Source organism: Mesocricetus auratus, unplaced genomic scaffold (assembly GCF_017639785.1).
Source record: "Mesocricetus auratus isolate SY011 unplaced genomic scaffold, BCM_Maur_2.0 Super-Scaffold_100008, whole genome shotgun sequence".
NCBI classification, from domain to species: Eukaryota; Metazoa; Chordata; class Mammalia; order Rodentia; family Cricetidae; genus Mesocricetus; species Mesocricetus auratus.
In genome coordinates this window covers 47,010,499-47,082,587 of record NW_024429192.1, presented here as the reverse complement: position 1 = coordinate 47,082,587, position 72,089 = coordinate 47,010,499, and the positions used below count along the sequence as shown (strand labels likewise).

Here is a 72,089-nt window from a genome sequence, read left to right as displayed (position 1 = left end):
GAATTGCTGGTCTTATGGTAGACTGATTCCCATTTTTCCTGAGGAATCTCCATACTGATTTCCAAAGTATCTGTACAAGTTGGCACTCCCACCAGCAATGTAGGAGTGTTCCCCTTTCTCCACATTCTCTCCAGCATAAACTGTCGTTGGTGTCTTTTATTTTAGCCATTCTGACAGGAGTAAGGTTTCTCAGAGTTGTTTTGATTTGCATTTCCCTAATGGCTAAAGATGTTGAGCACTTTCTTAGTGTCTCTTAGCCATTTAATACTCCTTTATTGAGAACTGTCTTTTTTTTAATTTTAATTTTGAGACAGGGTTTCTCTGTATTGTTTTGGAGGCTGTCCTGGAACTTGCTTTGTAGACCAGGCTGGCCTCGAACTCATAGATATCCACCTGCCTCTGCCTCCCAAGTGCTGGGATTAAAGGTGTGTGCCAAATTCTCTATTTAGTTCAGTTCCCCACTTTTTACTTGGATCCTTTGGTGTTTTGTAGACTTGCTTCTTGAGTTCTTTGTAAATTTTGGAGATCAGCCCTCTGTCAGATATGGGGTTAGTGAATATCTTTTTCCAATCTGTGGGGTGCCTTTTTGTCTTTTGACTGTGTCCTTTGCCTTACAGAAGCTCCTCAGTTTCAGGAAGTCCCATTTATTAATTGTTTATCTCAGTGTTTGTGCTCCTGGTGTTATGTTCAGGAAGCAGTCTCCTTTACCAATTCGTTCAAGGGTACCTCCCACTTTCTCTTCTAAGAGGTTCAGTGTGGCTGGATTTATATGTTGAGGTCCTTGATCTCATGTTTTGTGCATGGTGATAGACATGAATCTATCTACAGTTTTCTACATGCCAATATCCAGTTATGCCAGCACCATTTGTTGAAGATGCTATCTTTTTTCCATTGCATGATTTTAGTGTGTTTGTCAAAAATCAGGTATACATAGGTTTGTGAATTAATCTCATGGTTTTCAATTCAATTCCGTTGGTCTACCTGTCTATTTTTGTGCCAATACCAAGCTGTTTTCAGGACTATATGTCTATAATAGAGCTTGAAGTCAGGGATGGTGATGCCTCCAGACATTGCTTTGTTGAGCAGGTTGTTTTGGCTATCCTGAGTTTTTTTTGTTTTTCTATATAAAGTTGGGAATTGTTCTTTCAAGGTCTGTGAGGAATTGTGCTGGGATTTTGATGGGAATTGCATTGAGTCTATAGATTGCTTTTGGCAGGATTGCCATTTTTACTACATTGATCCTCCCTATCCAAGAGCATTGGAGATCTTTCCATTTCCTGGTGTCTTCTTTAATTTCTTTCCTTAAAGACTCAAAGTTCTTGCTACAGGTCTTTCACTTGTTTGCTTAGGGTTACCCAAGGGTATTTTATGTTGTTTGTAGCAATTGCAAAGTGTGATGTTTCTCTGATTTCTTTCTCAGCCCTTTTATCACCTGTATACAGTAGGGCTACTGATTTTCTTGAGTTGATCCTGTAACCTGCCACTTTGCTGATGGTGTTTATCAGCTGTAAGAGTTCCCCGGTAGAGTTTTTTTGGGTCACTTATGTAAACTATCATATCATCTGCAAATAGTGAAAATTTTACCTCTTCCTTTCCAATTTGTATCCCCTTGATCTCCTTTTGTTGTCTTATTGCTCTAGCAAGAACTTCAAGTTCAATATTGAAAAGTATGGGGAGAGGGGGCAGCCTTGCCTTGCTCCTGATTTTAGAGGAATTGCACTTATAAAACCTCACACCCTTGTAGAAAAAAAGAATTTTTAAAAATGTTTTCACTGTACCAGAAGAGATAGCTCAGTGGTTAAGAGCACCAGCTGCTTTCCCAGAGGACCCGAGTTCTGTTCCCAGCACCCATGTAGTAGCTCACAACTGTCTATAACTCCAGTTCCAGGGGGATCCAACACCATCCCCTGGCCTCTATGGTCACTGCACACACATGCGCAAAATATACATGCAGGCAAAGCACACACACACATAAAATAAATATGTTTTCAATAAAAGTTTGATTTTAAATTAAAGCATCACATTTATCGTTTCTATGTTTTAAATCAAAGCAAGAAACTGAGGCCATTTCTGAATTTGAGATTAAAAGTATCTTAAATACAATCAGCCCTGAGTGAATACCAGTATGAGTTAGAGACTTTGAATGATCAAGCCTCAGGGTAGGTTCATCAGCTATAACAAATGTATCACACTAGTGATGCTGTAGGGTCTCCTGGTTGCTGTCTCTGTGAAGGCAAGATGTCAACAAAGAGATAGTTATGCAGAAGCTTATATAGCAATCCATAACAAGCACTCCAAAGGGAGATTAGAATGGGTTTTCCCAAGGAAGGTGGGTGTAGAAGCATCCTGTGTTCCATATTTTGAGTTTCCAAGAAGTTTTATGAATGTTTATGAGTTGGGTGGTATCTTCATTGGGCAAGGTGACAGTTTTATCTCCTGAATTGTGTTGGAGCAGATGGATGGTACCTTTCAGATGTTTCTTACCATGACCATCTAGACAAACCCACAAAGGGGGAAGTGTCAGAACCACAATATAAAAGACCTCACATTTAAGCAGAAGTCTTTTGAAGATTCAGATACTTTGTTAGTACACATGTGTGGGAAATGCTCTGGAGCCTTAGATTATGAAGCAATGGGAACAATCTATCTGAAGCCTCAGGCAAGTCTATTCTGGCATCAAGAGACACAGGTATTGGAATGCAGGTGTAATTTTATTATTCCCTCATGTAGTTTCTCAAAGACTGCTCAAAGTCTCATGACCGTCCTTTGATTAAGACATTTCTTGGCGCCGGGCAGTGGTGGCGCATGCCTTTAATCCCAGCACTCAGAGGCAGAGGCAGGCGGATCTCTGTGAGTTGGAGGCCAGGCTGGACCGATAGCCTCTAAAACAATACAGAGAAACCCTGTCTCATAAAAACAAAAACAACAAAAAAAAGACATTTGTTGGCTTGTGCTAAGAAATTCTGTCATTTTAAAAACTTTATCGTTACTTTGTCATTAATCAGATGTTTTACTATCGGTTGGTTGTCTGTCTGTATGGGTGGGAATGAGGCTTGGGCTGCCATATACGAGCTGCTTCTCCCAGCTCCATAGCACAGATGTCTTCTCATGAATAGTAAGGGATGCTGATGATAGGGGAGTCTATGCTTGAGAGGAGGACAGAGCATTAGAAATGCTTTGTACTTTCCACTTCATTTTACTGCCGCATCCGCTGCGCAGCCTGTGTCCAAGAACATGCGGAGGGTGTCGGGGATTGACAACACAGACCCAGAGGCTCCTCAAGAAGGCTCTGGCTGGTTATTATATACCTTGACACCAGAGGTGGAGGTGGGTGGGTCTGAAGAGGCGGGTAGTCTTTGGGAAAGGTCGAGGTCAGGGCGTTCCCGTGGGCCAGCCCTTTTCAGGAACTTATTGCCCTGGGCATTATATTGTTTTTAGTAAACATGTTTTTAGTAAACATAGTCTTACAGCTGCCTACTCCCAGGCTGATGGGGAAGTGGGTCTCTGCTCAAGGTCTGGTGTCCCCACAATTCCCCCTTTTTTATTTTCTAATGAGGCACTCCTGGCTTAGGTCAAGTAGGGTCACCCTCCCTTGCCCGTCTTCGGGGGACCTTGAACCCCTGTCTTAGGTGGGAGGGGTCTTCCCCACAGGTTGCCCGTCAACGGAAGAGCCTCATCCTTAAATCATCTGTAACCAACCTTCATGGCTATCGGGATTGCCATGGGCTAAGCTAAGCAATACTTGGTTACGGATCTCTTGCTCTGGAACAAGGCACGTTTGAGCTCGGCATAAGGCCAGAATGCCTACTGCCATTGCCACCATTTCCAGGACCCCCATTGACATAGTGCCTCTCCATCACCGTATCCATCACCAGATCTGGGCCATAACATTCTACCAGCCTTCCTCTGTTACAAGGGTAACCCACATGTGATTTACAGTTACAATTTGATGGTCAAAACAGTGATAAAGTTTACAATCGTTTCAAGATCTACTCAGGAAAGCATTTAGAAAGTGCATTTGCACAGATACATTAGGTACAATCATTGATGTTACACATGTAGCATTATAAAAAAATATGAACAAGAGGCTTGTTGCACTATCCACAGAACACCAATTTCTTCCTGTGGTGATGCAGTTTGTTGATTTTATGTCAGTAGCCTCAGCTGAATATGCGACTTGGGCCAAAGTCTCTTTTTTGTCGCATTAGGACAACTTGCATTTCTCCAAATAAATACACTGGCATATACGTGATTCCAGAAACAGGAACCACCAAGTCTGATATTTCAAGTGACCATGTCCTGTTCAAATACTGAAAAGAGGCTTTTGCCACTCATCACAGTCCATACCAATGTCCAACTGTTTTAAATGGGTCCTTTTTTCCCCCAAAGGGAAAAACTGGCAAAATGAATTCTGTTGTTTCAAGGTGTGTCAAGGGCAGACAGTTAGTCTTTCCAGTTCTCTGTTGGCTTTTGGATGAAAACTCACGGGTCCGGGAGGTTGATGCAGCAGGTCTGTTGAGAAACTGGAAATCTCGAACCGACTGTTTTCCTTCTTTCTCAGGCTGTAGATTCTATGACATCAAGGGTCAGGAACACTGATTTAGGAGATCTCACTCAAACTGGCTTAGGTAGGCTCCCATGGTCTCAGGTCCAGTTTTCTCTGCTCCATGCATCTCACTAAATGGTCTAACAGCTGCTGAAGCTTTATTCTTTTCCTGAAAGAAAACACAAACATGCCCTCGACCCCAAATTAGGGTCTTCTCCACTGTCTAGTGCATGGATGTCTCCATTTGACCTGAGCAATAGTTGTTCAAGTTCCGTCATGCCAGAATCTGTCTGAAGCAGATTGCTCACTGGCATTCACATTTTAAAATTTTTAAATGAGGAGTGTATTATTTGATGAGTCATGTGGGGACTGGGGACATTATTCCCCCTTTTTTATTTTCTAAATATTTTTTTGAGCTGTTGAAGCTGGACCATAACTGTAGAAGGATTTGTCTATCCTCCTTGGTTAACTATCTAGGTGAATTGGGATCACTACCTAGATCATTTGTAGATGCCCTTTAAAAAGGACATATCCATTAAGTATTTGCCAAAAACTTCTGAAAATCACTCAAAGATTGTAAACTATACTGTGTCGCAAATAACTTTTGAAAATTATTTGAAGTCTGTGAGCAGTCTTTCCCAATCTAACCTGTAGAGCTCTCACTAGCAGACAAGGCCTCATTTTCATCTTAACTTTTCTGTTAAAACGTTAACCGACTGGCTGGATGTTCCTTTTGGCTATATCTAAAGCAATTTAGGTAGCTTTTTAACTATTTTTGAAGGGATTTAAGTATCCTTTTAATCATATAAGCAGTTCACACTCATGCATTCACAATCACATTTCATATATACCGGTGTGGCCACACCATACATTCAGAACATACATGCATCTTTCGGTTATCCTTTTTCCCTAGGTCATGATTAGTCTGTTGAAATGAAACTGCCTTAATTAAAATCTATGTAAAAGAACAACTCCAGCCAATCCTTGAACTAAAAAGGTTAAAAAGTCCTATATGCCCTTCATCATTGCTCCATTTGAGCTACAGTCATGGGGTACAGCTGTATCTACTCCTTGTAACTCTGTAGATGCAAGGTGGAGAGGCCAGGCTTTTGGCAAAAAGTTTTTAGAGATGACTCACAAAATAGAACTTAAATGCAAACAGAATTTTTCATTTTATATACCTTTGTCTTTTTCTTTTTCTTTACTTAACACCAGTACCTCTTTACTGTTACCAATTTTTTTGATTCACCCCCCTTTTTTTTTTCCCGAGACAGGGTTTCTCTGTGTTGTTTGGAGGCTGGCCTTGAACTCAAGAGATCTGCCTGTCTGTGTCTCCCGAGTACTGGGATTAAAGGCATGCTGGGATTAAAGGCGTGTGCTCCCAACGCCCGGCTATTCACCCATTTTCAATCCACCCTTCAACCCAGGATGTTCCCTCAGGCAAAAAGCCTTAAGATTTACACAATCCACCCTCCAACTGAGGACCATCTCTCAGGGTCCCCTTACTTTTCTGACCTTTGTCAGGCGAAGGCCTGGAGATTTAATCTGGTACCCCCAGCTTGGTACCCCTTTTTAATACATCCTCATAGCCTTACTTACTGGCCAGACTTTTTAGATCTCTCAGTTCCCCTTTACTTTCCTGACCTCAGTGGATCAGGTGAAAGACTGGAGATTTTTTATTTTATTTCTTATTTTACCCCCTTTTTTTCCTTTTTTTTTTGAGACTGGGCTTCTCTCTATCCTTTTGGAGGCTTTAATTATTCTCTCTTCCCTGTGTCTTTCTAGTTAGCTTCACTTTAGCAGCAATTTTGGGCCTACCATAATATGTAAGCTATTCAACAAATTAAAAAGAACCATTTTAAATAGGGACAACTACATAAAACATGTATTTTAATGAGTCTGGAGCTCTGACTTCTATGTTTTCTTAAGGTTTATTTAAAATTTTTAATTATGTGTATTCATGTGTGTCTGTGTGGGTGTGTGCACCTGAGTGCTATTGCTCTTGGAGGCCAGAAGAGGTCTTCAGATCTTCTGGAGATGTTGTTATGGGATGTTATAATCTTCCTGACATGGGTTTTGGGAACTGAACAAAGGTCTTCTGTAAGAGCAGTGCATGTTTCTAGTTGCTGAACCATGTCTTTAGCTCCTATAATTTTTTTAAAAGAAAAAGATAACTTTACCAGACTGGATGATACTAAAGGAATTATCTAAAATGCTAAAATAATATTGTGAATCATACTCAAGAATTAAGTCAATGTACTTTGTAAGAGTATGTTTTTAGCTTTACACAGTGTCTGCTGACCTAGTATCACTAAAGATAAGAAACTATTTTATTTTATGTGTATGTGTATTTTGCCTGCCTGTGTACATGTGAACCATGTGTATGCAGAAACCTACAGAAGTCAGAAGAGGCTGTTAGATCTTTGGCACCAGTGTTGCAGATTGTGGAAATGTTCTTAGCTATTGAGCCACGGATTTTATCTATCTATCTATCTATCTATCTATCTATCTATCTATCTATCTATCCATCCATCTATTTATTTAGTTTTGTACTCTTTGTTACAGATCTTCAGGTAAGATGAAGGAAATCCTATTGGTTCTCATTTTGGTTCACAGTGTCTGTTTCTCTTTGTGATGCTATTTATTAAAATATAGTGAGATCCCGACAATGGAGGGTCAGCAGGGCCAATGCTCCTTCTGAGTGAGAGAAATAAAATAGGCCAAGTCCTTAGCAGCAAACCAAATTATATTTTGTCATCAAAACCATTTGGAGGCATCAATAGGTTAAATATTATTTGTGTCAGAGGTTAGGAAGACATAAAACCTGAAGCATTTGAACAAATTTGCGTGTGTCCCAGATGAGAGATGAACAAAGGGCAGTAAATTCTAAGCTGAACCGAGTCTCACAGCCTCAAGCGGTCACAAGGTCCTGACCAATTTTCTGCTTTATATGTGTATAGTTGGTATTTTTGTTAATGCCATCAATGCCATTGCATGAAATTCTTTTATTTTGTGGTGGAAATATTTGTGATAACATCAGCCGGAACAGGAAATCCATGTGGGTAAGTGTTGAATGTGCACTTCAGAGAAGCAGGTGAGGAAGGGTCAAAGGGCTGTCCAGAGCAGTGGGGGACAATGGTGCAGGTTGGCTTTGAGGAAAGGCAGAGACCAGAGACCCTGACATGTTCAAGAAGACAGCAAAGGCATGTGAGGCAAAAGGCCGTTACCTGAAAATGGGCATATTCTCCATGTAGGAGGCAGTTTATCTACCCTCAACATATATGGCAGAGATTAACTTCTGAGGTCAGTAGGGCTGCAGGGGTCTGGAACATGCTGATCATTGTCAGGAATTATGGTGTAGAAATGGCCCCAAACTATTTTGGAACAAATGTGTTAGGTAGCATCAGAAGCCCCGAAGCTCTGTCCCTCCACCAAGGCAAAAACTAAGCAGCCCCCTCTGCACATTTTCAGAGTTCTGTGACTCAGTATAAACCATGAGAGGAGGGCTGAGGTGCTTCAGGAAGAGCGGGGGTGGGGGGGGTGGAGGGTTGGGGGGTTGTGTCTTAACTCACCTGCTTACCGCTTCCTTCCTCGCTGGCTAGTGACCACTGAACTGGAAGCAGGCTCAAGAGTCCTTTTTGAAGAAGTGTCTTTCATTTTTAGCTACCAGAGTGTCGGGGTCCGGCCTGTATCAATCCTACGCAACAGGGGTCATCTATCCTGGACTGATATCTTTGGGACTGTGTTTGGAACCAGCCGAACAGCCCCGGGTTCCACCCTGAGTGGGGGAGAATGGATCAGGGAAGTCCTAGCTACCCAATGACTTTAAGAACAAGACAGAGTCTGTCATTTCATCCAGGGCAGGGCCTAGACCCTCCCCCCCAAGAGTTCAGGATGAGAGTGCATCTCTCATTGTTGGATGGGAGCCCAAAGTCCATTTGTACACCCGGGATAAATACTGATCTACTGCCCAAGGCTCAATAGATTACCTAGGCCTCCTCACTGACACCCACATTCAGGGAGTATTGATCAGCCTCCAGATGTTGCTTTGTTGAGTAAGGTTGTTTTGCCTATCCTGGGGAAATGAGGGGATATTGGGCAGGTTGGTGGGAGGGCGTGGGAGGAGGGGAGGGAAAGGGAGAGGGACCTGGAATTGATAGTGAAGCAACCTTGTTTCTAATTTAAATTTAAAAATAAAAAAAAAGAAATTATATTGTACAATGCCACAGACCAAAAAAAAAAAAAAAAAAAAAAAAAAAGAACAAGATAGAGACATCTTGTCACTTCAGGAGGGCTCTCAGTCCATACTGGAGACACAGGTTTATTCAAGCATCTTCTTAAATAGGTTTCTAAAAGTGTGTGTGTGGGTAATGGGGGGGGGGGAGAAGACATCTATTATCATGCATATAGGGCTGACTAGGAAATACCTCCTTTAACCCTAGAGATGGTCCTAGAATCCACATACACAAACCCTCTGATCTCCTGTAATGCACTTCTCAGGAGTCTTCAGGTATGTCTCACTGGCTCCCATGATGGGTGTGTGGCCCAAATCTATTGTTATGCAAACTAGAAGTCATCCTCCACTGTGGTCAGGCTATCCAGAGGTAACCAGCCAACATCTACAAGACAATAGGAGATCAAGCTCCTGGAATTGAGCTGAGGCCCATATCATATTCAGCCCAGACACCAGAGAAAAGCAAATCCAAACCACTTTGAGACTCCATCTCATCCCAGCCAGAATGGCTGTGATCAAATAAACAAATCGCAGATGCTGACCTGGATGTGGGAAAGAGGAACCCTTATTCACTGTTGGTGAGAGCATAAACTGGTGTGGTTACTGTAGAAGTAGAATTACCATATGACCCATCTATACCACTCCTAGGCATATGTCCACAGGTATCAGTATCATAACAAAGAGATATCTGCACCCATGTCTATTGCTGCAACATTCAAAATAGCAAAAAATGGAATGGGTCCAGATGTACAACAATGAGTGAAGGTAATAAATGTGGCATGTATACACAATGGGATTCTATTTGACTATAAAGACAAATGAAATGTGCTGGAAAGTGGTATATTAAATGAGGTAACATAGACAAAAACACCTAACTCTTTTTTTTAAATCTTTTAAAATTTAAATTAGAAACAACATTGCTTCACATATCAATCTCAGTTCCCTCTCCCTCCTCTCCTCTCCCAGCACCCCCACTGACTCCCCTTGCCTCCCACCCAATCTGCTCCCCAGGGAGGGTGTGGCCCTCCATGGGGTATTTCCAGAGTCTGTCATTTCATCCAGGGCAGGGCCTAGGCCCTCTCCCATGTGTGCAGGCTGAGAGAGCATCCCTCGATGTGGAATGGGCACCCAAAGTCCATTTGTATGCCAGGGATAAACACTGATCTATTACCCAAGGCCCCATAGATTGCCTAGGCCTCCTCACTGACACCCACATTCAGGGGGTCTGGATTAGTCCCATGCTGGATTCCCAGGCATCAGTCTGGGATTCAAGAGCTAACCCTAACCCTTGTCAGGTCAGATGTTTCTGGGGGTTAAACCAGCCCAGTCTTAACCCCTTTGCTCATCAGTCCTCCCTCTCTGTCACTGGATTTCTTGAGTTCAGCTTAATGCTTAGCTGTGGGAGTCTGCCTCTGCTTCCATCAGCCATTGGATGAAGTTTCTGTTTCCCAGACTCTCTGGCCATGGGATTGTAGGCTGGCACTCCCCAGATCTATGTCTAAAATCCATATGTGAGAGAGTACATGCCATGTTTCTCTTTTTGTGACTGGGTTACCTCACTCAGGATGGTTTCTTCTAGTGCCATCCATTTGCCTGCAAATTTCAGGATTCCATTGTTTTTTTTCTGCTGAATAGTACTCCATTGTGTAAATGTACCACATTTTCTCTATCCACTCTTCGGTTGAGGGGCATCTAGGTTGCTTCCAAGTTCTGGCTATTACAAATAATGCTGCTATGAACATAGTGGAACAGACATCCATGTTGTATGAATGGGCATCTTTGGATATATGCCTAAGAGTGGAGTTCCTGGGTCTTGTGGTAGGTTTATTCCCATTTTTCTGAGGAATCTCCATACTGATTTCCAATGTGGCTGTACAAGTTGGCACTTCCACCAGCAGTGGAGGAGTATTCCCCTTTCAACACAACCTCTGCAGCATAAATTGTCATGGGTGTTTTTGATTTTAGCCATTCTGACAGGAGTAAGATAGTATCTCAGGGTTGTTTTGATTTGCATTTCCCTAATGGCTAAGGATGTTGAGCACTTTCTTAAGTGCCTCTCAGCCATTTTAGACTCCTCTATTGAGAATTCTCTAATTAGTTCAGTCCCCCACTTTTTAATTGGATCCTTTGGTGTTTTGGAGACTTGCTTCTTGAGTTCTTTGTAAATTTTGGAGATCAGCCCTCTGGCAGATGTGGGGATTGTGAATATCTTTTCCCATTTTGTGGGCTGCCTTTTTGCCTTGCTGACTGTGTCCTTTGCCTTACAGAAGCTTCTTAGTTTCAGGAGGTCCCATTTATTAATTGTTGATCTCACTGTCTGTGCTACTGGTGTTATGTTCAGGAAGCTGTCTCCTGTACTAATTCGTTGAAGGGTACCACCCACTTTCCTCTTCTAACAGGTTCAGTGTGGCTGGATATATGTTGAGGTCTTTGATCCATTTAGACTTAAGCTTTGTGCATGGCGATAGACATGGATCTATCCTCATTCTTCTACATGCCAGCATCCAGTTATGCCAGCACCATTTGTTAAAGATACTTTCTTTTTTTTCCATTGTATATTTTTAGCTTCTTTGTCAAAGATCAGATGTTCATACATGTATGGGTTAATATCAGTGTGTTCAATTAGATTCCATTGGTCTACCTGTCTATTTTTGTGCCAATACCAAACTGTTTTCAGGACTACAGCTCTATAATAGAGCTTGAGGTCAGGGATTTGTATGCCAGGGATAAACACCGATCTACTACCCAAGGCCCCATAGATTGCCTAGGCCTCCTCACTGACCTCCACATTCAGGGGGTCTGGATCAGTCCCATGCTGGATTCCCAGGTGTCAGTCTGGGGTCTAAGAGCTCCCCTAATAACACCTAACTCTTGATGGTTATATATGTGTCCATAAGTGGATGAGACTGTGAGCACACAGAGGTCGGAGACAATGAGAAGGAACAGGAAGTACGGAGGATGTGGAAGGGGTTGCATGTGACATGAGAATAGAAAGGAGCCCACTGGGGTGGAAGGGTAAAACGGGAGAGGGGTGAGGGGAGGGAGACAGCAAAAGAAACTTGGTTTGAAAACAGCCATAGTGAAACATAATCCTATATAGGATAATCAAAACAAGTAACTGTGTTTGCGTATTTGACTTGTCCTAAGGAATTGGATGGTTCGCCTGTCCTAGGACTGAAGCAGCCTCATGAGTAGCACTTGTAAAAAGCCACCTACAGGTAGCTCTCTGGGTGAGGGATTAGAACTGTAGGATATATTGAATGGGAATTGCAAGACTCATTAGACTCAGTACAGGTTAAGTGAAATTTATTCGGGGAGAATGCACTTACACAAGAGGCGTGTGGCAACTGCAGGTTCCAACTCCAAGGATCCACCCAGGCTGTTCTCTGTGACCTGAGCTAAAGCAAGAACCAGCGCTGGGGTCAGGGACCCAGGTCTAGTCCTGCCCTCCATCACTTCTGCACCTGTGACCACCCCAAACAGGCATGGTCAGTGCTACAGGTGTGGGTGGGATGGATATCAAACTACGAGGATAAGCAGGAGAGATACCAAAAAGCATGTGAGGGAAGAGGCTGGGAACTGAACTGGCAAGCAGGAAGTGAAGTATCGGGCAGACATGTTGGGTTTGCTCCCTAAGAGAGACACACTTTTCCCCTGCAAAGGCTGGAAATGCTTTCCTGAGATGCAGTTGTCTCAGGAAATCATTGTTAAATCAGTAGATGATCAGCAAACTAAATAGACATGGCAGCAGGCACAAAAAAAATCGAGAAATATAAACTTTAAAATTAATTTAGAAAAGTCACTAAACAAAAGGTACTGACCACGAGCAACAGAAATCCCCAGGGAGAAAGAAGACTCTGAATTCCAGGCAGCTATATTATAACATAATATGCATATAACAATTAAAAAAACGAGGAAGACAAAGAAACAGGAAATCATAGCCTATACACAGGGAAAGAGGAAGTAGAAAGTATCTCTAAGGAAGCACAGATAACTTACTTAATCATTAAAAAATTAATTTATTTTAGCTGGGCAGTGGTGGTGAACGCCTTTAATCCCAGCACTCAGGAGGCAGTCACGCTGATCTCTGTGAGTTCTTGGCCAACCTGGTCTACAAAGTTACACAGAGAAACCCTGTCTCAAAAAAAAAAAAAGAAAAATTAATTTAATCATTTTTAATATGTTTAAAGAGATGAATAAAGCCACAGATAAAAAAATACAAAATCAAATAAATCATCAAATGGGAGAGGAGAATCAAATAGAAATCCTGGAGCTATGAAGAAGAATAAGTTAAAATATTCTCTAGAGAAGCTCCAAAGGAGGTCTGAACATGCCAAGGAAGCAGGGAGCATGATGAAGGATGGCTTGAGCTGAAGGAAAGTAAAGAACCCTGGATACTGTGGAATAGCATCCAGGGAACCATGGTGTTCAATCAACAGTCAGAGGAAATGGAAAGAGACAAGATGGCAGAAAGATCTGAAGAAATGAAAAAGTTCCCAAATTTGAGAAATATTGAACTTTTGTATTCAATCAGTCAAGGAACTCCATATAAGCATAAAGACTTCCATATTGTAGCACATTGTAACCAAGCTGACAAAAGACTGAGGGACTCTTGGAAGCTGCTAAAGAGGGGAGCTCATCACACACAAGGTTCTTTCATATAATAATCAGGGATCATGAAACCAAAAAGGCAGTGGAAAGGCAGTTCTCTCATTAGGGAACTGTAAGGACCAAAGCCAATAATGTCATGCCTAGAAATCTATCCTTCTAAAGAAGGAGAAATCAAGACATTTCTAGATAAGTATCCCCCACAGACAATAACCTACACATACCTGAGGAAATAGGAACATCACAAAGACAGTATATAAAAAGTACTTATTTAGAAGATAAATATGGAAAGAAACAACAGTGAGTCTGTGTAAATCGGTGTCCATGTAAAAAGGTTATTAGTGACAGTGACAGCATACAGGGGAAAGATGAACTTAAGAAGTTTCTTTATTACTGTGGCTGAGTGGATATTAGTTCAAACTAGGTGGTTATAAATATAAACTATTAAGATTTATTTCCTAATTAAAATATAAGTATTTTGCCTGCATGTGAACATAATACATATGCATGCATATTATGCATTCTCTGGTGTCCACCGAGGCCAGGAAAGGGTGTCAGATTCCCTAGAATTGTAGTTACAGATTGTTGGGGAAGTCCTGTTATTTGCCTGTGCATTTGTCAATAAAGTACTGTCTGGCCAATAGAAAACCTAGATAGGAGGGACTAGGAGTCGAGGAGGATTCTGGGAAGGGGAAACACAAGAGAGTCGACATGTAACCGCATAGGGTAGGAAGCCCGGGACTATTCTCCGGTAAGAAACATACTTAGATTAACAATTATGGGGTAATTACTTAAGTCAAAGCTAGCCAGTAAGAAACAAGCAAGGCCAACAGCTTCATAATTAATACAGCGTCCTGTGTGTTTATTTGGGGACTAGAATGTGGCAGAGCCCAGGCGGCTGGTGGGGGATAAACCAAAGCGGCTAGCAAGGAAAAGCTTCCCTTAACAGAATGGTGATCAGGAGTGGGATCATGAATTTCCACGCAAAATAACAAAAGCTCTAAAGGGATTTTAGAAACAGAAGAACAGAGAGAAACACAGATTTTTGGTAGCAGCATTTTTCTCAGGTGTGCTCTGTTTTGCTAGCGACAAGCCGAGATTCACGTGGCTCGTTTACCGGAGTCTTCCTGACTCAGCATAAAAAGAAAAAAAAAACAGCAAGGTTGTTTTAAGAGACTCTGCTAACGATTGAAAGGTGTGTACGTACAGCTGGAAGTGGCAGCTTTTGCTGGATGTCAGCATGGACTGAGGCGGTAAGCTGGAATCACGTTTACGCCCGCCATCTTGACAGAAAAACCAGCAGTTTAAAACAGCCGCGGCTTTACAGATGAGACACGTGGTCAGAAAAACATAAAGATTTACAGTAAAGTCAGACTTGGATGAAGAAAATCTCTAAAGGTTTACAGTGTGTTTAAAAATATACATGAGATTGAGAGAGAAAATGAAACGGCAAAGTGGTATATAAATACAAAAGCCGGCGTTGTGGTGGCGCACGCTGGTAGGATTTACTCCAGAGGCAGAGGCAGGCAGATTTCCAAAGAGAAACCCTGTCTCAGAGAAAAATAAATGAAAGTGAAAGAAATAAAGTAATAATAGATAAATAAAAAAGCCACGTAAAGATGGAAATCACACAGAGGGTCTGGATACTGTACACTATTGTGTTTTTCAGTTTTTTCATTGCTAAGGAAGGAGCAACTGCTAAAGTACACTTGATTATAAATGCTGCTGAATTAATTCAACTTATATCTTTTAAAAATGCCTTGACTTCAAAATTTAAGTATAAGGATATGTTACTCGGAAAAGGAGTTTTAATTTATGTTTCCACAGAACATAAAAAGCTGAGGATTTCTTCCAGACTTCTGTGGTTTCACGAACCAAGACCCCCGGAAGCAGTGGACAAGGTGTTCCAACAATTGAGACAGTTAAGATGATGCAGTTTTACAGACCCCGAAAATACAGACTTATACAGGTTTCTGAGTTTTGTCATGATCCCCATGGTATAAACAGCGCCCCCTTCCAGCAGGAAGCAGTTTGGAATGAGCGACGTCCCAATTCCCATCTTGTTTATAAATCTTTGTTTTCATCTGAATGGGATTGTTTATAATTGGCTAGTGATCACAGCCAATCTTTTTTAATGGTAAAAAGGGGAATTATGGTATGGGTATTGTTTTTCATTTATTGAGACAAAATCAAGGTCAATTTTGTGATGCTTATATTTCTCCTCTTGATTAAGTATTGTGCTTATACTGATCTTTTACAACGTAATGTATAATTGAATACAGACTATAGATAGTTACTTATAATAGAATTTCTAGTTACATAAGTTAGGTTTCTAGATATACAGAAATATATTTGAGATGGACAGTCTTCAAACCTCTCAAAGACCTTCAGAACATGGCATTTAAAATGGTTTAGGGTTTGTCTTGACAATGAGAAATGTCTGTTCCTGGCAGCACCAATTACGTCTGAGAGGAAGATGGGCATCGAAGAAACTCGTTATAAAGTTTGCTTTCAACATGGCAAGATTAGCCATTTGGGCAAGAAACTGCTCTTGCCTAGATTGTTTGACTGTTGTTGTATCATCTGGACATGCAGGACCCATAGGAAAGTGACTACTGAACTTCATCAAGGGTTCCTGCTTGATGAAGAGTCTACGAGACTTTCTGCAGGACAAAGAAAAATGACTGACAGACTGCCAACGCAGATGGACAGTTTGAAATTTTCTGCTTTGCTGAGAAGTGTTCCAGACACATTGTGGCCTATGGGCTGAAGATGGATGCCCCAACGTTACAGAGGAACTTCGGGTGACTGTCCAGGCAGTAAGATGTCTCTGTCAATCCTAGTGTTTATATATTATCCTTCTGTGTTCTTTGATGGAGTTGAAGACAGATAGTTATAATTACAGTTTTCCTTAGTTATGATAAAAGATAAGCTACATAGAACTTTGGACTCACAAGGATGGGATGGATGATATTTTCTTTAAATCTTGCTAAAATATTGTAACTATGTTCTTATTTGATAACTGTTCTGTTATATACAATTTGACTGTGTTAAAGTTAAGACCTTTCTTTTTGTTTAAACAGAAAGGAGATGTTGGGGAAGTCCTGTTATTTGCCTGTGCATTTGTCAATAAAGTACTGTCTGGCCAATAGAAAACCTAGATAGGAGGGACTAGGAGTCGAGGAGGATTCTGGGAAGGGGAAACACAAGAGAGTCGACATGTAACCGCATGGGGTAGAAAGCCCGGGACTATTCTCCGGTAAGAAACATACTTAGATTAACAATTATGGGGTAATTACTTAAGTCAAAGCTAGCCAGTAAGAAACAAGCAAGGCCAACAGCTTCATAATTAATACAGCGTCCTGTGTGTTTATTTGGGGACTAGAATGTGGCAGAGCCCAGGCGGCTGGTGGGGGATAAACCAAAGCGGCTAGCAAGGAAAAGCTTCCCTTAACAACAGATGGTTAAAATCTGCTGGGAACTGAAACTGGGTCCTCTACAAGAGCAGCCAGTGTTCTTAGATGCAGAACCATCTCTCTAGCCCTATAAATTTAACTACAGTTATCATAACCAAAACTTCAAAAGGGAAACGAGAAAGAAAATAGCATTAGAAAAAAAACCTAAGCAATAGTGGAGAGGCTACTCTAAATACTCTTCCCCAATAATGAGACTGATGACTACTTTATATGTCATCCTAGAGCTTTCCTCCAGTAGCTGATGGAAGCAGAGGCAGACACTCACAGTTAAACACAGAGCTGAACTCCTGGAATCCAGTTGCAGAGAGGGAGGAGTGATGAGCAAAGGGGTCAAGACCAGGCTGGAGAAACCCACGGAGACAGCTGACCTGAACAAGGGGAACTCATGGACCTCAGACTGATAGCTGGGAAACCAGCATAGGACTGATCCAGACCCCCTGAATGTTGGTGTCAGTTAGGAGGCATGAGCAATCTATGGGGCCTCTGGTAGTGGATCAGTATTTATCCCTAGGATGTGAATGGACTTTGGGAGCCCATTCCACATAGAAGGATACTCTCTCAGCCTAGACACATGGGGAAGGGCCTAGGCCCTGCTCCAAATGATATGACAGATTTTGAAGATTCCCCCATGGAAGGCCTCACCCTGGGGAGGGGGAGGGAATGGGATAGGAGGTCAGTGGGGTGCAGGGGAGGACGGGAGGAAGGGAGAGAGAGGGAACTGGGATGGACATGTAAAACTGATTGTTTCTAATAAAAAAAAGACAACTCATATCTTAAAAAAACCAAAAAATCAAATAAAAAAGAATGAAGAAAGAGTTGAGAAAAACTGATGTATAAGACAGAAAGAAAACAAATGAAAAAGGAACAAGAATTAGTTCTTGCCTAAAATTGTTATCGATTAAACTTTTCAGTTAAATGTTAGAGGTTAGCAGAATGGGAGGAGGGCACCTAACATGATCCAATTATATGCTGCCTATAAGAGAGTACCTTTAGAATAAAGATGCAAATAGGTTGCAAATGGAAGGATGAAAATATACTGTATTAGTCAACGTTCTGTAGAGTCACAGAACTTATGGAATCAATCTCTCTCATCTCTGTCTCTATCTCTATCTCTATCTCTGTCTGCTTGTCTGTAGGTTCTCTCTCTTCTCTGTGATTTTCTGTCTACAATAGGGTAATGTAGCAATAGTGCATCCCCTCAGTCCTAGGCTTTCTAGCATTTAGAAACATGAGGCAAATACATTTATTTTCTTTATGTTACTTAGTCTCTGCTGTCCTGTTAACTGGCATGAAATGGTCAAAAGTAGCTTGTGTCAGTCCATAGAAGAGATATTGCTGGAACAATGGTCTATGTCCTAGGTGAGGCCACTCATAGAGCAAGAGGTTATATCTAGTGTCAAGGTCTTAGGTTGGAGCAATCTCATTTGCAAGGTGGGACAACAATTTCATTATTGAGTGTATGCGAACTCAGGTTGATGGGTCTTGCTTCTGTGGACCTATGGCACTGTGTCTTAGAGTTGCTATTACCGTGATGAACACCATGGCCAAAGGCACCTTGAGGGAGGAAAGGGTTTATTGGGTTACACATCTCACATCACAGTCCACTGAGGGAGCAAGCCAGTAAGCAACAGTCCTCCATGAGCTCTGCATCATCTCCTGCCTCCAGGTCCCTCCCAACATCCCTCTGACACACACCGAATTCCTGCTGTGATTTCCATCAGTGTGATAGGTATTCCTGATTAACAAGTTGACTACATCCAGCATTAACTAAAACCCCATGGGCACTCCCGTGAGGGATTTGTGTGTGTGTGTGTGTGTGTGTGTGTGTGTGTGTGTGTGTGTGTCTTAAATTTTTTTACAGGTCCCACATGCAGTGATTTTCCATACCTGCAGACAAAACACTCACACATATAAAATTAAACAAATCTTTTAAAACAAAATAACAAAAACAATAACAACAAAACCATTTTGTGGCTGAGGAAGGCATGGTGGTGTAGGCCCACAATTCCAAGCCAGTTTTCACCCAACAGACAAACTGCAACTTTGAAAATCTTGGCTCACTACTAATCCTCCCTTTTTTCTCTCCACTTGTAATATAGAAACTTTGCATGCAATGCTTGAATTTAATCACTGAATTCCCATGGAAAGTATTTATCTTTTTTTCCTTAATATATATTTTAATTTAAATTAGAAACATGCACGCTTCACATGTCAATCCCAGCTCCCTCCCAACCCCTCCTCCCTTGTCCCTCCATCAGCCTCCCCAGACCCCAATTCGCACATCATTCCCCAGGGTGAGGCCCTCCTTGGGGGATCTCCAGTGTCTGTCATTTCATCCTGGGAAGGACCTAGGCCCTTCCCCATGTGTCCAGTCTGAGAGAGCATCCCTCCATGTGGAATGGGCTCCCAGAATTCATTCATACACCATGGTAAACACTGGGACCCAAGGTCCCAGAGATTTCTGAGGCCTCCTCGCTGATACTACATTCATGGAGTCTGGATCAGTCCCCTGTTGACCTCTCAGCCATCAGCCTGGGATTCAAGAGCTCCCCATTGTCCAGTCAGCTGTCTTTGTGGGTTTCACTAGCACAGTCTTGATCCCTTTTGCTCATCATTCCTCCATCTCTGTCACTTGGTTCCAAGGGGTGCAGTTCAGTGTTTAGCTGTGGGTATCTGCCTCTGCTTCCATCAGTCACTGGATGAAGGTTCTAGGATGGCATATAAGGTAGTCATCAACCTTATCATCAGGGAGGAGCTATTAATGTAGTCTCTCTGGTATGGCTTAGTTTGCCAGTTGGTGTTATGCTTGTAGATCTCTGGAAATCTCCCTAGTGTCTCCTCAAACCTATAATGACTCCATCTAGTATGGTATCTCTCATCCTGCTCTCCTCTATTATTACCTCAACTCAGTCTTCCTGCTCTCCCATGTCTTCTTCTCCCCTCCTCTTATCCCCCTCTCTTTTTCCTGATTCCCTCTCCCCTCCCCCCATGTTCCCAATCTGCTCAGGAGAGCTTGTCTCACTCCACTTCTCTGGGGTATAATGTATATCTCTTGGGAACCTCCCTGTTTCCCAGACTCACTGGCACTGGGATTGTAGGCTGACACTCCCCTGATCCATGTCTAAATTCCACATATGAGTGAGTACATACCATATTTGTCTTTTTGTAACTGGGTTACCTCACTTAGGATGGTTTATTCTAGTGCCATCCATTTGCCTGCAAATTTCAAGATTCCATTGTTTTTTTCCCACGGAGTAGTACTCCATTGTGTAAATGTATCACATTTTCTCTGTCCACTCTTCAGTTGTGGGGTATCTAGGTTGCTTCCAGGATCTAGCTATTACATATAATGCTGCTATGAACATAGTGAAACAGACATCCTTATTGTATGAATGGGCATCTTTTGGGTATATGTCTAGAGTAGAATTGCTGGGTCTTGTGGTAGACTGAGTCCCATTTTCCTGAGGGGTCACCATACTGATTTCCAAAGTGTCTGTACAAGTTGGCACTCCCACCAGCAATGGAGGAGTGTTCCCCTTTCTCCACATCCTCTCCAGCATAAACTGTCACTGGTGTTTTCTATTTTAGCCATTCTGACAGGAGTAAGATATCTCAGAGTTGTTTTGATTTGCATTTCCCTAATGGCTAAGGATGTTGAACACTTTCTCAAGTGCCTGTCAGCCATTTTAGACTCCTCTATTTAGTTCAGTCCCCTACTTTTTAATTGGATTCTTTGGTGTTTTGGAGACTTGCTTCTTGAGTTCTTTGTAAATTTTGGAGATCAGCCCTCTATCAGATATGGGGTTAGTGAAGATGTTTTCCCATTCTGTAGGCTGCCTTTTTGTCTGTTGACTGTGTCCTTTGCCTTACAGTAGCTTCCCAGATTCAGGAGGTCCCATGTATTAATTGTTGACCTCACTGTCTGTGCTACTGATGTTATGTTCAGGAAGCTGTCTCCTGTACCAATTCGTTAAAGGGTACCCCCCACTTTCTCTTCTAACAGGTTCAGTGTGGCTGGATATATGTTGAGGTCTTTGATCCATTTGGACTTAAGTTTTGTGCATGGTAATAGACATGGATCTATCTGTAGTCTTCTACTTGCCAATATCCAGTTATGCCAGCACAATTTGTTGAATATGCTATATTTTTTTCCATTGTATAATTTTAGTTTTTATGTCAAAAATCAGGTGTTCATAGGTTTGGGGATTAATCTCAGGGTGTTCAATTCGATTCCATTTGTCTACCTGTCTATTTTTGTGCCAATACCAAGGTGTTCTCAGAACTCTAGGTCTATAATAGAGCTTAAAGTCAGGGATGGTGATGCCTCCAGATGTTGCTTTGTTTAGCAGGGTTGTCTTGGCTATCCTGGGTCTTTTGTTTTTCCATATAAAGTTGAGAATTATTCTTTCAAGGTCTGTAAAGAATTGTGCTAGGATTTTGATGGGGATTTCATTGAGTTTGTATATTTCTTTTGGCAGGATTGCCATTTTTAGTACATTGATCTCACTAATACAAGAGCATGGGAGATTTTTCCATTTCCTGGTGTCTTCTTTAATTTCTTTCTTTAAAGACTCAAAGTTCTTGTGATACAGGTCTTTCACTTGTTAGCATTACCTCCAGGTATTTTATGTTTTTTTGTGGCAATTGTAAAGGGTGATGTTTCTCTGATTTCTTTCTCAGCCCTTTTATTTCCTGTATAGAGTAGGGCTACTGATTTTCTTGAGTTGATCTTGTAGCCTGCCTCTTTTCTGACGGTGTTTATCAGCTGTAAGAGTTCCCTAGTAGAGTTTTTTAGGTCACTCAATGTAAACTATCATATCATCTGCAAATAGTGAAAGTTTTACCTCTTCCTTTCCAATTTGTATCCCCTTGATCTCCTTTTGATGTCTTATTGCTCTAACTAGAACTTTGAGTATAATATTGAAGAGGTATGGGGAGAGTGGATAGCCCTGTCTTGTTCCTGATTTTAGAGGAATTCACTTAGTTTCTCTCCATTCAGTTTGATGTTGGCTGTTGGTTTGCTGTATATAGTTTTTTATTATGTTTAGGTATGTTCCTGTTATCCCAGATCTCTCCAAGACCTTTATCATGAATGGGTGTTGGATTTTGTCAAAGGCTTTTTCAGCATCTAGTGAAATGAGCATGTGATTTTTGTTCCTCAGGTTGTTTATGTGGTGGATAACATTGATGGATTTTCCTATGTTGAACCATCCCTGCATCCCTGGAACGAAGCCTACTTGATCATGGTGGATGAGTTTTCTGATGTGTTCTTGGATGCGTTTTGCCAGTATTTTATTGAGTATTTTTGCATCAATGATTCACTATATACATACGTATATATATACATACAGACTCAAGTTCTGTTTCTGTAGAGAACAATGATTAGTACAGATTGTGGTACTAGGAGTGGGTCCTGCAACAAGAGAAGGCTTTTCCACAGGACTAGGGTGCTGTGCAGGCTGCTCTATCACTTGGGTCATATACTTGATCCAGCAGGAGGCATATAAACTTGTCCACCTCTGAACCAAGTTTCTGATCAAGAGGAAACACATCTCAGAGTTCACCTAAATGATGCTGATCTCTTCTTGATTATTGCTAATTTCTCAGTTACAGCTAACTACCATCAATTGCCCCAGTAACGGACACATTTTCCTTCAGGTCTCTTGTTACTTCAGTGGTGCAGGAGTCTTTTTAAGCACAACTAATTCTCTAGCCCAGTTTAACAGAACCACAGATTCTTAATTCAAAACATCATATGGTCCAAATAGTCTTTAAACTTCCCTTTGGAATTTTCTTCCTTAGAAATCATTTATTTCAGGTATCTTGTTACAGCAACAGAAGGATGAGCTTACTTATTCTGGATTGCCCTCCTTTTATCTCTACTACTCCTCCCTGCAACAAATGCTTCCTTAATGTGTAGGGAAATGCATGCATTTCTTTTTTTTATTTATTTAGTATTTATGAGACAGGGTTTCTCTGTATTGTTTTGGAGGCTGTCGGTCCAGCCTGGCCTCGAACTCACAGAGATCCGCCTGCCTCTGCTTCCCGAGTGCTGGGATTAAAGACATGCGCCACCACCGCCCAGCTGCATGCATTTCTTACTAAAGGTCTTCCCTTAATATGGGACATTCACATACCCCCAAAATCAAGCTTAAAATGTTCATGAATGCCAATTTTTAATATAGTTTTCCATTTTAGACCCAGCTTAAGGGCCGTGACAGAGGCTGTCCGTTCCTATTTGGAATACCTGTTTTAAGTCTGTTCCCATCAGTCCCTTTATGCAGGTTTATACACTGTTCCCCACCCTCCTCTTTCTACCATCCTAGAGGTCTCAGGTCAATCGTAAGATAAATGCTGGTCAGGATATGGAACGAGGACCACACTCATCTGTTGTAGGTGGGAATGCAAGTTCATACAATCACTATGAAAACCAGTGTGATGGTTTCTCAGAAAGATGGGAACCAATCTAACTCAAGATCCAGATATACCACCCTGGGGCTTATACCCAAAGGACATTTCATCTTATCACAAGGACATTTGCTCAACTATGTTCATTGCTGCTGGTTTCATAATAGCCAGAAAGTAGAGAAAAGCAAGGTGGCCCTTCCACTGAAAAACAGATAAGGAAAATGTGATACATTTATACAATATAGTATTATTCAACTGTTAAAAACTTAAATCATAAAATTTGCAGGCAAATGGATGGATCTAGAAAAAAAATCATTCTGAGTGAGCTAACTTAGACCCAGAAAGATAAGTATGGTATGTATTCTATTTACTTATATTTGTTTTGTGCCCAGGTCTTGAAGACCCTCAGAGACCACAAGGAGACAGACTTCACCAAACCTCAAACACAAGGTTTTATTGTTTAATTCTACCAGTAGTGAGCTCGTCCAGCCAGCTGACACAGCAGCTACCTGGAGGAAGTCAAGTCCCTCGTCTATTGCCAGAATTTAAATGAAAAAACAAATTACAGAATTACATAAGTAGGTATGGGTCAGATCCTGATTGGTTGACATTTGGGGAACAATTAGGGGAATTTCCCAGAGTCAGGGCAATTGGTTTGTTAGTATTTTTGATTGGTTGGCTACAGATGGGAACATTGGTAGTTTCTATGGCTTTGTCTGTTACTTGCAGGTAGCCTGTTTTCATTGGTTGGTGCTGGGAGGGAGCATTCTGTGGTTTCTATGGCTTTGTCTGTTACTTGAATGTGGTTTGCTGCTAAACATAATATCCAGGTACTTACTAAGTCTAAGTTACTAAGTCTTGTTTTGGAGTTTTGTTCACAACACAAGGAATTAGAGGCTAGGGGTCTGGATTTATTTTGAAAGCTTTTCCACAACCTTTACATTTATATAGCTTCTGTCTAGTATGAATAATAAGAGTCGAATGGGAACTAAAGGTTTTGCCACATTTATACAATTTCTCCCCAGTGTGGTTTATTAAAAGTGTAGCCTTTGAGTTTTACTTTGCCTCTTCCAATGTGGATATTAGTTGTTAAATAAATGTTAACTAAGCTATAACCTGTGGACCAAGTGAGGTTAGGTATAGAGGAAAGGACTAGAAGGTCATGGATCTCCTTGGGAGGGGGAAATTGAATAGATTTAATGGGAGGACTGGGGAAGCAGGCAATGGGAACAGCAGGATCAGGAGGGGAGGGGGAGGGGACATAGAATTCAGGGAAAGACAGCTAGGGCATTTGAGGGATGGTATGGGAAACTAGTATGTTGGAAACTTTTTAAAGTATATGAAGGTATTCCTAATGAAGTCTCCAAACAATGAGGGAGACAGAGTCCCAACTGGCCATCTCTTGTCACCAAATGAAGCTTACAGTACTGGGGGTGGATTACAATCAATTGAGTTGTTGACCAAAGGGGCCCATGAAAATCCCAGGACAACCTGGACTGTTGCCAAGACAATAGACTGACTGCTCTCCACAAACTGACAGCATGGCCCCATTGTTGAAGAAAACACTTATACAATTCATTGAACATGGAAAGGTTGACCTTGTGCTACATAGAACTTTCACCCATACATTCTAGTGTCTGATATTCTGCAGGCTACCAAAAGAGAAAGTTAAGCACCAATCCAGTCACCACAAACCCTTTGCTATACAATCTGTTCTGCCTGCAAAATATGCTAGGGCAATGAAGGCACAAAGCACGTGGAGGTAACTAACCACTGTCTGATTTGATTTAAGGCCATTCCATGAGGTGGAGCTTATACCTAACAGTCCTTGGGTGACCAAGAACCAGAAACTAGCTAGCCCAGATAATTAGGTAAAACCAAATACTACTAGTCTGAAAAAAACCAATAAAATGACTTCTAATGATACTCTTTTATACTTTTTATACTCAGATATTAGTGATTTATTAAGCCATCATCAGAGAAGCTTCCTCCTACAGCAGATGGGAAAAAAAATACACAAACCTACAACCAGACATTTCTCTCTCTCTCTCTCTCTCTCTCTCTCTCTCTCTATATATATATATATATATATATATATATGTATGTGTATATATATATCTCACACACACATACACAGAGACAGAGAGACAGAGACAGAAAGTGAGAGAGAGACAGAGAGTGAGAGAGACAGTGACATGCAGAGATCGACACACACAGACAGACAGAGACAGAGACACAGAGAGAAATTGGAATACACACCTCTAAATGGAAGGGCTCTAACAAATCTCCTGCCTCAATGTTCTGGGAACCCTGTTGAAGAGAAGACAGAAAGAGTGTAAGAGCCAGAGGGCATGGGAAACATCAGGAGAAAAACCCTTCTAAATGAGCTTAGCAAGGCTCATATCACCTTACAGCAGCAAGCACAGGGCTACAGCGCTCTGCACCAGGTCTTCTGTGTACATGTCATAGCTTTTAGTTTAATGTTTTTATGGGAATCCTGAGAATATGAACAAGTTGATCTCTGATTCTTGTGCCTTCTCTTAGACTCTTTTCCCTATGTTGATTTCCTTGTTCAGTCTCAGTGTGATGTTTTTTTGTTAATCTTATTGTATTTTATTTAGGTATGTTTTGTGGTTATACCTTAGAAGGCTGTTATTTTCTAATGAGAGGCAGAAAGGGAGTGGATGTGGATGGGAGTGGAGGAGGGGAGGAACTGGGAGGAGTAGAGGGAAGAGAACCTGAAATCAGGATATACTGTATGAGAAAAGAATCTGTTTTTAATAAAAGGGGGAAATACTATCCTACAGATAGCCATGCCCGGGTCTTGTAAGGTTATTCAAACTCAACAACCCTGCAGCCCTACTCCCCACCAGTACTCCTTGCTTTTCACACATGAGCCATCTCCTACTGATCCAGCTTGGAGTTTTCCTCTTGTTGGGCACAAAGACTCTGTGACCCTGCATATCAGTTTTCTCTTCTTGAAGTTGTAAGTAAGTGAGTAAGTAAGTACGTGAGAAAATAGGTAAGTAAGAGCATTTGGCTCTCCAAGTGTCTTGTGCTGTGGTTTGTGATTACAGGACTCTAAATTTTCTAAAGCACAAAAGAAGGTCCTTGCCTGTGTCTGGGGGCCTGCTGATAATCCTTGTTGTTTCTTAACTTGTAGAAGAAACACACCTGTCTTTGCCTTTGCCTTCACATGAATGTTTCTGCATATGCATGTATAAGCCCATTCTTCTTTTCATATAAATACCAGTTACACTGGACTAGGGCCCCACCTTTCCCAAAACTGTTTAGTTTAATTTTAACTAATTACAGGTGAAAGGACTTTATTTAAAAATAAGACTACATTCTCAGATATTGGAACACAATTTTAAGATAAAAAGGAGGGCCAGGCAGGCAAGTTAACCCATGACAGGAAGTATTTATTTAAAGTCACACTATTCTTTGATCCATGGGTGCCATAGAAACAAAAAACGTCTGTGCAAATCAAGAATTCTCATAGAAGCTTTATATATAAGTCATCAGGCAAAGCAATTCAAATTCACAGAGAGACTGATGAATGAATTATAATATATCCTTTGGTAAGTCCAAACCATCATGCATGGATGAACTCACTAAAACATTGTGTTTATGTGGAGATCAGTAAATGGCATAATAGGTAAATTGTGAGAGATGTTATAGCCCTGTTTGCCTCTTGAGAAGGAGAACAAAGGAAGAACATGATGGGAACTTTGAGAAACAAGATGTTAGCACCTTGGTTTGGAAATTTTGCAAATGCTTGTCCCAGTTCATACATATTTACACATTTGTCAGCTGTATTCACATAGTGTTCACTCATTTTCCAGGATGTGATTTATTCTTTAAAAACTGCATTAAAAGGGAGAATTGCCATAAAGTGTGTCTTAATGTTTTAATATCATGAGAGAATGAATGAGTTAAGCTTTGGCTTTTTTCTTATCACTCAGCAAGCATCACAGCCTCTTCTTTCCCATGCAGGGTTAGTCATCCAACAGCACATAGAATGGAGATGAAGAAAGACAGGCAAAATGAGGAAGAAAAGTCCCCCTTAAGCCTGGTGAAATGAGTATGAAGTTGACCTCGAGGGACAGATTCACTGAGTCCATCCAGGGCTTATGGTGATTTGTGTTTAACTAGAAACCACTCCAGATGAATGCTCTGGGTAGGACTTGGGCTTTGGGGATACTGATCCCCATCATGATTTTGGTGCTAGATGGGACTGGTGAGTGACATTCTTAGATTTTCAGGAAATGAAATTATCTTTCTGGCTAACTTTAGACTATGATAATCCTCCTGTGTCAGCCTCCTGACTCCTGGGATTACAGGCATACACCTTTGTTGCAGGCTAACAAGGCACTTTAACACTCTACAGGTTACTTTAAAGCTGATTTTTTCATTAAATTTTAAAATTATTTTACATGCTAAGCAGTTTCCCCTCTCCTCTCCTCATGTTCCCTCCCTGCACACCTCCTTTCACCTCCCTCCTCCCTCCATCCACTCCTCAGAAAGGATCAGGCCTCCCATGGAGAGTCATAAAGCCTGGCATATTAAGTTGAGGCAGGACCAAACTTCTCCCTGCATCAAAGCTGAGCTTTTCTACAGGTATTCCATGGGATAGATTATTCTATTCTATTAGTCGTTATGGTGAATTTGAAGATTAGTGGCTGCTTGAAAAGAAATGCTTTGCTAGACTTCTTGCTTGTCCCATCTTTAAGGTTGAAACATATCAAAAGACAAAAGCAAACAAACAAAACCACAAACAAACAAACAAAAACGAGAAAAACCTCTGAGAAGCGAAGCAGTGCAATCCAGAGTAAAGTGGAGGCGCTGAACTTAGCCAGGAAGGGACAGTCCTCCAGGATAATAAGGGAAAGAGGGACATGGTGGCCTGGATGCAGGTCAGCTTATAGACTGGTGTCACCGATTGTGGAGCCTGTCTTCTTGATTTTTAATTTAAATTAAAAACAATCCTATTTTGCATACCAATCTCTGTTTTATTTCCTTACCATCCTCCCATTCCCCCACCATCTCTCCATCCCATGCCCCATTCACTCCTCAGAGAGGGGGAGGCCTCCCATGGGGGGAATCATCAAAGAAAGTCTGTAACCTCATTTGAGGCAGGACCAAGGCCCTCCCCACTGTATCTAGGCTGAGAGAGTATCCCTCCATAGGGAATGGGCTCCACTAAGCTGTTCATACACGAGGGATAAATACTGTCAGTTGCCCCATAAACTGCCCAGCCCACCCCAACTGACACCCACATTCAGGGTTCCCCAGCTGTCAGTCTGGAGTCCATGAGCTCCCACTTCTCAGGTCAGCTGTTTCTGTTGGTTTCCCCAGCATGGTCTTGATCCCTCTCTACAACTGAATTCCAGGAGTTCGGCTCAGTGCTTAGCTGAGGATCTCTGCTTCTGCTTCTATCAGCAACTGGATGAAGGCTCTAGGATGGCATTTAAGGTAGTCATCAATCTCATTATAGGTGATGGGCATTTAAGGTAGCTTCCCCACTATTGCTTAGATTCTTAGTTGGGGGTCATTGTTGTGGATTCCTGGGAATTTCCCTAATGCCAGGTTTCTCAGCAAGCCCATAATGAATCCCTCTCTCTAGGTATCTCTTTCCTTGCTCTGTTTTTTGCCCAACTCTACCTCCATGATCCCTCATGTTCTCCCCACCTTCTCTTATCTCCTCTCCTCTCTCTTACCTCCTTGCCACCCCCCATGCTCCCAATTTACTTAGGGGTTCTTGTCCCTTTCCTCTTCTGGGGGTGTCCATGTATGTCTCTCTTAGGGTCCTATGGAGTCTGTCTTAAAGCATTTGAAATAAAGCTATTGGAAGTTACCAGTGGAAAGAGGGGGCAAGATAAGGAGTGGAGTCTGTGAAATAATCATCACAAAGATGGGACAGGCCAGCCTGCTGGCTGAGTGTTAGAACTTTAGTCTTAGTTCTGCTTCTCCAGGACCACAGTTCCTAAGTAGGCTGCTCAACATGGAAGCAAACTTACTTTTCTTCCAATACAAAAATACAGTGTATTTCCTTCTACTTCAAAATGTATAAGATACAAGTTTGACATAAATTACCACATTAATAATCCATTTTCAACAATTAAGAAAGCATGTGAGGCCTTTATATGAAGTTAATTTAACCATATTCAAATTATTAAAAATATACATGTATTTATTTAGTGTGTGTGTGTGTGTGTGTGTGTGTGTTACGTGTGTGTGTACCTTGACACACCTTTTATGTGGGGGTCACAGGACAACTGTATGAGTTGTTCTCTATGTGGATTCCAGGGTTTAAACTCAGGTCTTCAGGTGTGGCTGTACATACCTTGACCTTGTGAGCCGTCTTGCTGGCCTCTGACTTTCTTAAAGATAGAGATCTGTATTGTGATGTAGCACAAAATCAACTTTGATGAATGTACCTGGGTCATTTGAAAGATACAGATTATGTACATTGAAATTGTTTTATTAAAGTCTCTTTAGTCACTCAATTTGATACTGTTATTGATTCATTCTATGTCCATACTACATTTAAAATTCTGATTGCTCGATCCATTTCTGAGGAAGAGGTGTCAAAACCTCTGTCTATGATTGTGAAACTGTCTACATGTCTCTTTAATTTAGTTAAGTTTTGTTTTATGTGGTTTGAAGCTTCATTATTAGGTATGTACTTAACCAGGACAATTAACATTGTACAAATTTTGAAATGACCATTAACACTTTTTGCTTTGAATAATTTTTCTATTATTAATATAGACTCAAGTTTCTCTCTTCCCTTCTCCTTCCTTCACCTCTTCCATGTTGTGTGAAATTAATATTTTGCCGTCAGAAGTTTGTGGTATAGTTATATGGTATTTTCCTTTATCACCAGTAATGCCTGTAACTACCTATCAGAACATGGTTAAAAGAATGCCCCATGGTGAACAGTGCCTTGAAGAACTCTGAGGACTGCTTGAGGAAGAAGGGCAGAGGGACTTCTACCTCAAGTGCATTCTGTTCCTTGGATTGTCTTGGTCATGATTTCATGCCTGTTGTGTTAAACATTTACATTTAATTTATTATTGTTGGATATCAGAGCATAGTTATAGAATCCTATTTGGTGAAAAGATTGCTGAGTTCTGTCCTCAGTGTACCCTGACTCTGGATATGGCCTTCTGCTTTGCTCTCATGCTTTCCCAGATATAATCTATAGTATGTACCAGAAAAATTGTGTTTAAATAGGTCTGTCGTGAGAAAATTCTTGAACAGGGCGGCTTTGTAAATATTTATTATGTGCTTACTGGCAATTATTTCAAACAACTTTTCTTGTATCATTATTTTCTTAGTTCCATAAAATAAATACACGGAAGTATATTTAAACTAAAGTAAGGTTGTCTACAGCATACTCTATCCTTTAAGGTCTTTAAATCCCAAGTCTTGCAGACACAGATCTGCATAGGTCAATGAATGTCAACACTACCAACACTCCATACAAATGCACATATCATTAGTCATTTTAATTTTGTTCACGCTTCTAGGAAGGTAGTGATTATTTTTCTGTGTTTTTGATTGGCATTACGTTATATTACTAATCCTTTCCTTGTGTCTACTAGCTATTTAACTACCATTATTCTAGCGAAGTGTTTGCTCAAATAACCTTTCTAGTTTTCAAATCTGGCTTTTAATGTGATTGAATAGTTTATTGAGAGTTCTTCATGGATGAGTGTTAGACTGTATCAAATGCTTCTTTGGCAGCTACTGATAATGATAACATGACTTATGACTTTTCTCTTTAGCCTGTTGGGGTGATGGCTCTCTGAATGTGAACCACCCTTGCATCCCTGAGATAAATCCCATTGGTCATGTTTTAACCCTTTTATAAGTTCTTCAAATGGATAAGCTAATTATTTGGTGAACTTCTGATCCTTGGGCTTCTAACTCCCAATTGCTGGAATTACATGTGCACGCTATAATGTTCAGTTCTGTGCAGGGCTGGGGAACTGAACTCAGGGCTAAGCAAGCATTCTACCCAAGTCCTCAGCTCTAGTAACTTATTCCTTTCAAGCACAGAGTGATATTGCCATTTTCAAATGTGGCATAATATATTTACCTATCTATTTACTATGGAATCTCTTGTTGTTTTCCAATTTTTGGCAATTATGATAGAAACTAATATACATTCTTAGAATAAGTGCTCCCCTTTCTCTATATCCTAACTTGCATGTGTGTGGTTATTTTCATTTTCTTTATTATGAAAAATAAATTTTCTTTTTTTAATTAAGTAAAATATTATTACAATGTTTCCCACTCCCTCTCCTACCTCCAACATGTAATTTTTTACTGACTGGAGTAATATTTAATCTCAAGATATTTTTAATTTGCATTTTTCTGATGCCTAATCGTATTGAATATTTTTATATGCTTATTATTCACTTGCACTCCTTTTTTGAGAATTGTCTGTTCATTTTATTAGCTCCTTGCTAATTGGGTCATTTGATGCTTTTGTTGCATTTTTGAATCTTTTTTATCATCTCCGTGTTAGTCCTCCATAAGATATATAGTTAGCAAAGATGTCTCTCCCATTTTGTAGGCTGCCTCTTCACTCAATTATTTCCTTTTCTGTAAAGAAACTTCTTTTTTTTCAATATATTTCTTTGTTTAAATTAGAAAGAAGCCTGCTGCACATGCCGATCCCAGTTCCCTCTCCCACCCTTCCTCCCTTGCCCCCTAGTCTAAAATCCATTTAAGAGTAAGTACATATCATGTTTGTCTTTTTGTGACTGGATTACCTCACTCAGGGTGGTTTCCTCTAGTGCCATCCATTTGCCTAAAAACCTCAAGACTCCATTGTTTTTATTTACCACTGAGTATCGTTTTCCTAGTTTCTACTTTCTTGATTTCAGCCCTCAATTTAATTATTTCCCAACATCTGTTCCTCTGTGGTGAGTTTGCCTCCTTTTGTTCTAGAGCTTTCAGTTGTGCTGTTAATTCTCTAGTGTGACTATTCTCCAGTTTGTTTATGTGGTCAGTTAGTGCCATGAAGTTTCCTCTTAGCACTGCTTTCAAAGTGTCCCATAAGTTTGGGTGTGTTGTTTCTTCATTCTCATTGAATTCTAGGAAGTCTTTAATTTCTTTTTTTATTTCTTCTTTCACCCAGAAGTGGTGCAATTGTGCATTATTCAATTTCCATGGGTTTTCAGGGTTTCTGTAGTTTGTGTTATTGAATTCTCACTTTGAAGCATGGGGGTCTGATAAGATACATGAAGTTATTCTAATTGTGTGTGTGTGTGTGTGTGTGTGTGTGTGTGTGTGTGTGAATGTAGCACTTTATTTTGGAAAAACAGCTTCAGGTTTCCATGGTTACAGAAAAAACAATCTAAATGTCAGTCTACCATGATGGATTTTTATGTGTTAACTAAGGTTTGAATTCTATCTCTGTATGGCAGTAGGTGGGTGAAGAGTCAATGAAGTCACTTTATTTTTTTTAAATCATTTATTTTTATATTTGAATTTAAATTAGAAACAAGGTTGCTTCACAAGTCAGTTCCAGGTCCCTCTCCCTTTCCCTCCTCTCCTCCCGTGCCCTACCCCCAAACTCCCCCCCCCATTATCCCCTCATTTCCACAGGGAGGGTGAGGCCCTCCATGGGGGTGTCCATAGTCTGTCCTTTCACCAGGGCAGGGCCTAGACCCTCCCCCAAGAGTTCAGGGTGAGAGTGCATCTCACATTGTTGGATGGGAGTCCAAAGTCCATTTGTATACCCGGGATGAGTACTGATCTACTGCCCAAGGCTCAATAGATTACCTAGGCCTCCTTACTGACACCCACATTCAGGGGGTCTTGATCAGTCCCATGCTGGATTCCCAGGCATCAGTCTGGGATTCAAGAGCTAACCCTTGTCAGGCCAGCTGTTTCTGGGGGTTAAACCAGCCCAGTCTTAATCCCTTTGGTCATCAGTCCTCCCTGCCTGCAAATTTCAGGATTCCATTGTTTTTTTTTCTGCTGAATAGTACTCCATTGTGTAAATGTACCACATTTTCTCTATCCACTCTTCAGTTGAGGTTGCTTCCAAGTTCTGGCTATTACAAATAATGCTGCTATGAACATAGTGGAACAGACATCCTTGTTGTATGAATGGGCATCTTTTGGATATATGCCTAAGAGTGGAGTTGCTGGGTCTTGTGGTAGGTTTATTCCCATTTTTCTGAGGAATCTCCATACTGATTTCCAAAGTGGTTGAACAAGTTGGCACTCCCACCAGTAATGGATGAGTGTTCCCCTTTCACCACATCCTCTCCAGCATAAACTGTCATTGGTGTTTTTGATTTTAGCCATTCTGACAGGAGTAAGATGGTATCTCAGTTGTTTTGATTTGCATTTCCCTAATGGCTAAGGATGTTGAGCACTTTCTCAAGTGTCTTTCAGCAACTTTAGACTCCTCTGTTGAGATTTATCTAATTAGTTCAGTCCCCCACTTTTTAATTGGATCCTTTCGTGTTTTGCAGATTTGCTTCTCGAGTTCTTTGTAAATTTTGGAGATCAACCCTCTGTCAGATGTGGGGTTAGTGAATATGTTTTCCTATTCTGTTATTCCAATTTTTTAAATACCTGTTTATGTTTGCTATGTTGCCATGTATGTGGTCGATTTTTGAGAAAGTTCCATGTTGCGCTGAGAAGAAGGTATATTCTTTTGTGTTTGGATGGAGTATTCTATAGATGTCTGTTAAACCCAATTGGGTCATAAATTTTATTAATTCCTTTGTATCCTTCTTAAGTTTCTGTCTGGTAGTCCTGTCTAGTGGTGAGAGTGGGGTGTTGAAGTTTCCCACTATTAGTGTGTGAGATTTTATATGTGTTTTTAGTTTTAGTATTGTTTCTTTTATGAACGTGGATGCCTTTGTATTTGGGGCATAGATGTCCCGAACTGAGACTTCATCTTGTTATATTTCTACTGTGATGAGTATGAAGTGATGCTCTTCATCTCTTTTGATTGATTTTACTTTAAAGTCTAATTTGCTAGATATTAGGATTGCAAACCAGCTTGTTACTTGGGTCCATTTGATTGGAAAATCTTTTCCCAACACTTAACTCTAAAATAATGTCTGTCTTTGAAGCTGATGTGTATTTCTTGTATGTAGAAGGAGGATGGATTCTGTCCTCAAATCCATTTTGTTAGCCTATGTCTTTTTATGGGAGAGTTAAGATCACTGATATTGAGGGTTATTAATGAGTATTGATAGCTCGTTTCGTTTGTTTTGGAATTGTTGGTGGTGGTGGAATTGTATGTGGATTTCTACCACTTTTTCTTTTGCCTGTTGGTAAAGAGGGATTATCTATTGCCTATGTTTTTCTGGTTGTAGCTACCTTCCTTGGGTTGGGGTTTTCTTTCCAGAATTTTCTGTATGGCTGGGTTAATGGATATATATATAGTTTAAATCTGTTTTTTTTTCATGAAATATCTTGTTTTCTCCATCTATATTTATTGAATGCTTTGCTAGGTATAGTAGTCTTGGCTGGCATCTGTGGACTCTTAATGTTGGTAAAATATCTATCCAGGACCTTCTGGCTTTCATAGTTTCCACGGGGAAATCAGGTGTAGTTCTGATAGGTTTGCCTTTATATGTAACTTGACTTTTCCCCTAGCTGCTCTTAATATTCTTTCTTTATTCTGTATCTTTGGGGTCTTGATTATTATGTGTCGAGTGTATTTCTTTTTTGGTCTACTCTATTTGGTGTTCTGTAAGCTCCTTGCACCTTCATTGGCATGTCTTTCTTTAGGTTGGGAAACTTTTCTTTTATTATTTTGTTGAATATGTTTTTTGGCCCCTTGAGGTGGGTTTCTTCACCTTCTTCTATATCTATTAGTCTTAAGTTTGGACTTTTCATGGTGTCCCATATTTCCTGGATATTTTGTGTTAGGGATTTGTTGAACTTAAAATTTTCTTTGGTCAATGAATCTAATTATCCTAATGTATCTTCAACACCTGAGATTATCTCTTCCATCTCTTGTATTCTGTTGCTTATGCTTGCATCTGTAGTACCTGACCATTTTCCCAGCTTTTATATTTCCAGCATTCCTTCAGACTGTGTTTCTTTTATTGTTTCTATTTCAGATTTCATCCCTTGCACTGTTTGAATTGTTTCTTGCAATTTTTGCTTTGTCTTTTCTTCCATTTCTTGCATTTTTTATATTGTTTTTTCTTCCATCTCTTTAAGGGATTTTCTCATATCCTCTTTGAGGGCCTCTATAATTTCATGAAGTTGTTTTCAATGTCTTTTTCTTCTACTTCATTCATTGTAGGATATTCCAGTCTTACTGGTGTAGGGTCTCTGGGCTTTGGTGGTGTCATATTGGTTTTTTTGTTGCTCCTTGTGTTTTTATATTGTCTCCTTCCCATCCATTTTTTCAGTGGGTTCCACAAGGTGTCTCTTCCTCTCCTGGTGGGTGCAGGACAAGTGTTCCCTTCTGGTGGGTGTAGGCAAGTCCAATGCTCTGGTAGCTCTCTGCTTCCTGGTCTCATGGGTGGAGGAATAGACTAAGATGCTAGGGTGCTTTCAATCCCGCTGGGATGGATGGAAGACTGAGTGGTAGACTCTAGGCACAGGAGTGTAGCCTGGAGACAGGCCCTGATAGACTTAATCACGTGGTGGAGCAGGAGACTAAGATGCTGGTGTGCTTTTGCTTCTCCTGCTGGGATAGAAGCCCCAGTGGCAGACCCCAGGCATAGGCAGGTGACCTGGAAATGGGCCCTGGCTTAGTTAGTCCCGTGGGTGGAGCAGGAAACTAGGGTGCTCCGGAATGGAAGCCTCAGTGGCAGCCCCCAAGCACAGGCAGGCGGCCTAGTCCCAAGGGTTGGCTCCTACCCCCTTTCTCCTTTTCATGATCCTGTTACCTAAGTAAAAAAACAAAACAAAAAAAAACCCTCTGCTTGAATATCTGGGTCTTCAGTTGGATTCTATTGATAAACCTGCCTGTTTTTATTAATATAGCTTGAAATCAGACATGGTGATAGTTTGGGAAGATCTTTTATCATACAGGATTGTTTTAGCTATCCTACTTTCCTTGTTTTTCCATATGAAATTGAGTACTGTTCTTTCAAGGTCTGTAAAGAATTATGTTGGGACTTTGATGGGGACTGCAATGAATCGGTAGATTGCTTTTGATAGGATGAGCATTTTTAGCATGGTTAATCCTACCAGTCCACGAGCATGGGGTATCTTCCATCTTTTGATATTGATGGGGGAAGTCCTTCTGTGTATAAGTTTGTCTTATACATATAAATAAAGCAATGTTGGCCAATAGGGAAGCCAGATAGGTGGGACTAGGAGTCGAGGAGGATTCTGGGAAATGTAACCAAGAGGAGAAGTCGCCATGTGAGTCTCAAGAAGAGAGGATGCATGAGGCTGTGTCCTTGGTAAGATAAGTCCTTATAAAAATATATATTATGTATTGTGGGTTAATAATTAAGTCAGAGCTAGCCATTAAGAAACCCTAGCAAATGTCCAACAGATTCATAATTAATATAGTGGCTCCTGGGTTATTTGGCTGCTAAATCAGCAACGAGATCCGGGTGGGAATCCCACAACACAATATCCTCTTTTATTTCTTTCTTCAAAAACTTGAAATTTTGTTTATACAAGGCTTTCACTTGCTTGGTTATTGTTACCCCCAAGGTATTTTGTATCATTTGAGGCTATTGTGTACGGTATATTCCCCCATGATTTCTTTCTCAGTCAATATATCATTTCTATACAGGAGGGGTACTGATTTTTTTCAGTTAATCTTGTATCCAGACACTTTGCAGATAGTTTTTATCAGGTATAGGAGTTTCCTGGTAGAATTTTTAGATTCACTTATATATATAATCACATCATCTGAAAATAAAGATACTTTGACTACTTCCCTTCTTATTTGTTTCCCCTTGTTCTCCTTCAGTTGTCTTATTACCCTAGCTAAGAATTCAAGTACTATATTGAATAGGCATGCAGAGTGTGGAGAATCTTGCTTTGTTCCTTATTTTATTGGAATTACTTTGAATTTATCTCCATTTAATTTGATTTTGGCTATAGGCTTGCTGTAAATTGCCTTTATTGTGCTTATTTATGTCCCTTGTAACCCTTATCTCTCCAAGACTTTTAGAATGAAGGGGTGTTAGATTTTGTCCAAGGTTTTTTCAGCATCTAATGAAATGATCACGCCGTTTTTTTTTCTCTGTTTGTCTATATGGTTGATTACATTAACTGATTTTCATATGTTGAACATCCCTGCACTTCTGGGAAAAGCCTACTTGATCATGGTAGATGATCAATTGGTATCTTCTTGGATTCAGTTCATGAGTATTTTATTGAGTATTTTTGTATTTATGTTTATGAGGAAAGTTGGTCTTCAGTTCTCTTTTTTTGGTTAAATCTTTGAATATCCTGTGGAGCAGATCTCAGAGAAGTTAAAGGAGAACAGTCTATTCAGTGTATCTGGGGTACACAAACTTAATTTTTAGTTACCTGATTCAAACTCAGCCTGAAATCATGTACCCAATGCAAGATGAAGCCTATGCCTAGAATTAAGTGGTACTATATAGGACCATTAATATCACAACAGAAAGTTTAAATATAGATGTTATTACTTATCACTTTAAATATATAGTGTTAATGTATGATATATTATGAAATATATGTCAATGTAATAAATGGTAAATATATCATATGTATTTAATAATGCTATATATTATATAAAATTACTATATGTATAGTAATCTTATAACTTCAGAGGCAATTTTTATGCCTTAGTAACAATAGAATAGTCCCTTAATTTTGATTTTCTCTGTCTCATATCAGGTGGATCTTCTGACATAAGACAGAGATTTTGGAATCTCCTTTACCAATCATGCTTGGGTTTAGAAAAGGAGAGAACCATGCTCCAACTCCAAAACCAGCTTTGATTTTTAATTGAATTGGGATCATAAACAGACCATTTGTCTTTTATGTTTATAGAGAGCAGCAGACGCAAATATTTAGGGAGATTTATGAACTTTTATCCTGTTAGAAATGTGCTATGCCAATAGGCAAATTTTATTCTTTCTTCTTGGGACATTTTTGTCTGGATGGTTCATCCTGCTTCTTCAGATGTCTCAAGAATCCAGGGGTCTTCAGATTTCTCAGTTGGATGCTTTTATTGTCTTGGAAAGACAAAAAAAAACCCTTCCCCAGTCTTAATTTTGAGGAGTTCCTTTTTTGTCAGATTATATCTTTGTTAAGCCATTTTCTGGCAACAGAAAAAGTGTTATCTTTTAATAATAAAATTATTTTGTTTGTTATTATCACGATGATTATTAGTTTCTTACTTGATCAAATAAAGGATTTTGTTAATCTTAGAAGTTAGTTTGAAATGAATGAAAGCTATTTGATAAACTATTGCCTCTCCTAATCAAGAAGTGTCTCCTATTTGAATTTAATCTATGCCAGTTTTGATAGTTTACAAAGGTTATACATCATATGAAATGATTGCTTCCTTAAATTTCTTCAAATACAACATTTCTACAAGATCCCTATCAAGTTCTGCAAAACCTTGAGGGTACCTATCATCTGGTACTCATTCTTGTATGGTAACTGAATTAAGGTTGGTCTTCAAATAGATTTAGGTCACTCCCTTTTCAGTTTCATAATGCAACAGAGCTGTAGATTCTGCTCTAAATTCCTTTGTGTCTGAGTATTTTTATTATTTTCATTAGTAGGTCTTTCTAATATTGTGTCTTATGAATAGTAAGTCCTTTTAAGACTTGTATCTAGTCAGCTAAATTTTTCTTACGTTCATTAGTAAGTCTTTCTAATGCTTGAGTCTTAATCAGTAATAAGTATTTCTAAAGCTTATATCCTATCAATAGTAAGTCTTTCTAAGGCTTGTATCTTATCAATCAAATTATCATATTTGGCAAGTTATCAAACAACTTTTTTAAAGATAGGATGTTAATTTCCAAGCTGATAGCAATTACAATCAACATTAGGTCAATTCCAGCTGAGTCACTTATCCCTTCATTTAAATTTTCAATTTTCAAACCATCTATAGTAGCACTATTCAGGGTACTAGCACCCTGCATTGTATAGTCCCCATTTTTAATGTGGGAAATATTTCTCTTTTCTATATTATTTAACTCTTCCTTAAAGGACTTCCCAGTTATCTCACCAAATCTGCTGACTTCTCACTGTTTATGCATGGTGTTGGGGATGAACTCAAGGCCTTCGCACAATTTCCAAGCACAAGCCTGCTTTCCAGAGCCTTTTCAAATGGCAGCTGGCTGTTGTGAGTGCTCACACAGAAAGGCCCAGACAGCAAGCGCAGCAGAGCCAGACTGGTATGACTTCTCTGTCCATGTGGTCATGCTACTTGTTGGAGCACCAAATGCCGTTTTAACTTTGGCACAGTGTCCATGTCATATTATACTGTTATCTCACCCAACAATTGTAACTCAGCAATTACTGACTTGATCCTCGAGCAGTAGCCTAAGGTGGCAGCCAGGCAGGAATTCTGTTCCTGCAGCCACTGGCTCTCTTACTGCCACTAAATGTAGCTATAACTAAATTTTATCATTATATTTATAAATAAGACTCAAGGTTTGAAAGTTGGATTGAAAACCTGCTAGCTTAGAGAAGCTGGTTCACAACCTCTTCTCTTTGCTATAGTTTCCAAAATGCATGAGTGCTTCCCCTCTGCCAAAACAAACAAACAAACAAACAAAAAAGCAGCACATTCCAAACCTGTCCCTACTATTTCCTGTGTCTCTCTATGTCTCCAGGATGCCCTATGATGCTCCATGATTACTTTCTGACAACTAGGTGCTAACTCAGTCTCCTGAACCTAGATTAATTTTAATTAATTAATGCAAATGCACACTTGGTCTTCACAGTTTGACTGAATATCCCCCAACAGATGACATCCAGAGAAAGAAGTTTAATCAAGTCAGCTCATGTGTTCTGCCTACCTAGCAAGGGGTTGGAAAGGAAAACAGGGCTACTCTACAAACAATTTGGCAAAATAAGGTTACTCATAAATGATAAATAATTTAATATATCATAAATATATTTTAAAGATGTTGACATATGATATGACTTTAATTACTATTTTATAATCACTAAAATATTTAAAATTCTTATTTAAATATTTTCTAGAGTCAAGATGTTCAGGTATAGATTGGAATCAAATGACAAAGAATAGCTCATTGCTTAAGTCAGAAGGTAATATATTTCTTTATCATGTGGCCTGCACTAGGGAATGAAGAGTTCACCTTGCTTAGAAATAGTAAACTAATGCCTTGGCTGCTACAGATTTAGAATAGAGGAAGAATCTGGTGATGTGATGGTTTTCATTTAAGAGACCGCGAACTGTTGCTTCTAAAGCTTTGCTGCCTTAGTGTAAGAAAGGCTATGGGATTAGCACCATCCCAGGTCTATGTTAAAGAACCCTTCATCATCTAATTAGATGACCGTTGTGTGGATGTGACATGTGAGGACCTGAGGACCCCAAGAGTAAGTACCATTGAAATAGTATAGTTGAGATAGTTAATACAATGTTTATCAGAAGCAAGCAAATTCTGCTCCTGTTAGGGTGATGGCGTTATTGACTTTTTGTCGCAGGTGACTGTAACAGATAATTTTGTTGAGTAATCACCACTCAGTAAACTTGCATCTGCCATGGAATCGTTAAGTCAGTGTATAGGCAGTGTGAGATTTTATGGTGCAAGGTGTGTAGCCCATAGGTCTTGAATTCTTACTTCAGAAGGTGAAAATGTATTTAATTCTAATAGAGTGAACACATAGAAAAAAGAAATAAGAGAAAAATCTGATTTTTTTTGCAAAACATGCATTAACCAAGCAATGCTCTAGCATAACTTCATATATGCTGCTTATGTGGACAGACTTAAAACACAGGTTTCCTTTCCTCATTCTCTGTGTGTGTCCAGTTAGTGCTTCAGTGTCTGCACAGATGGGTACCAAAGCTCTGCTGTGCTGCACTCCTATTTCATGGACAAAAGTAATATTAATAACGTGGAAAATAGCCCTCAGAGGCCAACCTCCCTGCACAATAATCTACAGAATAGAAACAAATGAGACAATTGAAATCAACTGTACAGATAGGAGAATCACCTGGGCCTCCACACCTGACCAGAGTCCTTACCTTCAGATCAATACAGTGGCCCTCGGTCATGATGGATATTATTCATGTGAGGTAGCGTCATCTGAAGGGCATTTTCAAATGAGACACGACCTCAAAGTTCTAGGTAAGCAAGTTGTCAAATTTGTGGTATTTCACCAGATTTTAAACAGATTCGAATGCTTTTGGAATTTGTGACAAGACTGAATCATTTTTCCCTTGTATCTCCACAGTCCCCCCTGAAGTAACCCTGTTTCCAGGGGACAACAGAACTGCAGTTTGTGAGGCCATTGCAGGCAAACCTGCTGCTCAGATCTTTTGGGCTCCAGCTGGGTATCATGTCACTAAGAATGAATCCCACAGCAATGGCTCTGTGACTGTCAGGAGCACATACCATTGGGAACACAACACTGTGTCTGCGGTGGTCTGCTTTGTCTCCCATCCAACTGGCAACCAGACTCTGACCATAGAACTGAATCAAGGTCAGTACCACCCCCCGCAATGTTTTTAGTTTTTAGAGACAAGGTTTCTCTGTATTGCTTTGGAGGTTGTCCTGAAACTTTCTCTGTAGACCAGGTTGACCTCAAACTCACAGAGATCCCCCTGCCTCTGCCTCCTGAGTGCTGGGATTAAAGGCATGTGCCACCAATGCCTGGCTTGTACCTCCCCCCTTTAAAAGGAGGAATTATTAATATTTAACTTATTATTTCATGAAAAAGAAGTGTTCTAATTTCATTCCATTAGTGACAAATGCTGTGACCAAAATCCACTTAGGGGAGGAAAGAGGAAAGTCAAGACAAGTCAAGCAGAAACCATGGAATTGCTTGCGAGCTCCTGAGACCCATGCTAAGCTATCTCACATGCTCAGGGAATGGTGCCATCTAGAGTGGATCTAGGCTGTGTGAACTAGACAGTTAAAGCTAACTAGGACAGTGACCCACTCCAGACATTACTAGCAAGTTTTCAGTTATCTATCACCTGCAGTTCTTATCAATTAGCTATAAATTCAGGATGTTTCCTTTATGTATCAGGCTCAGTGATTTGGCAGAATGGTTCACAGAACTGAGGATGCACTTTGCTTACTATTAGTGGTTTATTGTAAATACTGCAACAGGGGGACAGACAAATTGAAGAGACTCATATGGCTCTCTATGGAGGAAGGAGCATAGAGATTCATGCTATCTCAAGGACTTCTTTTCTTCCAGTTTCACATACAGAACCCTTTCAAACTGCAGTGTTTAGGATTGCTAATAAGATTTTGTTACATAACTATGATGGCTTATCACTGATCATTGGTTATTAACTCAATCTCTAGCCTTCTTCCTTTACAATTATTCACTGGTGGTGATGGCTGTCAGTCCTAATTCTCTAATCACAATTTAGTCTTTTTGGTGACAGTCCCCACTATAAAACTCTCTAAAAGCTTCTAGACATCGATCATCTTCCTGGCATATCGAAGATATTTTTATTATGGTGACAATTTTTCTAGGAACTGTTTTTCAGGGGATGGAGAACACAGACCATCCATGTATTTCTTTTTTATTTTTAAGGTTTTTTGTTTAATTGTTTGAGATAGGATATCAGTACCAAGTCCTGGCAGGTACTCACTATGCAGACCAGAATGGCCTGGAATTTATAGAGACCCATATGACTCTGACTCGACCTTCCTTTAATCCCACTGCTGGGAGTAAAGGTGTGAGCCAGTATACTGGTTTCTTATTTCTTAATACATCTCAAAAGTCTACTTCTCTGATCCCAGTATAAGAAACTCCTCAAGAGTAAGAACTATGTTGTTCAGTTCTGCATTTCTGAAATCTGACATGTCACCTGACGTACACACCTGTAATTAGGTTCTGATCATCACAGATCTGATCTCCACCTTTCCTTCCTGTGTTCCCAAAAGGATTCAGGTTAATTCATTTTCAGATTTTTTTCAATTGCTCTCTTTCCCTGAAGAGTCCTCCCTTAACCTCTTTCATCTAGAAGGTCAGCAAGGTGGTATCCTAATCCCACTCTTCCTGACCCAGAGCTGGTGCTGAGGAACCATTCTGATTCTTCAGATGTTTAGATCATATCATCAGTGCTTATCACTGTTTGGTGTATTGTAAGTCATTTAGAACATTCTGGACAACAACAACATCCACTGGAAGGTCATCAGACCCAATTCCAGGATGTACTATGAAGGGAAAGTGGCAAAACCAGAATGGTACCAGCACAAAACCAGATACTTCGATTAATGGAACAGAATTGATCCATGCGTGTAAGCCACCTGATTTTCCACAAAAATTCCAAAAACATTCCCTGGAAAAAATGGCATCTTTAATAAATGGTGTTGGGAAAATTTGATATCTACATGTTGAAGAATGAAACTTGATTCTTCTCTTTGCACACAAATAAATCCTGAATGGAGCAAGGATCTCATTGTTAGACCTGTAACTCTAAAATTTGCAGAATAAAGAGCAGAAGGTACACTGAGTACAGTGCAGGGTATAGGTTCAGGAAAGGACATTCTAAATAGGACTCTGGTTGCTTAGGAAATAAGATAAAAGTATCCACAAGTAGGACTAAATAGGGTTGAAGTTTCTGTATTGCAAAGGAAACTTAACTGGCTGAAGAGGCAGCCTATGGAGTGAGAAAAATCTTTGCTAACTACAGCATTGGCAGAGGATTTGTATTTAGAATATGTAAGTCATTAAAAAAACCCATACACTAGGAAAACAAACAACCAAATTGAAAAATGAGTCATGGAACCGAATAGAGAGGTCTCAGAATAAGAAATGTAAATGTCCAACAAATATTTTCAAAACTATTCGCCATCCGTAACCATCAGCGTAATGCAAATTAAAACTGCTTTCAGATTTTTTATCTTAATCCAATAAGAATGACTAATATTAAAATAAAAGACAGTGGATGTGGGAGTGGGGAAACTTCATGCACTGTTGGTAGAAACTGATGTGCCTGTTCCTCATAAAACTAGAAATAGATCAGCATATGACCAAACTCTTCCACTTCTGACAGAGTATCAAAGTACTCTGACTACAGAGATATATGCCCATATGTTCATAGATGCCCTTGTCCTAATAGCTGGACATAAACACAGCGTAGTTGTCCTTCCGCTAATGAATAAATAGTGCCCATGGGTGAATAATGGCATGAATATTATAGAGGCTACTAACTGCTTCTGGCTGATTTGAGTCACAAGAAGAAACATGTAACTGGCATTTTAATTGTGGTCAAGAGCCTATGGATGGTGCACTCACATGCTATTATTCTGCAAAACGGACATAGAATCATACTACCCTCTAAATTTGTATCATTCTACCCATAGATTACTGCAAGTGTCATACCTCTGCAGAGAAGCTTATTTTTTAAGTGAAGAGTGGTTAAAGCAGAAACTCTCAACTAGTCAAACAAGACAAAGCAGAAAGGTTTGTGGTAAATTCAGAGTTCAGAGGAGATCACAGGAAACTTATAAATACGATAGGTAGTGTCTGCAAACTCACAAGCTCACAGCAAAGTAGTTTCCTGCACAGTACCTATAGAAGATAAAGCCAATCAAGATTCTACCTTGGAGTGACCAGGGACTCCTGAGTCCAGGCCCTCCCAACTGAGACACTGGATAGCTAATGGTCCCTTGAGGAGAGAGTCAGTTATCTTTAAGGGTGTTGTTCCTCATAGGCTCTGGTAGCAGTTAGGAGGAGTTGTAGGAGAATATGATCAAAACACATGTGTGAAACTCTCAATACTAAAAAAAGGAACAATGCCTTCCAAAAGACTAAATTTTGCATGGGATGCACTTTAGACAGAGGACTCAGAGGATCTAAACTGAATTTGACCTGAAAACCTCCTCCCTGAGGACTAACTTTCATAGTCACCCAAGGTAATGTTCAAGACACCCCAAAGTGTAGCATCTGGTAGTGCCACCTAGGTATGAAGCTTATGAAGCAAGACAATGACCAGCAAGGCTGGACCAACGCCCATGTGAAAAGCAGGGCGTGGCAGTCTGTGTCCCACCACTACAGAGGTGGACACAGGAAAATCCCTGAACTCACTGGGTGGTGTAGCCAGTTGAGGAGCTCCAGGTTCAGTGAGAGACCTTGTCTTGAAAACTACAGTGTCAAAGAGATTGAGGGGGACACCTGTTGCTCTCTGGGCTTCACTTGAGTGCACACCCCACAGGCACACACAGCTCCACTTCATGGACCAGAAGTGACCAAGGTAGAGATATGATCACTTTTACGTTTACTAAGTTTCATCATTGCTTCTGCTTCCTCTCTGGTCAAACACCTTACCCAAGCTCTGCTCTTCTCAGCCTCTTCCCTCCATTGTTGGTTTCTACACAGACACCAGAACAAACTATTTATATATGTATATATATTTCTTTTTGTCCACCCACCTCTGATTATCTTTTCAAAGTTATTTTGGATGTAACAAAAAAGCTGGAAAAACTAAACAAGTTCCTGTACATGCCTCACTCAGCTTTCCTGGACATTAATCCCTTTTTAAAGAATCTTATCCTTTTATTTAATTTTTTTTCATTTTACATATCAACCCCAGATCCCCCTCCCTCCCTTCCTCCAACCTCCTCCACCTCCCCCACCCCACTCCCATCCATTTCTCAGAGTATATAATTTTTCCCTTGGGGAGTCCATAAAGTCTGGCACAACAAATTGAGGACTGCCTTTTCCTGAGAAAAAGCAGAGGAAGAGTGGATGGGGGAAGGTAGAGAGAGTTGGCGGGTAGGGAATAGGAGGATAGAAGGGAGGGAAAAGTGGGATAGGTATGTAAAATAACAGTAAAAAATATTTTAAAATTTTTTGGAAATGACAGGAAAGCTTCACCCATGAAAATCCTCAATAGTGTTGCTGTCTAAACAAAACCTAAACAAGTAAACCACCACTAGATATACAAACATGATAGGGGTAAATCTCATGGAGTCTCATCCCTTGTGGTAATTTGAATGCAACTGGCCCCCACAATCTTATAAGGAGTGGCACTATTGGAGGTGTGGCTATGTTGGAGTGGGTGTGGCTTGCTGGAGGAAGTGTGTCACTGTCATGAAGGACACTGAGGCTTCCCATGCTCAGGATACACCCAGGGAGTCAGCTGATTTACTGTTACTTGCAAGATATAGGACTCTCAGCTCTAGCACCACATCTGCTTGCAAACTGCCATGCTCCCTACCATAATGATAATGGACTGAACCTCTGAAACGGTAAGCTAGCCACTCCAATTATTTTCTTTATGAACTGCCATGGTCATGTTGTCTCCACAGCAATGAAGACCCTAACTACAACACCCCTAGATTAAGAATTACAGTTGGGCCTGGCGGTGGTGGCTCACTCCTTTAATCCCAGCACTCGGAAGGCAGACACAGGGGGATCTCTGTGAGTTTGAGGCCAGCATAGTCTACAAGCTACACAGAGAAACCCTGTCTCAAAAAACACAAGCAACCAAAAACAAACAACAACAACAACAAAAAAAAAAACAACTTAAAATTAACTAAGAGTTGCTGAGAGGGGGAGAAGTAGTCTTCCCTCAGAGATGACCCCTAATTAGCTATCCAATACCTAGTCGTCAGTCCTGAGATCATGCACATGCAAGCAACATGGGATGAACTCAGCAGGCTGCATTTGCATATTATGTATAAATAGACAACAATAACATTTTGGAAGAGGTTAGCAACTTGAGAGAGAATATTGGGAGGTGGGGCTAATGGAGGAGTTTGGAGGAAGAAAGGAATGGATGCAAATGATGCAATTATATGTTCATAAAAGTAAAGTAATATTTGCATGGGAACTTTTTCCTTATATAATGGGAAGTATTAGCAGTACTTAGTGTGCATTTATTCACTTTAAAATATTTGTTAATGCCTATCAAGCACAAAAACTGGACTTTATTTCTAAACTTGACCCTGAAATAATGATATATGAGAAGTATTTGAATTATAATTGACAAGGTTTTCTGTTTTTGACATTCTCCAAACTTTAGGAATTCTGTAAGTGATTTTAAAGCTATTTGCTTTTAATTTCCCGATTAGAGTTACTACTGAACTGACCTGAATTTTTATCCTTGCCTGTAATTAAAGGTGTCACCAGCCCTCTGCATTCCTTGCTGACCATTCTCTATGTGAAACTTTCCCTTTTGGTGATTGTTCTGCTCATCATAGGATTTGCTTTCTTCCAGAAGAGAAATTATTTCAGGTAGGAACAGAAAACTGAAATGCTAAGGCTCATTAGGAAGAAAACATTGCCATAAGTTTGAGTCCCAGTGGACTGGGAAAATATGTTAGATAGTCCTGTCATGGTTGTTCCCTCAGCTATTCTCAGAATCTGGATTTCTTAAGATAATGGTGCCCCAAGTTCTGACAAAAGTGTGTGCCTTGCTGCAGTTATGACTAAGGAAGGACCTAGCCTGGCCATCTCATTCAGGCTTCATTGGATGAAATGAAGTAGATGGCACTTTATGAATTCATTTACAAGTTTCTCTTTGTGGGTTTCTGTTCATTCCTGATTATTTGAATTTTATGCTGTTTATTTCTAGAAAATGAAAATCTGGATTCCTGAAACCCATTAGTCTGATGACACAATACAAGAAAACAGCCATTTGCAATCTCCTCTCTCGTTGACATCCAGCATACCTGTTCCTGTTTGTTAGAAGCTATGTGCCAGCTGGCAGTCATGCAGTATGAATGTACAGTCAAAAGCTTGGTGTTTACCACATACGTGTATGAATGGACATCTACTTTCTCCATTCCCCACTTTTCATGACAAAGAAGAAGAAGATGGCTTAGGAAAAGGTGAACAACAGTGCTGGCTGGATTTCCTTCAGTCACGTCCTCCATGAATGGTTTCCATCAACTTCCTGTTCCTAGAACATTTTATGTGATCATAAATATTGCACTGTCAGGTATAATATAAAGAAATCAACACCTTCAAGTCAGCCCTATCTGGCCTTCTTTCCTTACTTCCTTGCTACCAGGTAGCTGAACAGCTTTTTGTTTAGAGCCCCATTGTCTCAATTACCTTAACTGTCTGCATTTTAACTTACAGGGATTGGGATGGATCAGTGAGGGTAACAATAAGACACAGGTGAATCCTAAAAACTGGAAACAAAGACCTTGACGTCACTTGACACAGATAGTAGTCCTATGATAAAAAGCATATTTTTAGTTAAAAGAATTATTTCCTGGAAAAGGTGGCAAGTGATTTGTGCTATTACTTTTAATGTTTTAGTAAAAGTCTAGAAAGAAAATGAATGTATGATGCTAAAGGATACCCGGATGGTAGCCTCGGGTGGTTCTTTAAAAGTTTTAGTCTTGTCCATTGTACACTCTAATGTATTGATCAGGTCAGGAGAGAGGATATAGGAGTGCTGATCTAAGCTACTGGTTTATTCCACAGCTCTGTTCTCAGGGTAGTTTATATTCAGTGGTGACTATGGAGAGCAGAAGATTGCATATGGGATTATTTATGAATCAATCCTGGAGTAGTAAGCCCACCTGCTCACATTCCATAACTACTACTCAGAGTGAGGGTTGCCGCACACTTAGCAAATCTCTGCCCACAATAAAGAGCAGGAAGGGTGCTAATCTCAAGACTAATGTCCACTTTAACCGTGGGAAATCACTATGTGTCAAGCAGCAAATAAATTCATTACTTAAACACATGACATGTAAGGCTTGAGCTCTTTAATCTCCTTTTTCATTACAAGATCTTCATGTTTAAGTCAGGACATAAAGAGGGAAGAGATTTAACACTGCAATTATGTAACAGACTAGGAAATACAATGGCAGAGATTGTAAGGAGCTTGGGTCGTTGTCTGTATTTCCTGTTCTACTTGTGGAAGACAATTCTCTTCATGACTAAATCTTCATCCCAACTCTCTCTCATGTTTTAGTAGATCTCAAGTTCTTTCCATGAAGAGTTCATGGCTCTGTTTATTCACATGAGATAGTTTTCTCTGGTCAATAAAAAGATACATAAATATCAGTTTGTCATTTCTGAGTTTGGTTCTCAAAAGATCCTGAGTTTTTCCACTTTTCATTCTATGGGAGTATGGAAGGCCTAGCCTGGTGGAGGATGAGACTAGAACACAACCGATCCATGTCAGTCAAGCCTTTCCTCTCTCGGTTGAGGCCAGGTCAAGGATCCAGGAGTCAGCTTTCCTTCAGCTCTTTAAGCAAGCTTAATCAACATCATTAGACATGAGCCAATGTTGATTGCAGGCAAATAAAGGGTCATTGCCATAGACTTCCTGTGGTTGCTTATCAGGTAGCACATTTGTGGCATTAAGTAACTCATATGTTGCTCAACCCTAACTGCACGAAATGGAAAGGAAAGCTTTCCCAATTCATTTTATGATGCCACAGTTACCATGAATCCCATACCATGCAAAGACACAACCAAGGGGACCAGGAAACCAGCGGATCCAGGGAGACCAGGGGACTAGCTGCTCTGGCAGGACCAGGTAAAACAGGCCCTAAATTCAGGCCTGTGTTCCAGTGCCTAGGGATCACCTGCGAACTGCACAGGGAGCTTCCAATCCCAGCAGGAGCCAAGTACCCCAGATTCCAGGTCTTCTCTCCCACCAACGAGTCCAGGAAACCAGCAGATCCAGCCATTCAGGGAGACCAGGGGACCAGCTGTTCTGGCAGGACCAGGTACAACAGGCCCTGAATCTGGGCCTGTGTTCCAGTGCCTGGGGATCGCCAGGGATCTGCACAGAGCTTCCAATCCCGGCGGGAGCCAAACACACCAGACTCCAGGTCTTCTCTCCCACCAAGGAGACCAGGAAACCAGTGGATCCAGGGAGACCAGGGGACCAGGTGGGAGGCTAAGCACCCCAGATTCCTGGTCTTCTTCTCCACCCATGGGACCAGAACGAGGACAAGGAATAGAAGAACTACCAAATTATTGGACTTGCTAGCACCGGGGCTCTTTTTGCATTCACTAGAAGAAGAGATGAGAAAAAGACAATACAAAAACACACTCAGCAACAGAAAAACAAATGTGACACCACCAGATTCTAGAGACTCCACACCAGCAAGACTCCAACATTCCAATGCAAATGAAGCAGAAGAGAATGACCTTAAAACCACCTTCATGAAAATGATAGAGGCCCTAAAAGAGGATATAGGAAAATCCCTCAAAGAAATGGATGAAAAAACAAACCAAAAAAAAAAAAAGCAAGACATGGAAGAAAAAACAAACCAAAAAAAAATGCAAGAAATGGAAGTTAGAAACAAAGCAAAAAATGCAAGAAATGGAAATAAAAACAAACCAAAAAAAGTAGGAAATGGGGCCAGGTGGTGGTGGCGCATGCCTTTAATTCCAGCACACATGAAAAACTAGAGGATAGTTACACTAGAGAATTAACAGCACAGCTGAAAGCTCTAAGAACACAAAGAAGCGAACTCCCCCAGGAGGGGTAGACACCAGGAAATAATCAAATTGTGGGCTGAAATCAATAAAGTAGAAACTAGGAAAACAATACAAAGAACCAATGCAACGAACAGTTTGTTCTTTGAGAAAATCAACAAGATAGACAAACCTTTGTCCAAACTTACCAAACAGCAGAGTGTGAACATGCAAATTAACAAAATCAGAAATGAAAAGGGGGGCATAACAACGGACTCTGAGGAAATTCAGAGAATCATCAGGTCATACTTTGAAAGCCTATACTCCACAAAATTTGAAAATTTAAAGGAAATGGACAACTTCCTGGATATATAGCACTTACCAAAATTAAATCAAGAACAGATAAGCAATTTAAATAGTCCTATAACCCCTATGGAAATAGAAGCAGCCATCAAAAGTCTCCAAACCATAAAAAGCCCAGGTCCAGATGGCCTCAGTGCAGAATTCTACCAGAAATTCAAAGAACAGCTTATACCAATTCTTCTCAAAGTATTCCATGCAATAGAAGCAGAAGGGTCTTTGCCAAACTCTTTCTACCAGGCTTCAATAACCTTGATCCCCAAGCCACACAAAGACACAACTAAAAAACAGAACTTCAGACCAATATCCCTCATGAACATTGATGCAAAAATATTCAATGAAATACTGGCAAATCGGACCCAAGAACACATCAAAACAATCATTCACCACGATCAAGTAGGTTTCATCCCAGGGATGCAGGGATGGTTCAACATACGAAAATCCATCAACGTAATCCACCATGTAAACAAGCTGAAAAACAAAAATCACATGATCATCTCACTGGATGCTGAAAAAGCCTTTGACAAAATCCAACACCCCTTCTTGATAAAGGTCTTGGAGAGATCTGGGATAACAGGAACATACTTAAACATAATAAAAGCTATATACAGTAAATCAACAGCCAACATCAAACTAATTGGACAGAAACTCAATGCAATTCCTCTAAAATCAGGAACAAAACAAGGCTGTCCACTCTCCCCATACCTTTTCAACATGGTACTTGAAATTCTAGCCATTGCCATTCGACAACAAAGGGGGATCAAGGGGATACAAATTGGGAAGGAAGAGGTCAAACTTTCACTGTTTGCAGATGATATGATAGTTTACATCAATGACCCAAAGAACTCTACCAGGGAACTCTTACAGCTGATTAACACCTTCAGCAAAGTGGCAGGCTACAAGATCAACTCAAGAAAATCAGTAGCCCTACTATATACAGATGATAAAAGGGCTGAGAAAGAAATCAGAGAAACATCACCCTTTACAATTGCCACAAACAACATAAAATACCTTGGGGTAATGCTAACCAAACAAGTGAAAGACCTGTATTACAAGAACTTTGAATCTTTAAAGAAAGAATTTAAAGAAGCCATCAGAAAATGGAAAGATCTCCCATGCTCTTGGATAGGTAGGATCATTGTAGTAAAAATGGCAATCCTGCCAAAAGCAATCTACAGATTCAATGCAATCCCCATTAAAATTCCAGCACAATTCTTCACAGACATTGAAAGAACAATAATCAATTTTGTATGGAAAAACAAAAGACCCAGGATAGCCAAAACAACCCTGTTCAACTAGGCAACGTCCGGAGGCATCACCATCCCTGACTTCAAGCTCTATTATAGAGCTATAGTCCTGAAAACAGCTTGGTAGTGGCACAAAAATAGACAGGTAAACCAATGGAATCAAATTGAAAACCCTGATATTAACCCACACGCATATGAACATCTGATCTTTGACAAAGAAGCTAAAAATATACAATGGAATAAAGAAAGCATCTTCAACAAATGGTGCTGGCATAACTGGATATTGGCAAGTAGAAAACTGCAGATCAATCCATGTTTATTGCCATGCACAAAACTTAAGTCCAAATGGATCAAAGACCTCAACATAAATCCAGCCACTCTGAACCTCTTAGAAGAGAAAGTGGGTGGTACTCTTGAATGAATTGTTGCAGGAGACAGCTTCCTGAACATACACCAGTAGCACAGACAGTGAGATCCACAACTAATATATGGGACCTTCTGAAACTGAGAAGCTTCTGTAAGGCAAAGGACACAGTCAGCAAGACATAAAGGCAACCCACAGATTGGGAAAAAATATTCACTAACTGTGAGGAGCCGCCCTCACTATCGCTATCGCCATTAGAAGATGGCGCTGACATCTGCTGTCAGTTGGAGTTTACCGTTTAAGCTGTGCCTCACCCGTCATCTGGGGTGATGAGCAAACCACCAATCCCGGCTCTACACGTCTCACTCGGAGCTCCTAGGCTTATATAAGGGGCTGGGTTTCTTAGCTTGGGGTCTCCCTCTCAGAAGCTGATCATCTATCTCTCAAGATGTATTAAAGCTTTACTGCAGAAGGATCCGAGTGTCCTGCGTCGTTCTTGCTGGCGAGACGGTAGCGCGGGACATCTGGTGCCGAAACCCGGGAACTCTTCAACATCGCCGGCGCCGCGGGAGACCCCTCGGAAGACGGGGCGGATTCAGAACTGCAGGGACGTAAGTTCAGAGAGGTATGCTTTATCCTGAACACCCCTTTTCTCGACTTTGGCCTTAGTTTGTCATCACCGTGGGACGGGTCAGTGGAGGCTTTGGTGCTAGTCCTGTTTGTCCTTCTTCATCGTGGCTGGTACTGACAGAACGGTGCTGTCAGTCTGGTAAGTCGAGCGCCGTTTTTTAGATAAGCCGCTAGCGCGATGGGGTTGTCACAGTCAGTGGTTACTGCCCTACAGACTGTGCTAAAACAAAGAGATCTCAAAATTGCACCACGAACACTTCAAAATTTTGTGAAGGAGGTAGATAGAGTGGCACCATGGTATGCTTGTTCCGGGTCCCTCACTGTGGCCTCATGGAACAAGCTAGGTAAAGAACTAGACAGGAAGCATGCAGAAGGAGATCTCCACTTAGGTACCAAAGCCATTTGGAAGCTAGTTAAAAACTGCTTGGAGGATGAGGCCTGTCACCCTGCTATAGTAGAAAGTCAGGGAACCTTAGAGGAAGTTCAGGATAGCATGTCAGAAACTGAACGGAGTGAGAGAATGGGAGCTCGCAAAAGGAAAGACATGTCTAAGAAAAAAGGCCCTCCCCAAGAAGTTAAGAAAGGGGAGAGAAAGAAGGGAGTGATCATTCACCCCCTAACAAATCTAAGAAAAAGAAAAAGCCAGAATCTAGGCTATACCCTACGGTAGAGCTAGAAGCCTTGGAGCTAGATAATTCCGATTCTGACACTCTGGATTCTAGCGAAGAAGGTGGTCTAGAGGAGGAGGTGGCACGGTATGAGGAAGAAAGATATCACCCTGATAGACACCGGCCGCTGAAAACAAAAATGAATGTGAGGCCACCACCTATAAATCCGGCGGGCTCACGCCCCTCGGCGCCTCCGCAGTATGAGCTTCGGCTGAATACTGGTACTGACTCCTTTTTACCTTTAGAGGAACGGAGAAAAATACAAATGGCTTTTCCAGTATTCGAGAATGTGGAAGGCGGAAGAGTACATACTCCCGTAGATTACAATCAAATCAAAGAATTGGCCGAATCCGTTCGTAATTATGGGGTCAATGCTAACTTTACCACAATACAGGTAGAAAGGCTTGCTAATTTTGCCATGACTCCCACTGACTGGCAGACGACAGTGAAAGCAGTGCTTCCCAACATGGGACAATACATGGAATGGAAGGCTCTCTGGTATGATGCAGCCCAGGCGCAAGCTAGAGTTAATGCCACAGCTGAAGATGAGAATCAGAGGCAGTGGACATTTGAAATGCTGACAGGTCAGGGTCAACATGCCCTTAATCAAACCAACTACATCTGGGGCGTCTATGGTCAGGTGTCGGCCGCCGCTATTAAAGCATGGAAGGCCCTCACAAAAAGGGGAGAATCCAGTGGACACCTTACAAAGATTGTCCAAGGACCCCAAGAGCCATTTTCAGACTTTGTGGCCAGAATGACCGAGGCCGCCGGTCGCATCTTTGGTGATTCAGAACAAGCTATGCCCCTGATTGAGCAACTTGTCTATGAACAAGCAACCCAGGAATGTCGAGCGGCTATCGCCCCTCGCAAAAGCAAAGGTTTACAAGATTGGCTCAGAGTGTGCAGGGAGCTGGGGGGACCCCTAACCAATGCAGGACTAGCTGCCGCCATTTTACAAACGCACAGGCGTAGAGATTTATCTAGTCGAAAAGCTTGTTTTAATTGTGGGAAAATGGGGCACCTTAAGAAAGATTGTCAATCCCCTGAAAGAACAAGAGAACTGAAGCTTTGCCATCGTTGTGGTAAAGGTTATCATAGGGCTAGTGAGTGCAGGTCAGTCCGGGATATGAAAGGGAGGCTTCTGCCCCCTATTGAAGAACCCAAGGTACCCCAATCAAAAAACGGGTCACGGGGCCCATGGTCCCAGGGCCCTCAGAAATATGGGAACCGATTTCAGAAAAGCAATCAAGAGGAAGTAGAGGCTTCCGAGGAACCCCCGGAATGGACTTGCGTGCCGCTTCCGACTTCTTACTCATGCCCCAAATGAATGTTCAACCGGTCCCAGTCCATTCCCCTGGACCTTTGCCCCCTGCCACCATTGGGCTTATTCTGGGCCGTGGCTCCTTAACTTTACAGGGACTCATTATATATCCTGGGATTGTTGACCCGTATCATAAAGAGGAGATTCAAGTTCTCTGTTCTAGCCCTCGGGGTGTATTTTCTATAAAGCAGGGAGATAGAATTGCACAACTGGTGTTGCTGCCCTCCCTCGGGGATGGAGAAACCTACACTTTACAAAAAAGGGCTATGGGATCTTCTGGAAGTGATTCAGCCTATCTGGCTATACCCCTAAATGAGAGACCTACAATAAAATTGTTAATTAATGGAAAAGAATTTGAAGGGATAATGGATACGGGAGCAGACAAAAGCATTATTTCACTCCATTGGTGGCCGAAGTCTTGGCCCACTGTTGTTTCATCTCATTCTCTACAAGGTCTTGGATACCAGTCCTCTCCTGCCATCAGTGCCTCAGCCTTAACCTGGCGGAACGCTGAGGGCAAACAGGGATGTTTTACCCCTATGTGTTGCCACTCCCTGTAAATTTATGGGGACGGGATGTGTTACAAGCCATGGGCATGACCCTAACTAATGAATACTCCCCCAGGCATCAGCCATTATGGCAAAGATGGGGTATACAAAGGGTAGAGGCTTGGGTAGGCAAGAACAAGGCAGAATAAAACCCATTACACAACATGGAAATCGGGGTAGAAAAGGACTGGGTTTTATTTAGGGGCCGTTGAGGCTTCACGACCCATACCGTGGAAAACAGAGGAGCCGTTATGGGTCTCTCAATGGCCTCTATCCTCTGAAAAATTAGAGGCTGTCACAAGATTAGTGCAAGAACAGGAACGGCTGGGGCATCTAGAGCCTTCTACCTCCCCATGGAATACACCAATTTTTGTTATTAAGAAGAAATCTGGGAAGTGGAGATTACTCCATGACCTGCGGGCCATTAACAATCAGATGCATCTTTTTGGCCCTGTTCAAAGAGGACTTCCTTTGCTTTCTGCACTCCCTCAAGATTGGAAGCTTATTATTATAGATATTAAGGATTGTTTCTTCTCTATTCCACTTTACCCACGGGATAGACCAAGGTTTGCCTTCACTATCCCTTCTCTTAATCATATGGGACCAGACAAGAGATTTCAGTGGAAGGTACTGCCGCAAGGCATGGCCAATAGCCCAACAATATGTCAGCTGTATGTGCAGGAGGCTTTGGAGCCAATTAGGAAGCAATTTACATCTTTAATCATGATCCATTATATGGACGATATTCTTATTTGTCACAAAGAGTTAGATGTTTTACAAAAGGCTTTTCCCATGCTGGTGGCTGAATTAAAACAGTGGGGATTAGAGATTGCCTCAGAAAAGGTTCAAATTGCAGATACAGGGCTCTTTTTGGGCTCAATGATTACTCCCAAAAATATAGTTCCTCAGAAAATAGAAATTCGCAAAGACCACTTACAAACATTAAATGATTTTCAGAAACTTCTGGGAGATATAAATTGGTTGAGGCCCTTTTTAAAAATTCCATCTGCTGATCTAAAACCCCTCTTCGATCTCCTGGAGGGTGAGCCTCATATCTCCTCACCCAGAAAATTTACCCCTGCTGCCCACCGAGCCTTACAGATGGTGGAAGAGGCCTTACAGGAAGCACAATTACAACGTATTGAGGAGTCACTACCTTTTAATCTGTGTGTTTTTAAGACAGCTCAATTGCCAACTGCAGTCCTGTGGCAACATGGACCATTACTTTGGATTCATCCAAATGCTTCCCCTGCTAAGATTATTGACTGGTACCCTGATGCTGTTGCACAGCTCGCGCTTCGCGGAATAAAAGCAGCTGTTACGCATTTTGGCAGGGATCCTGATTCCTTGATTGTGCCTTATACTGCTGCACAAGTTCAGACCTTGGCAGCCACATCTAGTGATTGGGCAGTTTTAGTTACTTCCTTTTCAGGACAAATTGATAATCATTTTCCAAAGCATCCAATTTTACAGTTTGCCCTAAACCAGGCTATAGTGTTTCCACAAGTGACAGCTAAAGACCCACTCCCAGATGGGACTGTGGTGTACACTGATGGATCGAAAACTGGTATGGGAGCTTATGTGGTCAAGGATAGGGTTATATCTAAACAATATAATGAAACTTCACCTCAAGTTGTAGAATGTCTGATAGTACTGGAGGTTCTTGAGGCTTTTCCAGGACCCCTCAATATTGTATCAGATTCCTCTTATGTGGTTAATGCAGTTAATCTCCTTGAGATAGCTGGAATAATAAGATCCTCCAGCAGAGTTGCTAACATCTTTCAGAAGATACAAGCTGCCTTGTTAAATAGGAGATTTCCTGTTTTCATTACCCATGTCCGAGCACATTCTGGACTCCCAGGTCCCATGTCCTTAGGGAATGACTTAGCGGACAAGGCTACAAAGCTGGTGGCCGCTGCCTTGTCTACCCACACACAAGCAGCAAAAGAATTCCATCAGCGCTTTCATGTGACGGCTGAGACCTTGCGCCGTCGTTTTGCTCTATCCAGGAAAGAGGCTAGGGAAATTGTTACTCAATGCCAGAATTGCTGTGAATTCTTACCTGCTCCCCACGTGGGAATAAACCCACGTGGCATTAGACCATTGCAGATGTGGCAGATGGATGTTACTCATATTCCCTCTTTTGGAAGGCTTCAATATGTTCATGTTTCTGTTGACACCTGTTCTGGCGTAATGTTTGCCACGCCCCTAACAGGGGAAAAGGCCTCATATGTGATTCAACATTGCCTTGAGGCCTGGAGTGCTTGGGGAAAACCCAGAATTTTAAAAACAGACAATGGACCAGCATATACCTCTCAAAAATTCCGACAGTTTTGTCGGCAAATGGATGTTACCCATCTAACTGGCCTACCTTATAACCCTCAAGGACAGGGCATTGTGGAACGTGCCCATCGTACACTCAAATCATATCTGATTAAACAAAAGGGGAGTATTGAGGATGTTCTACCCTCGGTACCAAGAGTTGCTGTGTCCATGGCACTTTTTACCCTTAATTTCTTGAACTCTGATGCCCAAGGCCACACTGCGGCCGATCGCCACAGTTTAGAGCCTGATAGGCCAAAAGAATTTGTAAAATGGAAAGATGTGCTAACTAATGAATGGAAAGGCCCGGATCCTATTCTAATAAGATCCAGGGGAGCTGTGTGTGTTTTTCCACAGGAGGAAGAAAACCCCCTGTGGATCCCTGAAAGACTCACTCGAAGAGCTCCTTCACAACTCCAGAATAAGAAGGATGGAGGCCAAGTGGGTGATGAAGACTCTCCTACTCGGGATGATGGTTCCTAGTATGATGGGAGAGTTACGGTGGGCCATCATGTCTACCTTCCCCTACCGATGCCAGTGATGCATAATGCCCAGGAGTTCCCTAGATTTTTCACAACTAATAGAGAGTTGGGGCTTGCCTTTTTGCCTTTAGATCCTCAGATACAGAGTTTTCAGGATGAGAGAACCTTGTCATTGGTAGGAAGCTTGTGCTTTACTGTGATTTCTTCATTAAAGGATAATTTTATTCATATGGATCCAGAAAGATCTAATGCTAATCCTTTTGAATTAATGGAAGCTGTACTGATCTTTCTCCTATGGCAATGATTGCTGGAGGATATAGTGAGAAGGGACAGATTACTTTTGAATGGAAAGGGGCATTAGGCAACAGTCTGAGTGAGGGACAGAGCTCTGGATCATCTGATTGGTCCTCCTCCAATGTTAAGTATACCCCTTTTAAGAGAACTAATTATTCAGCTGCTCCAATTTGTGTTTGGCTGCCCTTTATTTGGGTTGTGAGTAATGATACCTTAGGTAAGAATCAGAAAGAAATAAATTGCTCTGCTTAGAATTGTTTTTATGCATTATGCTGGGATGCTATTAAGCACCCTTTTGCTTTGGTAATGCGCATGACTCAATTTGTTCCAGTTCCTGTTGAGGTGCCAAGTAGTTTGAGTTTGTTTAGGGAAAAGCGAGATTTTTGGGATCTCTGCTATTATTGTGGGCCTGATAGCTGCCGCCGCGGTTACTGCTTCGGTTACCGCCTCGGCCCTTGCACTTTCTGCCACTGTGCAGACAACTCAAACCATTAATGAACTATCGGCCACTGTGACCATGGCCCTAGATAAACAGGCCACTGCCAATTCTCAGATACAAGGAGGCCTGATGTTGGTAAACCAACAGATTAATTTGGTTCAGGAACAATTGGATATATTGTGGCAGATGGCCCAATTGGGATGTGAACAAAAGTTGCCTGGCCTTTGTGTCACTTCAGTACAATATGAGAATTTTACAAGAGCAGCTAACCTGTCAAAAGCTCTGTCTCAACATTTATTACAGAATTGGACTTTTGAGTTTGAGCAGACACTCTGTGAGTTGAGAGTGGCGATCCTGCAAGTGAATTCCACGCGTCTGGATCTTTCTCTGATGGAAGGCCTCTCCTCCTGGATTTCATCTGCATTTTCTTATTTTAAGGAATGGGTGGGGGTGGGATCATTTAGCCTAGTTCTCTGCTGTGGAATAGTGTTGATGCTTTGGATGGTGTGTAAGCTCAGAGCCCAAACAAAAGAGACAAAGTGATGGTGGCACAAGCACTTGCTGCCTTAGAACACGGAGCCTCCCCTGACATTTGGTTAACCATGTTAAAGCAATAGGTCGCTGGCCTCCCGGCTCTTGCACCCCACGAGGCTAGTCTCATTGCACGGGATAGAGTGGGTAGGCTTCAGCAGCCCAAGGAGTTGCAAGGCTAAGCACTGCACAGGAGAGGTCTGCGGTATAACGACTTTCTCCTGGGAGATAAGTCATCTTGCATGAAGGTTCTATGTCATGATCTCCTTCCCCCAGAAAAACGACATCGGGACTGGTCACGGCTCCCTCTGGGGATAAGACCCTGGAGAGGAGCTTTGTACATGTTCCAAATTTGCACATGGGGATTTGACCTCTATCTCCACTCCAAAGTTGTGGGTGTCCTATGGCTTCAAAAATAAATGAATAGGGGGAGATGTGAAGAGCCGCCCTCACTATCGCTATCGCCATTAGAAGATGGCGCTGACATCTGCTGTCAGTTGGAGTTTACCGTTTAAGCTGTGCCTCACCCGTCATCTGGGGTGATGAGCAAACCACCAATCCCGGCTCTACACGTCTCACTCGGAGCTCCTAGGCTTATATAAGGGGCTGGGTTTCTTAGCTTGGGGTCTCCCTCTCAGAAGCTGATCATCTATCTCTCAAGATGTATTAAAGCTTTACTGCAGAAGGATCCGAGTGTCCTGCGTCGTTCTTGCTGGCGAGACGGTAGCGCGGGACAACTAACCCCACATCTGACAGAGGGTTGATCTCCAAAATTTACAAAGAACTCAAGAAGCAAGTCTCCAAATCACCAAAGGATCCAACTAAAAATTGGGCTGCAGAACTAAATAGAGAATTTTCAATAGAGGAGTCTAAAATGGCTGAGAGGCACTTGAGAAAGTGCTTAACATCCTTAGCCATCCGGGAAATGCAAAGCAAAACAACCCTTAGATACCATCTCACTTCTGTCAGGGCTAAAATCAAAAACACCAATTACAATTTATGCTGGAGAGGATGTGGTAAAAGGGGGAACACTCCTCCATTGCTGGTGGGAGTGCCAACTTGTTCAGCCACTTTGGAAATCAGTATGGAGATTCCTCAGAAAAATGGGTATAAACCTACCACAAGCCGGGCGGTGGTGGCACACACCTTTAGTCCCAGCACTCGGGAGGCAGAGGCAGGTGGATCTCTGTGAGTTCGAGGCCGGGCTGGACCGATAGCCTCCCAAACAAAACAGAGAAACCCTGTCTTGTAAAAACAACAACAACAACAACAAAAACAAAACAATAACAACAACAACAACAAAAAAACACAAAAACCTACCACAAGACCCAGCAACTCCACTCTTAGGCATATATCCAAAAGATGCCCATTCATACAACAAGGATGTCTGTTCCACTATGTTCATAGCAGCATTATTTGTAATAGCCAGAACTTGGAAGCAACCTAGATGCCCCTCAACCGAAGAGTGGATAGAGAAAATGTGGTACATTTACACAATGGAGTACTATTCAGCAGAACAAAAACAATGGAATCCTGAGATTTGCAGGCACATGGATGACACTAGAAGAAACCATCCTGAGTGAGGTAACCCAGTCACAAAAAGAGAAACATGGCATGTATTCTCTCATATATGGATTTTAGACATAGATCTGGAGAGTGCCAGCCTACAATCCCATGGCCCGAGAGTCAGGGAAACAGAAACTTCATTCAGTGGCTGATGGAAGCAGAGGCAGACTCCCATGGCTAAACACTGCACTGAACTCAAGAAAGCCAGTAACAGAGAGGGAGGACTGATGACCAAAGGGATTAAGACTGGGCTGGTTTAACCCCCAGAAACAGCTGGCCTGACAAGGGTTAACTCTTGAATCCCAGGCTGATGCCTGGGAATCCAGCATGGGGCTGATCAAGACCCCCTGAATGAGGGTGTCAGTGAGGAGGCCTAAACAATCTATGGGGCCTTTGCTAGTTGACCAGTATTTATTCCTGGTATACAAATGGAGATTGGGTGCCCATCCCACAATGAGAGATGTACTCTCACCCTGGACCTTTGGGGTGGGTCTAGGCCATGTCTTGGATGAAGCGCCAGACTATAGACATCCTCATGGAAGAACTCGCCCTCCCTGGGGAAAGGAGGGGGTATTGGGTGGGTGGTGAGAGGGGGTGGGAGGAGGGGAGGGAAAGGGAGATGGACGTGAGATTTACATGTGAAGAAACCTTGTTTCTAATTTGAATTTAAATTTAAAAATAAAATAAAAAAAGATACAACCAAGGAAGAGAAATACAGACTAATTTCCCTTATGAACAATGATGCAAAAAAACTCAATAAAATACTGGCAAATCCAAGAACACATCAAAATGGCGAACATCATCAAGTAGACTTCATCCCAGGGATAGTTCAATACATGAAAATCAATGATTGTACTCCACTGTATAAAAATACTGAAAGCAAAAAAAACTACATAATACTAGATGCAGAGAAGGCTTTTGACAAAATCCAACACACTTTCATTATAAATGTACTGAAGAGCCTGTTGGTGGTGATACAAGACTTTAATCCCTGCACTTGGGATGCAGATCTCTGTGAGTTTGAGGTCAGCCTGATCTACAAAACAAGTTTCAGGACATCTAGAGTGGTTACACAAAGAAACCCTGTCTAAAAATCAAACAGTAAAAAGGGAAGAGATGAAGGAAGGAAGGAAGGAAGGAAAGGAGAGAAAGAAGTGCAGCCTATGGAATGGGAAAAGATCTTCACCAAATCAATATCTGATTGATGGCTGGTATCAAAAATACATAAAATAACTAGACATCAACAAACCAAAAAAATCCAATTAAAAATGGGCTATATTTCTAAACAATGAATTCACAACAGAGGAATCTTAAGTGGTCAAGAAACACTTGGACATCCTTACCCCTAAGGGAAATGAAAATCAAAGTCACTCTGAGATTTCATCTTACATCTGACAGAATGGCTTAAATCAATAGCACAAGTGACAGCATATCCTGGAGAGGATGTGGAGCAAGGGGAGCACTTCTCCATTGCTGCTGGGAGTGTAAATTTTACAGCCACTATGGAAATCAATGTGGTGGTTTCTCAGAAAGTTGGGAATGGACCTACCTCAAGACCCAACTATGCCTCTCATAGGTGTATTCCCAAGGGACGCTCTAACATACCACAAGGACACTTGCACAACTATGTTCATAGTAGCCAGAACCTGGAAACAACATGGATATCCATCAAATGAAGAGTGGAGAAAGAAAATATGGTTTATTTACACAATGGATTATTACTCATCTGTTAAAAACAACAACATCATGAAATTTGCCAGCCAATGAATAGACCTAGCAAAGATCATCCTGAACGAAGTAACTCAGATCCAGAAAGACAAGCATGGTATGTATTCACTTATGGGTGGGTATTGACTGTAAAAGATAGCCATGCTATAATTCACAGGCCCAATGAAGCTAAGAAAAGAAGAAAGCTTCAAGGAGGGAGTGGGAGGCACATGTGAATCTCACTGTAAAGTGGAAATAGAATAGAAATCACAAATGAATGGGGGAAATGTCTGAATTGGGGGTAGGTATGGGAACAGGAGGGATCAGGAGGATGAAAGGAGAGAGTACTGGAGAAGACAGCTGGAATTGGGGGCACTGCTGAGATGAGCTAGAAACCTACTGTAATGCAAACTTCCTAGAATCCATGAAGGCGGTCCCAGATAAGACTCCTAAAATGGAAGATATGGTGCCTGAATGGGTCATCTCCTGTAACCAGCCAAGACTTCCATTGGAGGGATTGGTACTCATACCCAGGTGTATACCCTTTGACCTTCGATTTACCTGCTACAAGACATGCTGGGGACAAAGGTAGAGCAGAAATTATGGGAGTAGCCAACCAAAGACTTGCTCAGCTTGAGACCCATACTGTGAAAGTATTGACAGAGTGATAAAATTAACTTACATAGTTATCTTAAATGTTACATTAATGATACATAAGCACATAGTAAATGCCAAACATCTGCAAACTTGAGTCTCCAAATGAGAACTTTACCACTCAAGCATTAGTGGCATATTTCTTAATTTGAAAGTATAAGGGGTTTATGCCTAAGAGTGGAATTGCTGGGTCTTGTGGTAGACTGAGTCCCATTTTCCTGAGTAATCTCCATACTGATTTCCATAGTGACTGTACACTCCCACCAGCAGTGGAGGAGTGCTCCCCTTTATCCTCTCCAGCATAAACTGTCATTGGCGTTTTTGATTTTCGCCATTCTGACAGGAGTAAGATGATATCTCAGAGTTGCTTTGATTTGCATTTCCCTAATGGCTAGTGATGTTGAGTACTTTCTCAAGTGTCTCTCAGCCATTTTAAATTCCTCTATTGAGAATTCTCTATTAATTCAGTCCCCCACTTTTTAATTGAATCCTGTGGTGTTTTGGAGACTGGCTTCTTGAGTTCTTTGTAAATTTTGGAGATCAGCCCTCTGTCAGATGTGGGGTTAGTGAATATCTTTTCCCAATCTGTGGGGTACCTTTTTGTCTTGCTGACTGTCCTTTGCCTTACAGAAGCCTCTCAGTTTCAGGAGGTCCCATTTATTAATTGTTGATCTCACTGTCTGTGCTACTGGTGTTATGTTCAGGAAGCTGTCTCCTATACCAATTCATTGAAGGGTACCACCCACTTTCTCTTCTAACAGGTTCAGTGTGGCTGGATTTATGTTGAGGTCTTTGATCCATTTAGACTTAAGTTTTGTGCATAGCGATAGACATGGATCTATCTGCAGTTTTCTACATGCCAATATCCAGTTATGCCAGCACCATTTGTTGAAGATGCTATCTTTTTTCCATTGTATGATTTTAGTTTCTTTGTCGAAAATGAGGTGTTCATAGGTTTGGGGATTAATCTTAGGGTTTATTCAATTTGATTCAATTTTTGTGCCAATACCAAGCTGTTTTTAGGACTATAGGTCTATGACAGAGCTTGAAGTCAGGGATAGTGATGCCTCCAGAATTTGCTTCGTTGAGCAGGATTGAATTGGCTATCCTGGATTTTTTGTTTTCCCATATAAAGTTGATAATTGTCCTTTCAAGGTCTGTGAAGAATTGTGCTTGGATTTTGATGGGGATTGCATTGAATCTGTAGGTTGCTTTTGGCAGGATTGCTATTCTTACTACATTGATCCTACCTTTCCAAGATCATGGGAGATCTTTCCATTTCCTGGTGTTTTCTTTAATTTCTTTCTTTAAAGACTCAAAGTTCTTGTGATACAAGTCTTTCACTTGTTTGCTTAGCGTTATCCCCAGGTATTTTATGTTGTTTGTGGCAATTGTAAAGGGTGATGCTTCTTTGATTTCTTTCTCAGCCCTTTTATCGTCTGTATATAGTAAGGCTACTAATTTTCTTGAGTTGATCTAGTATCCTGCCATGGGGTTATCAGCTGCAAGAGTTCCCTGGTAGAGTTTTTTTGGGTCACTTACGTAAACTATCAAATCATCTGCAAATAGTGAAAGTTTGACCGCTTCCTTTCCAATTTGTATCCCCTTGATCTCCTTTTGTTGTCTTAATACTTGAGCTAGAACTTCCAGTACAATATTGAAGAGGTATGGGGAGAGGGGACAGCCTTGTCTTGTTCCTTATCTTAGAGGAATTGTGTTGAGTTTCTCTCCATTCAGTTCGATGTTGGCTGTTGGTTTGCTGTATATAGCTTTTATGATGTTTAGGTATGTACCTGTTATCCCGGTTCTCTCCAAGACCTTTATCATGAAGGGGTGTTGGATTTTATCAAAGGCTTTTCAGCATCTAGCGAGATGATTATGTGATTTTTGTTTTTCAGTTTGTTTATATGGTGGATTACATTGATGGATTTTCATATGTTGAACCATCCCTACATCCCTGGAATGAAGCCTACCTTATCATGGTGGATGAGGCTTCTGATGTGTTCTTGGATCTGTTTTGCCAGTATTTTATCGTGTATTTTTGCATCAAGGTTCATGAGGGATATTGGTCTGAAGTTTTCTTTTTTAGTTGTGTCTTTGTGTGACTTGGGTATCAGTGTTATTGAAGCCTTATAAAAAAAGTTTGGCAAAGACCCTTCTGCTTCTATTGCGTGGAATACTTTGAGGAGAATTGGTATAAGCTGTTCTTTGAATTTCTGGTAAAATTCTGCATTGAAGCCATCTGGCCCTGGGCTTTTTTTGGTTGGGAGACTTTTGATGACTGCTTCTATTTCCTTATTTGTTATAGGACTATTTAAATTGCTTATCTGTTCTTGATTTAATTTTGGTAAGTGCTATATATCCAGAAAATTGTCCATTTCCTTTAAATTTTCAAATTATGTGGAGTACAGCTTTTCAAACTATGACCTGATGATTTTCTGGATTTCCTCAGTGACCATTGTTATGTCTCCTTTTTCATTTCTGATTTTATTAATCTGCCTTTTGGTACGTTTGGATAAAGGTTTGTCTATCTTGTTGATTTTCTCAAAGAACCAACTCTTTGTTACATTGATTCTTTGTATCATTTTCCTAGTTTCTACTTTATTGATTTCAGCCCTCAATTTAATTATTTGTTGGCATATGCCCCTCAGGGGTGAGTTTGCTTCTTTGTGTTCTAGAGCTTTCAATTGTGCTGTTAATTCTCTAGTGTGGTTATTCTCCAGTTTCTTCATGTGGGCCTTTAGTGCTATGAACTTTCTTCTTAGAACTGCTTTCAAAGTTTCCCATAAGTTTGGGTATGTTGTGTCTTCATTGTCATTGAATTCTAGGAGGTCTTTAATTTCTTTTTTTAAAATTTCTTCTTTGATCAATTTCCATGAGTTTGTAGGGTTTCTGCAATTTGTGTTATTACTGAATTCTAACTTTAAAGCATGGTGGTCTAATAAGCTACATTTTTTTGTACCTGTTGAGGTTTGCTATGTTTACAAGTATGTGGTCGATTTTTGAGAAGGTTCCGTGTGGCACTGAGAAGAAGGTATATTCTTTTGTGTTGGAATGGAGTGTTCTATAGATGTCTGTTAAACCCAATTTGGTCATAATTTCTATTAGATCATTCTTATCCTTGTTAAGTTTCTGTCTTGTGGTCCTGTCTAGTAGTGAGAGTGGGGTGTTGAAGTGAGGTTTTATATGTGATTTGAATTTTAGTAATGTTTCTTTTACGAATGTGGATAGCTTTGTATTTGGGGCATAGATGTTCAGAATTGAGACTTCATCTTGGTTGATTTCTCCTGTGATGAAGTGACCTGCGTCATCTCTTTTGATTGATTTTAGTTTAAAGTCTAATTTGTTAGATATTAGGATTGCTACTCCTGCTTCTTTCTTGGGTCCATTTGATTCGAAAATCTTTTCCCAACCATTTACTCTGAAATAATGTCTGTCTTTGCAGCTGAGGTGTGTTTCTTGTATGCAACAGAAGGATGGATCCTTTCTTGGAATCCATTCTGTTAACCTGTGTCTTTTTATGGGCGACTTAAGACCATTAATATTGAGAGAAATTAATGATCATTGATAGCTCATTCTTGTTTGTTTTGGAATGGTTGTTGTTGGTAGAATTGTATGTGGATTTCCACCACTTTTTATTTGCCTGTTGGTAAAGTGGGATTATCTATTGTCTATGTTTTTTGGTAGTATTTAACTTCCTTGGGTTGGGAGTTTTCCTTCCAGATTTTTCTATATGGCTCTGTTAGGGGATAAGTATTGTTTAAATCTGTTTTTTTCATGAAATATCTTGTTTTCTCCATCTGTATTTATTGAATGCTTTGCTAGGTATAGTAGTCTTGGCTGGCATCCGTGGACTCTTAATGTTGGTAGAATATCTATCCAGGACCTTCTGGCTTTCATAGTTTCCATTGAGAATTCAGGTGTAATTCTGATAGGTTTGCCTTTATTTGTAACTTGGTCTTTTTTCCTAGCTGCTCTTAATATTCTTTCTTTATTCTGTATCTTTGGGGTCTTGGTTATTATGTGTCAAGGGTATTTCTTGTTGGTCCAATCTATTTGGTATTCTGTAAGCTTCTTGCACCTTCATTGGCATGTCTTTCTTTAGGTTGGGAAACTTTCCTTCTATTATTTTGTTGAATATGTTTTCTGGCCCCTTGAGGTGGGTTTCTTCACCTTCTTCTATACCTATTATTCTTAAGTTTGGTCTTTTCATGGTGTTCCATATTTTCTGGATATTTTGTGTTAGGGATTTGTTGGACTTAAAGTCTTCTTTGGTAGATGAATCTAACTAATTATCCTAGTGTATCTTCAACACCTGAGATTCTGTCTTCCAGCTCTTGTATTCTGTTAGTTATGCTTGCATCTGTAGTATCTGACTATTTCCCCAGCTTTTCTATTTCCAGCATTCCTTTAGACTGTGTTTTTTTTTTAATTTTTTCTATTTCAGATTTAAGCCCTTGCCCTGTCTGAATTGTTTCTTGCAATTTTTTTGTCTTTTCTTCCATTTCTTGCAATTTTGGATTGTTTTTTCTTCCACCTCTTTAAGGGATTTTCTCATATCCTCTTTGAGGGCCTCTATCATTTCCATGAAGTTGTTTTTCATGTCATTCTCTTCTAGTTCATTTGTGTTGGGGTATCCCCATCTTGTAGGGTCTCTGGACTCTGGCAGTGCCATATTGGTTTTTCTGTTGCTCCTTGTGTTTTTATATTGTCTCCGTCCCATCGATTCTGTAGTGGGTTCCAGAGGGTGCCTTTTCCTCTACTCATGGGGACCAGGGTTCCCTTCTGTTGTGTGTTGGCAAGTCCACCGTTCTGGTAGCTGTCCACTTCCTGGTCTCATGGGTGGAAAAAATGGACTAGGATGCTGGGGTGCTTTGGATCCCACTGGGATGGATGGGAACCCCAGTGGTATACCCCAGGCACAGGAGTGTGGCCTGGATACAGGCCCTGATAATCTTATTCACATGGGTGGAGCAGGAGACTAGGATGCTAGGATGAGGTTGCTCATGTCTCTGGGCTGGAAGCCACTGTGGCAATCCCTGAGCACCAGCAGCTGGTCTAGTCCTAGTTCCGTGGGTGGAGCAGGAAACTATGGTATCTTAGCTCTCACCACCTCTCCTGGGATGGAAGCCTCAGTGGCAGAGCCCAAGCCCAGACAGGCAGTCCAGAAATGGGCCCTGGTTTACCTGTACCCGTGGGTGGGGCAGGAGACCAGGGAGCTTTGGCTCCTGCTGCTGGGATGGAAGACGGAGTGGTAGACCCCAAGCACAGGGAGCCAGTCTAGTCTTGGTCAATGAAATTCTTGACAGATCTTGAAAGGTCAATTCTCAGTGACATGTGGAAAAGCAGAAAAACCCAGGACAGCTGAAACAATCATGAACAATAACATAACTGCAGGATATATCACCATTCCTGATTTTAAGTTGTACTATTAACTATAAAAATATAAATGGCATGGTAGTAGGATAAAAACAGATGCATTGATCAATAGAATTGAAGTATTGATCAATGGAATTGAATTGACAGTTCAGACATAATGCACATACCTACATACATCTGAGTTTTGATAAAGAAGCCAAAAACAAAAAAGGAAGAAAGGCAGCATTTTTAAACAAATTGCTGGTCACACTAGATGTCTGCACGTAGAATGTAAATAGATTCATATCTATCACCCTGCACAAAACTCAACTTCAAATGGATCAAGGGTATTAACATAAAACCAGATACACTGAACCTGACAGAAATTGGGGAACAGCCTTGAATGCACTGACATGAGACATGATATAAACAGAACAGCAGTAGCACAGGCAATAAGAAAAAAAATAATAAATGGGACCTCAAGAAACTGAACAAATTATGGAATTCAAAGGACACTATGGGAAAAGTATTTTGCCAACTTCACATCTAATAGAGAATAATGGGTTAAAGACCAGAAAACTCTTAATAGAGTATACTTAAATGTTCCAGAAATATTTCAAGAAATAAATATTCAACATCATTAGTTACCAGGAAAATGCAAATCACAACTACATTGAGATTCCATCTTATACCTGTCAGAATGGCTAAGATAAGTATTATAAGTGACAGCTGATGCTGGCCAGGATATAGAATAAGGGGAACACTCATCCATTTTAGGTGGGAGTGGGAACTTATATAACCACTATGAAATCAGTATGCTAGTTCCTCAGAAAGATGGGAATCGATCTAATTCAAGATCCAACTATATCACTCTTGGGTATATACCTAAAGGATACTTCAGCCTATCTCGAGGACACTTGCTCATCTATGTTCATTGCTGCTGTATTCATAATAGCCAGTAATTGGAAACAACCAATGTGCTCCTTACAGTGAAGAATAGATTAGGAAAATGTAATATATTTACACAATGAAGTATGACTCATCTGCTAAAAAAAATAACATCAGGAAATTTGCAGGCAGATGGATGGATCTAGAAAGAAATCATCCTGAACAGCCAACCCAGACCCAGAAAGATCAATATGGTATGTACTCTATTCACTAATGTGTGAATATTGTCTTTTAACAAATGGTATCTAATATATAAACTGCAGACCAAGGGAGGTTAGGAATTTAGGAAAGGACTAGTTGGTCAAGGAACTCCTTGGAAGGGGGAAATAGAATACATGTTATTGGTGGATTGGGGGCAGGAGGCAATGGGAATAGCGGGATCAGTTGGGGAGGGGGAAAGGACATGGAATTCGGCGAAAGATAACTAGAATGGAGGGACATTTGAGGGACAATATGAAAGCATAGTAGAGTGGAATCTTCCTAAAATATATGAAGGCAATCCTAATGAATTCTCCAAATAATGACGAAGATGGAGTCTGAAGTATCCATCTCTTGTCACTCTACAAAGCTTCCAGGACTGGGATTGGATTATATCTAATTGAGTTGTTGTCCAAAGGGGCCCCAAGAAAATCGACCGAATAATCCCAGGCTGTTGCAAAGACAATAGTTTGCTCTCCACTAACTGACAGCAAGGTCATGTTCTCGAAGACAATACATACAGAACTCATTGAACATGGAAATGTCGAGCTGGTGCCTATATATAGACTTCAACCCTTCATTCTAGTATTTTTGGTATGGGAAGGTACTGTGTAACATAACAAAAGGGAAATGTAAACACCAATCCAGACACAAAACATTTTTTTTGTTCTATAATGCATCCTGTATATAAAATATGCTAGAGCAATGGTGGCATAAAGCTTGTAGCATAACCAATAAATGTCTGATTTGATTTAAGTTCCACTCAACCAGATGGAACCCATACCTGACACTGCTCAGGTGATCATGAACTAGTGACTAGATAGCCCAGAGACCCAGGGTAAAACCAAATATTACTGGTCTATGAAAAAAAATAAAAGGACTCCTAATGATATTCTGCTTTACACATAGATCAGTGCTTTATCCAGTCATCATCTGAGAAACTTCCTCCTGCAGCAGATAGAAACAAATACAGAAGCCCACATCCTGACATCCTTGTCTTACACTCAAACACACACACACACACACACACACACACACACACACACACACACACAGAGAGAGAGAGAGAGAGAGAATAGCCTTAGTCCAGTCAGCTTTAACTAGAATGCCTACAGCAAAAAACTCCCCCTGCAGTGATCTGTGATCCCTGATGTTTAGAAAGTAGAAAGAATGTAAGAGTCAGAGGTGACAGTGCACAAGGAAAACAGCCTTCTAAATGAGCTAAGCAAAGCTCATGTGACTTTACAGAGACTGAAGCAGCAAGCCCAAGGCTACAGGGCTCTGCACCAGCTCTTCTGTGTGTGTATAGCATCACTTTCAGTTTAATATTTTTATGGGAGTCCTGAGATGTGAACAAGAAGGTCTCTGATTCTTGTGTCTTCTCAGACTTTTCCCTAGGATGATTTCCTTGTTCAGGCTCGGTGTGATGGTTTTTGTTTTATATTACTATATTTTATTTTGGTATGTCTTGTGGTTATACCTTGGAAGTCTGTTTTTTTTTTTCTCATGAGAGGCAGAAAGGGAGTGGATGTGGATGGGAGTGGAGTTGGGGAGGAACTGGGAGGAGTAGAGGGAAGAGAACCTGAAATCAGGATATACTGTATGAGGAAAGAATATGTTTTTAATAAAAGAGGGAATACTATCCTACAGATAGCCATGCCCGGGTCTTGTGAGGT

The 72,089-nt window shown here is 40.9% G+C and overlaps 1 protein-coding gene and 1 long non-coding RNA gene across 2 annotated transcripts; both read left to right on the top strand.

Annotated features, from left to right (window-relative positions):
• Nucleotides 1-14,103: 14,103 nt before the first annotated feature.
• Nucleotides 14,104-28,427, top strand: LOC121141943. Its single transcript, XR_005878920.1, has 3 exons — nt 14,104-14,139; nt 23,665-23,850; nt 27,269-28,427. It is a non-coding gene; the product is annotated as an uncharacterized LOC121141943 (long non-coding RNA).
• Nucleotides 28,428-40,403: 11,976 nt separating this feature from the next.
• Nucleotides 40,404-49,402, top strand: LOC101830168 (cell surface glycoprotein CD200 receptor 5-like). Its single transcript, XM_040750774.1, has 5 exons — nt 40,404-40,498; nt 41,224-41,541; nt 41,648-41,896; nt 47,503-47,617; nt 47,958-49,402. Exons 1-5 carry the CDS (start codon nt 40,465-40,467, stop codon nt 47,962-47,964), a joined length of 723 nt encoding a protein of 240 aa, XP_040606708.1. The 5' UTR covers nt 40,404-40,464; the 3' UTR covers nt 47,965-49,402.
• The last annotated feature ends 22,687 nt before the right edge of the window (nt 49,403-72,089 follow it).

Excerpts from the sequence above, each read along its gene's own strand:
- LOC101830168 (XM_040750774.1), top strand. The coding sequence starts at position 40,465 with ATGACAAAGAATAGCTCATTGCTTAAGTCAGAAG. Across the intron at positions 40,499-41,223 it reads CTCATTGCTTAAGTCAGAAG|TTAGTGCTTCAGTGTCTGCA; the intron begins GTAATATATTTC and ends GTGTGTGTCCAG. Across the intron at positions 41,897-47,502 it reads GACCATAGAACTGAATCAAG|GTGTCACCAGCCCTCTGCAT; the intron begins GTCAGTACCACC and ends CTGTAATTAAAG.